This window comes from Zingiber officinale, chromosome 6B, assembly GCF_018446385.1.
Source record: "Zingiber officinale cultivar Zhangliang chromosome 6B, Zo_v1.1, whole genome shotgun sequence".
Taxonomy (NCBI): Eukaryota; Viridiplantae; Streptophyta; class Magnoliopsida; order Zingiberales; family Zingiberaceae; genus Zingiber; species Zingiber officinale.
In genome coordinates, this window is record NC_055996.1 from 134,371,267 (window position 1) to 134,432,214 (window position 60,948).

A 60,948-nucleotide genomic window follows, 5' to 3' on the forward strand; every position below is an offset into this window, starting at 1 on the left:
TGTATATGGTCGGCCACCTCATGGAGAGCAAACAAGACAATTTTTAATCAACAATTAAAAATTCCTTATTTATCTTCGGAAATTTTAAAAAATAAAATTTCCTTTTAAAATCCCTTCATGGTTGATAAAAAGAAATTTCTATAATTTTAATTTTTCAACATGTGAATAATTTACAAAGAGAAAAAATAAAATATCTTTCCTATCTACAAATAAGGAAAGAGATCTAATCTCTTTTCTTAATCTTTTGTAGAAGAGATATTTTAATTTTAATTCTCTCCAATAAATTATATCTTCCACATAAGAAAAATTTAAAATTAAAATTCTTTTAAATTTAATGGGGGCCGACCACCTAAGCTTGGGTTCAAGCTAGGGCCGGCCACCCATGAACCAAGGCTTGGTCAGCCCTAGCTTGAACCACAAGCTAGCTTGGTCAGCCCCTACATCATGGGTACGAAGGTGGGTATAGTACTCTATAAATAAGAGGTTACGATAGGGACCGAGAGGAGGAATTGGTTTTGGTCTCCCGATAAAATTAAGCATCTCGTGTTCGCCCCGAACACACAACTTAATTTTATCAATAATAATTCATTCCACTAGAGAACTATTATTGAACTACCGCACCAATCCCAAATTATATTTTTGGGCCCCTTCTTATTATGAGTGTGTTAGTCTCCCTGTGTTTAAGATATTGAATGTCCACTAATTAAGTGAGTTACTGACAACTCATTTAATTAATATCTTATTCCAAGAATAGTACCACTCAACCTTATCGTCATGTCGGACTAAGTCCACCTGCAGGGTTTAACATGACAATCCTTATGAGCTCATCTTGGGGGCATTATCAACCTAGATTACTAGGACACAATTTCCTTCTATAATCAACAACACACACTATAAGTGATATTATTTCCCAATTTATCGGGCTTATTGATTTATCGAACTAAATCTCACCCATTGATAAATTAAAGAAATAAATATCAAATATATATGTTTGTTATTATATTAGGATTAAGAGCACATACTTCCATAATAACTGAGGTCTTTGTTTCTTTATAAAGTCAGTATAAAAGAAACGACCTCAAATGGTCCTACTCAATACACTCTAAGTGTACTAGTGTAATTATATAGTTAAGATAAACTAATTCCTAATTACACTACGACCTTCCAATGGTTTGTTCCTTTCCATTTTGGTCGTGAGCTGTTGTTTATAATTTATAAGGTACTGATAACATCATCTTCTGTATGTGACACCACATACTATGTTATCTACAATATAAATTAATTGAACAACTACAAACAAATGTAGATAATTTGACCAAATATGATTCTTTATTCAAAATAAATGTTTACAAAAGCTTAGGCTTTCAGTATACACTCTAACAGCATCAACGTAATAGAAGGACGGTCCAATGCTACAACTGCAACAAGGAAGGGCACATCAAGGATGACTGCCCAAAATTAAAGAAAAGGGACAAGGAGAAGCCCCAAAGACCGACGTCCTCTAAACGCAAGAATCTGAAGGCTACATGGGATGAATCATCATCCTTTGAATCTGAAGTCGAAGTCTTCTCGGGATTAGCACTGATGGCCAACCATCAAGTAGAAGAAGATGAGACCAGCTCAGAAATGAGCATAGATGAAGGGGGAGGATCAGAAGAAGAAAGGGGAGCATCAGAGATAGAGGTAAGTCAGGTACGTGCGCTAATCCCTAAACAGTCTTTTCGCTTTATCAAAGTACTTACTAAAAACTTAGTCAAATCAAAAAAAGAAATTGCTGATTTAAAAATACTATTAGATAATTTGAACTCAGAAAATGAAAAGTTAAAATTGGAAATTGAAAAATAAAAAAATGATCGTGCATGTTTAAATAAATTTCAAAAATCAAAACTTAGAATTTATGGTAAATTAAATTGGTATATCAAACATCACCAAGGTCAACTTAGAAAAATACCTAAAGAATATGTACCTACTAAATTTTTAACTAATCCAGTAGGAAGGAACCTCTATTGGGTTCCAAAATCTTTAATAGATTAAAATTTTAAGTTAGCACTTTCAACAAGAGAAATTAAACTGTTAATTTCTTTATGAGGCTTTATATAAGAAAGTGGTTATTGCTCCACTAACCAAGAAGGTCTAGTGCGTCGCCACTACCTAGAAGACAAAATACTAAATAAATGTTTAATTAACTGACTGATAAAGCATGAAAATAGAAATTAAATAATGCTTTAACAAGTTTTTTTTTAAAATATTTTTAAAAATTTCTCAAAAATATTTTTAAATTGCCTAAAAATTAGAGTTCTTTGTTAACTTAGAATTTATTTTGAAAAATTCCTACTCCGTTTTTATTGTGATCAAAGGGGGAGAGATAGGAACAAGTTTAGGGGGAGTTAAAAAAAAATTTCAAGTTATTTTTTGAATTTTGATGGATAAATTAATTTTATACTTAGTATTGCAATTTATTTTTAAATTGTAAACTTTATACTTAAAATGTTAGTTTTATAATTTCTTTAAATTACTTGTTTGGTTTACCCTAAGTTGAACTTGGGTTGATGCACATCAAAAAGGGGGAGATTGTTGAACCTCGTGGCTATTTTGATGTAATCAACCAAGTTAGGTTAGGTCCTGTTTGATTTTAATCTTTGTGTCTAAGTGTGCAGGAGCTTAGGAGCGTAGGAAGTCGAGCGGAAGACACAGCTAGTGAGAAGGACAACACGGGAAGGGAGCTGACGGGCTTGGTGCGTCCGAAGGACAAAAGAGCTGTGAAAGAGTACACCGGTGGACGTGAAGAACGTACGCGACGTTCGAGGGATGAGAAGCCGGAGAGGAAGCCTGCTCGAGGAAAAGGTCGGAAATTGGGTTTGGGTGAGCTCTATTTCGGTTGGCCGAAATCACCCAAGCGATCGGAGTTTCAGAAGAAAAAGAAAAAAAGAGAAGCTGGAAGCTATTTATACCATGCAGGTTGAAGGCGCCCTCAACAGCATTGAGGGCTCCCTCAACATTGAAAGCGCCCTCAACAGCATTGAAGGCTCCCTCAACATTGAAGGCGCCCTCAATGTCATTGAGGGCGCCCTCAACCCAGTCTTTGTGATAGGCAAGCGGATAAAACTTTATCCGCTTATCCACCTTGAAGGCGCCCTCAATCCCTTTGGAGGCGCAGTCAACATTCGAGATAGGTTTTCCAGAAGCTATATAAAAGCCCATGAAGCTAGGAAATTATTCATTCAACTATGTATTCAATTCCTAGCAACATCTGAGCTTCCTTAGTGTATAAAAAGGCTTCTCCGCCTACAGTGGAGGAGACATTTCCAGTAGAGTTGTTCAACCGCTTTGGATTAATAACTACCTACATTGTAACCAAGTTAATTTCCTAAGTCCCTTATTTTTTGTTTCATTTATTTTTATTATTGTTGCTATTTTAAGAGTTGAAAGCACGAGGAGTGTATATTTTATTTACAGGCAATTCACCCCTCCCCTCTTACCGACCCCGCTACATCAACAAATCTGACTGTGAAATTCAAAAGGGCGCTAGTCACGTCAGCAGAGGATATCCGCCTGTCTTGTCAGGCATGCGGCGGCAGAAAGAGGGTCACGTGGCAGGTGATTACTAGACAGCTTTAATGAACTTAATTAAAAGGGATGGTCGTGTGCTCGACCATAATTGTCAAGGATTTGCACATATTTCGAGAAATATTGATAACGTCAGCGACGATCGCGCTCGCTTGAAGAAGCGCATTTGAAAATTCTCGTAAGTATTGTTGCTCATCGTCCCAATCTCATAAGGTTACTGCATCGATCGTCTATGTGCCATGGTTAGACAATGACCGAGCGGCGTTGGTTGATGCACCGATCAGATACTAAGGACCGAACACTCCAATCGGACGTAGAACTCACCAATGAAACCAGTGGTCCAGTCAGTCGGACATGCAGTCTCCTTCGACTAGACTTGACGAGGAGGCTTGTGATACGGCGATAAAGGGTAGCCCACTCATCATGGGTCAATTGACACGGTGTCGGTCAGAATCAAGACGATAAACGTCGGGACTTACGGAAAGAGCCTTAGCCAAAGGTGGTTGTCTGATTATCCCGGTTGGCAAATAAGTGGTCGAGTGGATCACCCAGCCGGTCAGACAAATTGACATCATGGGCCGGTCAGACGAATGGACAACTCGTAGTTGGTTATTTTGGTCGGCAGGAAATGAGCCGCTCGGACAGCCCATCCAACAGGAAAGCGAGCTGCTCGGACCACCTGTCCTGCATAAGAATGACACTATACAGGAGGAGATGAGAAAACAAAAGAGAACACTCCGTCTATCAGCATTAAATATGAAGAAGTCAAGATTAAGAAGAGCATTTCATTTATCATTAATACATAGAAGTCAAGACAAAGAAGTTTTCCTCTGGTAATTAATATCATTAAATAAGGATAGATAAATGATTACAGAGAAAAGTATAAAAGGATACATCAAGTATGAAGAATGATAAGATTTATTTATTTCTCAAATACTCATTTCTCTTCCTAATTCTAATTTAAACGCGGGAGGATCAATACCAAAAACTTATTTCCTGATTTGATTTTATTTCGTAAGATTTAAGATTTTCATCTCGTCAATAATCATCTCATCCTCTTCTTTCATTTGGACAAGATAAATCATAATTCTTATCAAAACGTCTTGTTTATTTCTTTTCATGCATGTTTCATTTTCTTCGCTTAAAAGGACAGCCTTTAGTTCCATTTCTTTACTTTTAAAATTGTTTAGAAACTAGTTTATCTCTTTATTACCGTTCTAAATTAGTTCTCCTACCATCTTCACTGAAAAATAAAATAAAAAGAATTAAATGAAATCGAATTTTAAGCATTTCAACGTCACGGTTCCAAATATATGCATTCAGCTTTATGAAGCTGCTGGAAGATTATCGGTGCTCGAGTTGATGGTTTGTCAAACAGTACAGGGCGTAAAAATAGCAACGAGGATGCATCACACTGCATTCTCGATCCAGTTTGCATCTATTGGAGCAAGTTCGCAATCTAAATTTGGGAGTTTGGAGATGAAGTAGAGGATACGCGATACGTGTACAGATGATTGCAGTAAAAAGGTAGAAGACGATGCAGGAACGGACAACAGTACAAGAGGTGGAAGAGGAGTGGAGCCAGAAGGAGCAGGCCTCGCGAGAGGAAGAGATGTATATAAATCTACCAACAAATCTTCCTGTTGTAGATGGAGATGCAGCTTACAAGAAAGGCTGTGCGCCTGTGCCCCTCTGCTTTAGTGCTGCATCTGAGGCATCATGCAGCAGCAGCGGCAGCGGCAATGGTGAGCTAGGATGGGCAATCACCTACTACCGCTACTAGACGCCTATGTTTTTTTTTTTTTTTTTTTGCAGAGGCCCTTGAATTCTCGGTTTGACTGCTTCGTTACGAGTTGGAGGGATTGAGATTTAATCCTTCTTTCGTGGAGGAGAAGAGCAGAGGAAGAGGAGGAACAGTAATTGAATGATGGATGGAGACAGTGACTGTTAGTTGAGGTTCATGGCGTTGCATGGATGGGCGAGATTCTGCTGCTGTTAGTGGAGGTAAGTGTTTCGGAGGTATATATAGGGAGAGGAAGTGGGGAGTTGGATGGAGGCGGAGGTGAAGGAGGTCGCCGGCGATGAGGGGGTAGCGGAGGGGATGGTTGCCGGCGCAGCGCGGAAGCGGTATGAGAGGCTGGTGGCGGTGAGGAGCAAGGCGACGAGGGGGAAGGGGGCGTGGTACTGGGCGCACCTGGAGCCTGTCATGGTGGTGACTCCTGCCGGGGTGGGGCAGGCCGCGGAGACGAAGCTCCGGTGCGGTCTTTGCTCCGCTCTGTTTTCCGCCTCGAACCCCTCGCGGACTGCTTCTGAGCATCTGAAGCGCGGCGGCTGCCCCAACTTCTCGTCGCCTTGCTCCGCTGCGGTTGATCCCCTGCCCATCTCCTCCCTACCGCCCGCTTCGCCCCGACGCTGCCCCCTGGCTATGAGATGGCCCGCTCTGCCGCCGCCGCCGCTGACCAAGCCGGCCCTCGTTCTCTCAGGAGGGAAGGAGGACCTCGTCGCGCTTGCCAGGCTGGAGGATAGCGTGAAGAAGCTCAAGAGCCCCATGGCCGCCCCCGCCGCGGCTCTTCCCAAACCACAGGCCGACGCCGCCCTCGCCCTCCTCGCCGACTGGATTTTGGAGTCGAGAGTCTCTGTCTCCCCTTCCTCCCTCGACCACCCAAAGTTCCGGTCGTTCCTCAACCAGGTCGGTCTCCCGTCTGTTTCCTCCCGCCGGCTCATCCTATCTCAACTGCACGCGCGATACCTCGAGGTCCTCTCCGACTCAGAGGCCAGAATCCACGACGCCGCCTTCTTCCAGCTCTCCTCCGACGGCTGGAAGTCGTCGGCCACGTCATCCGACCACTCGATTGTGAGCTTTGCGGTGAACCTCCCCAACGGGAAAACATTGTTCCACCGCTCCATTCTCACCGTCAGTAGAGCGCCCTCAAGCTACGCCGAGGAGGTGATGCGGGACGCCGTCGCCAAACTATGTGAGGGTTTCACCGAACGGTGCGCCGGCATTGTCGCCGACCGCTTCAAGAAGACGGCGCTCCGCAACCTCGAGAGTGGGAACGAACGCATGGTCAACCTCTCCTGCCAACTCGAAGCATTCAACGGCTTGATCAAGGACTTCGCTCAGCAGCTCCCCCTGTTTCGAAAAGTCTCCGGCCACTGCCTCAAGTTAGCCAACTTCATCAACGTCCAATCCCAAGTCCGAAGAATTTTTCTCAGGTATCAGCTCGAAGAGCACGGGCACGCTCGCCTTCCAAGAACTGCCTCCATTGGTGCTCATCGAGCCTCAGACGAACTAGCAGTGGTGGAGGATGTGATGGAATTCGCCCGTCCGATCCGAATGGCTGCTCTCGACGAGGACTACAAGCTGGTTTACCGCGAGGAACAACTCGCCGGAGAAATGGCGGAATTGATTCAAAATGGTGGGTTTTGGAGCGAACTGGAGTCCGTTCACTCATTAGTGAAGCTAGTGACGGCCATGGCCCATGAAATCGAGCTCGAGCGGCCACTGATCGGCCAATGCCTGCCTCTCTGGGACGAGCTAAGGACCAGGGTCAGAGAATGGGGCGTCAAGCACGGCATGAACAGCGAGGCGGTGGAGAAATTGATTGAGACGAGATTCTCGAAGAACTACCACCCGGCATGGTCAGCAGCGTTCGTGTTGGATCCACTCTTCCTGATCAAGGACGCCGGCGGCAAGTACCTCCCCCCTTTCAAGCGCTTGTCCCCGGAGCAAGATAAGGACGTCGGCCGGCTGATCACGCGGTCGGTGTCGCCGGAGGAAGCTCACATTGCGCTGATGGAGCTAATGAAATGGAGGTCAGAAGGACTGGATCCCTTCTACGCCCAAGCCGTTCAGGCGAAGCAGCGCGACCCCTCGACGGGGAAGATGAAGGTCGCCAATCCACAGAGCCGTAGGCTGGTGTGGGAGACCTGTTTGAGTGAGTTCAAATGCCTCCAGAAGATCGCCGTGAGGCTCGTTTTCCTCCACGCCACTTCCTGCGGGATCAAGCGCGATTCCTCACTGATGCGATGGATGCACGTTCATGCTCACTCCGAGGTTCCGAAGAAGATGGCTTTTCTCACCGCCCATTCGACGATCGCCAAGATGGATTCCTTCACCGAGACGATGGACGTGGACGTCCTGAACATGGCGGACGACGACGCACTTGGAGACTTCGCCGATGCCTCCTCAGCGCTGTAACCTCTGTTTCTTCATAGACTAGGATCGTAGGAATGCTGATTCTTTGTTTGAGTTCTTGATCAGCCTTGTTTTTCTGACTTTTACTCGAGATTTTGTTTGGAGTGGGGATTAGAAGCATAAAGAACTGTCAAATATTTGTTCGAGTGATTGTTTTATCAACTTTGAATTTGATTAGTTTGAGCAGCAAGCTTTGCAGATCAAGGTTGGAATTTGCAGAGACTCGTTGAAAGGAAGACACGCCTACTCGACTAGTTCTGGCCTTGTATGATCACAGGACTAACAAACAATTCACTGGCGATGCGGGTGCCCTACTCATGTATTTCACATGCCTATATATCTAGGCTTGTCCTAAAATCCTTCATGCATGACCTTAAAAATATGAGGTAGTAGAACAGAGGCCTTGTGATATTTGCATGCACGTTAGCGTCTTTGGATTCTATCAACTGCTGCACTATTGATTAATAAGCAGGTACTCTTCCTGCCAGCTTTATCAATGATTGATTTACGAGAAAAAGGTTCCGACGCTGCCTGCTTTGGCATGACTAACACTCTAGTTTATCATTTCTAGGAGATGACTGGTCGATAGGCCATGGCTGGGCGGATGGCGAGCCAGAATGGTAAGCCGGAGGTCAACTTCAGAAGAAGACAGCCGGAGAAGGGAAAAGAAATGAAGAAAAAAGAGACTGAATCTCCGTTGAGACCCACCACCGGGGCAGGCAGCGATTCAAAGTCCAGCCGCCAAGGCCCACCGGGGAGGGGGGACATGGAAGAGCAATCTGAACCCTAGTGCGCCTGTTGCAATCGGCAAAAGCTCATAAAGGGCTTCTCTTTCATGACATCGTCTTTGGGTGGCTTTTTCTCTGACGAGCGAGACCATATGGCCTTTCTGTCTCCCAGCGCTTGCCTTTTGCTTTCTTTCTCACTGTCAGCTAGCCCTTTCTCTTTAGCAGTCACGAGAGCTTGCCATTTTGATCGCCCAGTGCTGCAGTTCCATTAATAGGAATCCATTTTTTTCAGATTGGAAGACGATCAGAGACAGTTTCATTGATAGCTGAAGTTGAAAACAAATCGTTCGCTAGGTAGCTTTGCGATGCTTGTGTTCAAGGCAGAGAAGGAGAGGATCCAAAAGAAGGTTTGCTGCTGTGTCGGTGTTATTTTCCTCTTGGTGCGAGGGTAGAATGGTAAATTTCGAGGGTCGAATTTAATCGGGGTTCCCGGACAAAACTAATGAATATATCGGGCAATAATAGCGCCCTTTAAACCGAGAAGCTCCCGTTTTAAACTCTCGACGCAATTAATGATCTCTTCCGGTACGGAACAGGCGCGAACCCCGTCGCTCACCGACCGACGCAGCGATCGGCTTTGGCACACGGGTGGTCCCCGCCTCCCCCGCCCTCCGTACGGGTGCCCAGAGCCGGCCCCCTCTGATCTACCCACCGCTCGTCCGGAGCGAAGACGACGAGCGCGGACTGTGGGGGAGGCGTCGCGACGCGATCTGCAACGTCGACCCGTCGGGGCCGGAGGGAGCGAAGAGCGGCGGAGATGGCGGCGGCCGACTCGGAAGCAGCTGGCATCTGGTTAACGGGCCTCCATATCTAGCAATCGGCCCATCCAAAAAGCCTGCTATGCCCAATTGTCAAGCGCAATCGGACGTGCAGACTGGTAATCCCCAGTGAGGCTTAATTCAATGATTTCGATGTCAGCTTTGGCTGCCTTGGCCACAGAAATTGTGATTAAAGAAAGCACTGCAGAGTCCAGTCCTCTGTTCCAAATATTCGACTGGCGATCATCTCTCAGTGCTTCTGCAATTCAAGCAGCGAGATAAGCCAAACTCAAATGAGAGTAATAATTGTGGCCTTTAACGCAGCCTCGTGCTGCGCTGCATCTTCAATATAAATAAATAAATAATAATAAAACACTTACTTTTTATTTCTTAAAGTAAGGGGGTATTTTGGCAAATAACCGAAGCTATAGGAGGTAAAACGTTGAATTAAAATCTCTAGGCGGTATTTTGAAAAGGCGGAATCGGGGGTGCAGAGTGAAAATATTCTCTTCGCTTTGCATTTAAGCGATCTACTTTCGTCGTCGGTGATTCCTCTCAATTCCGTCATCGTTGGGGCGGACGATCGCGCAGCCGGAGGAGGTCTCGTCGTTCCCGGTTCGTAGCTTGGAGAGCGGTGCGTTTTTTTCCCCCTTTATCGAATTAGGCTTTGTCGGTTCGTGTCTTGAAACAATTTGTAGGGCTTCCTGTATGTAGTGATGATCGGTGCTTGTTCTAGACGTGGTTCTGTGGGAAGAGTTTTGTATTTCTTGGAAATGATCTAGGGTTTTGCTTTTCAGAACGTTAATTTGTCAGATTAGTGGATAAACTTGTTATAGTTTTGAGATAAATCGTGCTTGGCATGTTATCTAACTGGAAAATTTGGATCTTCGTAATCGATCTTCATTATTTTTTTAAAGGAAAGAAGAGCCTTGGCTTTGTTCTTCTTGTTAGTCATGTTATAGTTATTGTTCTTTATTTGTGCAAGATTTAAGTAGTTATTGAGATCGTTTGTGCTTAATGCATGATGGGGATTTCATTTTCCTTGCGCAGAGTCATACTCTGAGAAAATGAAGAGGGGAAGAGGTGGTATGGATGACTTCTTTGGTTTTGGGGATCCATTTGCTGGGTTTGGTGGCTTCCGCAGACCAGGGAATTTGATGTCTAGTGTTTTCGGTGGGAGAGACCCCTTTGATGATCCTTTCTTCACACAGCCATTTGGAAGCTTAATGGGAAGAAGCATGTTGGGACCTAGCATGTTTGGTCCTAGCATGTTTCCTGATCAAGGAACCCTCTTTGGGGAGACTAGCAACCCTTGGTTCTTGGAGCAGGCTCCTCCAGCCAATAAGTCGAAGGGTCCTGTAATTGAGGAGCTCTCTGATGATGATGATGGAGACGAAAAGAAGGCTGGCGAGGATCACAAAGAGAACACAAGAAAACATTCTAGGCCATATGAGGAGCCATTTGTTCAGGAACCTGATGAAGCACTTGAAGGTACACATATACCTTTCTGATAGCTTCAGCTTCTTGTAGGCTATTAAGTGTCAATGCTTATTAACCGATGAAGGAAACTAAGTAAGCTTGTTTGTTTTCAGAAAACAAGAGCAGGCATATACAATATATGAACAATTTCAATCACCCTGGCATGATGCAACCACAGGGTAACACTTTTACATTCCAAAGCTCAACTGTGACTTATGGTGGTCCAAATGGTGCATATCACACTTCATCCACAACAAGGAGAATGGGAGGCAATGGAGTAAGTGATCAAGACTGTGAATTGGAACAGAATATCAAATTATCTCAGCATTCCACTTACACTACTGTGCTTTATAATCTTGCCAGGTTGTTATGGAAGAGAGCAAGGAAGCCAACACCACTACTGGTAGAGCTACTCATAGGATATCTCGTGGGCTTCATGACAAAGTATGCACAACTTGGATAGACATTCTTCTCTTGATTATCGATTTGTTTGGAACCGGTGGAAAATTATATGCTTGGACATTCCAAAGGATCATAATTTCCCCTTTTTTTCTTAGAATCACGATTTCAATTCTTATATTTTGGTTAAAGTGTGGAAATGACTAAATGAGACCTGTGATTCAATTTCTCATGTTTGGAACCGTAGGGATATATTTGGTATTACAATATTACATTACAGAGTCGTTTGATCTCATAATTTTTAGTAATGCTCAGGCAGAATTCCACTAGTTTTGTTTCCAAGCCTCAAGTTGTTGGGGGCGTTGGAATGCTAATCTCCATCTTTTTTGTTTTCTGAAAATGGAAGTCACTAAAATATTAAAATTAGGTTTTCATAAATAATCTTTTCTGAACTTGCTGCAAGGTCCGTTATTGAGTTTCTGATACAATGTTGTACATCATAGGTTTTGCCCCTTTATAAAATTACCTAGTAATTATATTTATCAGGGTCACTCAGTCACAAGAAAACTGAATTCTGATGGGAGGGTAGACACAATGCAGACGTTACATAATCTCAATCAAGGTTAGACGCTTTGTTCTAGAACAGCTTTGAGGATGATTGTTTTCCTCCTAATTTGATTAATTTGACTTTGTTCCTAACATTAGATGAGCTTCCTTCTTTTGAGAATGCTTGGAAAGGGAATTCTAAGAAATACTTGCCTGGATGGGACCAGGGGCATGATTCCTTTGAGAATAAAGGCTTTAGTAAGTAATTAGTTGATTCAATGATTTTTTTTCATTTATGATCTTGTAATTATTATCATGTGGAATAGATTTTTTAAAGTATTATTTCCTTGCCAAGGTAAATGGTTATTAAGAAAAGGATTACATTATTTGACACCCTGAATGAAGCGTGAATAAAGTGATTGCTGGAATATCATTATATATGCAAAGTGAAAACCTGAAATTGGTATTAGGAGACAAACATGATAAATCATATTAGGACATGATAAAAATATGAGATTGTTTTGAATTTCACACCTGTAGTTTAACTTTTTCTCTAACAATGAATTTAGAGTATTTATGATTTTTTCTTTCCTGAATATCTTTTTTAGTAATCATGCATTATTGATTCAACTTTAATTCAACATCACATTAAAGCTCGTCTTTGGCTTCATATATTGAATTAACTATAAATCTGGCATCACAGTAAACTTGTGTTTGGCTTATTGTTGCCCTGCAAATCTGCAATAATGACCTAATGTTTCCATTATGATTTTGGTGGCAGAATGGCTATATTGTAGTTAGGCATAGAAGAGAAGTTTAAGAGAGACATCAAGTCTAATTCGATCATTGAATAAATTATTGATTCGGTTCCTATAAGTTCATGAAGCTTTCTTGTATTTTGTAGATTTTACTATTTAAGTAGGCATTTGACATGTTCTTGACATTAGCTGATGACTATGCAAGTTGCATATCTAAAGAACTAGTATACATTGATCACTGAGTAGTTGGTTACATAAGCTAACATTCAAGTTGGCTACCATAACATAGCAAAAAGATCGTCTTGATTACATGAGAAATTAAATTCAAATCTGTTTTAAATGAGATAGCTCTAGTTAAGGCTAAATGTATATTGTATAGTAAGAAAGGCATGATAGCCATCTAATGCTGTTTCTTATATCACAATCAAAGGTCAAACTTGCTCTCTTCTATAAATTTTTTGATATAAGAATTATGGTTTTTTTCACCATCCAGCCAAAATTCAATAGGTATGTTCTCAATTTGAGAAATATGTAATAGACATTTTGTTACTTAGTTTTTCTGTGTGTGCACATGAGTGTCTAGATTCTTATATGTTGGTTTCAGTTTTTGCTTTATTGCTTCTCAATGCGTTACTGTAACTGAAGTTCCACAAATATTATATTTTTTTCATGATTTTATGGAATGTATAATTGTATGTACTTCGTGATCATGTTGTTTCTTGGGAGTAAATGTTGGATTCTTCACGTTACCTTGTAAAAATACAGTTGTTGTTAACTATATCTAAATTATGAAGAATTCCTCCAGTAAGGAGTCAAACTGACTTGATATGTCTTGTTCACATATTTTCAGAATCATAACTATAATATATCCTGCAGCAGTAAATTGATCTTGTTGTCAGGAGATTCTTTTTGATAATACTGGTGTTCTTCCCCACTTCAGATTATGTTTCTGTGATAAAAAAACTGATAGGGAATTGAAGCTATAACTATTATTTGCTTGAGTTTTGACCTTATGCAGTGCTTTACCATAGCTTTGTTAGTGAAGCATCTTCTGCTAAAGCTACCTAGGCTAGTGTTGATTGTTAGGGTCAAGCAATGCCAACACTTAAGGATTTACTTGGTATCCACCTCAAGAAAAGATGACTAATCTAAGGATCTACACACGACACGCTCTCCATTAATAAAAACACTCTTTCTCGGTCGCAGCCGGAGGCGGAGAAGCCTCATACAAACTCACACAACAAAATACAACACATGCAAGAAGAAAAACACAAGAATACAAATGAAAACCCTTTCTTCTTGCTTACTTGTTGCTTGTTGTTGCCTCTTGAATCTTGGAAGTGCACTAGCACTTGTCCCCAAGAGCCTTCAAGAACTGGCGAAGAAGTAGTGGAGAAATCGCTTGAAATCGTCGAAGAAGAATCGGGCGAAAGGCTACTGAGAAAAACGCTCACAACAACTACATACTGTGCGCTCCTGCAGCTCCCAATCGATTGTCACGTCACCTCCCAGCCATCGCAGTCGTCCATCGCCTACATCCTGTGCAACGATCGAATCTCAATCGATCGGCTGATCGATTGGGGAGGCTTGAATCGATCAGCTGATCGATTCAACCTCCCTATTGGCCAATCGATTTGGCAGTTCTATGTGCTCGCGACATTTGCTCCCAATCGATCGGTCGATCGATTGAATTGCTGCTTGTCGCAGCACTCTCCCAATCGATCGGCTGATCGATTGGGCTTGGGTCAATCGATCAGCCGATCGATTGCTCCAACCTTGACTTGCCTAAACTCAAGTCCAAGGTTCCCACACCCAACATCCGATCAACCGTGACCTATTAGGACTCCTCATGCCTAGCATCCGGTCAACCTTGACCTACTAGGACTTCTTCACCAAGTGTCCAGTCAATCCTTTGACCCACTTGGACTTATCGTCTCGTGCCAAGTTTTCGGTCCTCCATGACCCACTTGGACTTCTACCAGATGTCCAGTCACCCTTGACCCATCTAGATTTCCTCGTGCCAAGTATCCGATCAATCCTTTGATCTACTTGGGCTTCCCAGCACCAGGCGTCTGGTCAACCTTGACCCATCTGGATTTTCACGTGTCTGGCTTCACTCACCAAGTCTTTCCATCTGCCTAACTTTACTCATTAGGATTTTTTATTTACCTGGCATCACTCACCAGGACTTTCACCTAGCTTCACTCACTAGGGTTTTCACCTGTCTTCACTCACCAGGATTTTTCCATTGCCCGGCTTCACTCACCGGGACTTTCACCTGCCTAGCTTCACTCACTAAGTCTTTCACCTAGCTTCACTCACCAGGATTTTTCCACTGCCCAGCTTCACTAATCGGGACTTTCATCTACCTAATCTCCTGTTAGGATTTTCCCAGTTAAGTATCCTACTTGACTATTCTTCACATCAAACTGGTCATCCCTTAATCAAATGGGAATTGTATCAACAATATCTCCAATCGGACGATTGTATCTGCAATCTCCATATATTGTCAAACATCGAAACTCAAACATCAAGCCTCAAGCTTGAGCCCACTTGATCAACTTGACCCAAGGGATATTGTATCAACAATCTCCCCCTTTTTGATGTTTAACAATACCTTTAAGTTTGGCTAATCTCATAGTGTCAACTTTTTTTCATGTCAAGGCATGAATGAGGATTTTCTTCATTCTTTCCCTTCCTAGGGGGCAAACTCTCTTTTTGGATAATGAAAGGCATTAATATAGACCTTACATTCTCCCCCAACCTTTCTTAGAGGGACACAGACCTAACTTAAACCCTACATTCTCCCCTTATTGGCACACATCAAAAACTCTCCCCCTGAAGAGTTATTCAACGTTGTTCACATATTTTCAGAATCATAACTATAATATATCCTGCAGCAGTAAATTGATCTTGTTGTCAGGAGATTCTTTTTGATAATACTGGTGTTCTTCCCCACTTCAGATTATGTTTCTGTGATAAAAAAAACTGATAGGGAATTGAAGCTCTATTATTTGCTTGAGTTTTGACCTTGTGCAATGCTTTATCATAGCTTTGTTAGTCAAGCATCTTCTGCTAAAGCTACCTAGGCTAGTGCTGATAACTGATAATGTCGGTGCTTAATACGCTAGGTAAAATTGATAGGTCAATGGCACTCGAACTGTTTGCTTGAGCTTTGAGTAACAGCAATGTTTTATCCTAACTGTGTTCCTTCAAGAATCTTCTAGTAATTAGTATGGCTAGATTTACCATAGAATACTTCAGTTGATGTGGTTTGGTTTATATTCAATTCAACATCAGCACATACATAAAGCTTGTAACATTATCAATTAATATTACATTTGTTTAAAAAAAATATTAATACCATTTTTTTCGGCACAAACCAACAAAGAACCAAATGAATTTTTTCTGTATGGCCATGATACGATCATTTGTGTTGTCATATAACCCTAATTTCCACCTTTTGGTCTTTAATCATGTAGTAACTAACAGCAGCAGAGCTCAAACAGCAAGAGGAAAGGCCCTTCTTCTTCCCCCGGAGAAACCACAAGAGACTGGAAGGATGCAGTGGCAGTCGCAGCCGTGATTGGTCTCGGTCTCTTTCAAAACCAAAGGTGCCATGAATGAACCAACAGTTTAGTCGTATGAATAAATACACGAATTCCTCTAAAATGAGCACTGTTTCGGCACTATGATCTTCCCTCGTAGGATTTCTATGCATGTATTGCTTTAACGATGATATTGTTGTATAAACTAGTAGAAACCCTAATATCAGATTGAATGCTGAATTTAAATTACTACTGTTTGTATTTGATGTTAATGTTTGATGAATATGTTTGATTCCTCTTTTTTTTAAGTTTTTTTTTTGTACGACAATCACATTCAGTTATAGGAGTAAATTGAGAATTTTTCTCTGACAATATATTGACTACAATACCGTCTATGTTTAAACAATACAACTTTTTGTTGGCGTTAATTAAACTTTAAAGCACGAGAAAAAAGATATTGAATTTTGAGGGCCCATTCTCAACTCTCATCTTCCATTATTCAATTCTAAAAATCAGATGAGCGAACATTCCACATGATACCTTACTCATCTCCTGGTGAATTCTTCTTAGTTGAAAGAGGCCACAAGCTAAAGCTGTGCCCCATTGATCAAGCATTAATGGCGAAGTGACGGATCACTAATCACCATAGTTCAGTTCAATTCATCACTCAATGCACAGGTCAGACAAATGCTTAAACGCTACATGGCCTGACCATACTGAGTTGACTGCTTGATATTGAGGACAACCAAACCAATTGGATCAAAAACTTCATCATCAATAACTGAGAACCCGGACGAGTTCTACGATTTCACTGCATAAGGTCTTTGATAAAATGAACAGTTAGATTCGAGAGAAAATTATTAGATAATAATAGAGGCAAAGGCAATCATTGCAATTTATTAGACATAATAGAATTGAGTATATCTCTTTGGTATGATTTCTTGGTGGGATAATTTTCAAGATGATTTTGCGTTGTGATAGATAATCACTGTAAACTTCTCAATGATTGAAGCATATTTTTAGACTAAGTGCCTTTGGAGGTTGTATGGCACTAAAAGACTTGACGATCCAAAATTGCAAAATAAAAAATAAAAATAAAATGCTTTTTCTTGCCACTCATTGGCTCCTACTAAAAGGGAACTAAGAACAGAGTAGAAATAATTTATTGGCCGAAGAACAATTTTTATTGTAACAATTGCCAAAAGGAAAATGAAAAAGAAATAGAAAATAGAAATTCCAATCTTGTGATCAAAGGAAGTGTTTCCTGGAATAGATTCTCCGTCCTTATCCCTTACGCTTTAAGAGACAGAGATCAAAGTTATCATGGAAATGACGACACCGCCAATCGATTAATGGAAATTTTGCAAATTTTTTTGTCTCTGTTTTTTCTTCGGAATTGATTCGATTACGATGATGGTTTGGACCTCTTTTTGGCCTCGCTGTAGAGGGCGACGCCGGCTATGGTAATGCCGAAGCCGAGCACGCCCATGACGGTGACGGGGTTGCGGAAGACGAGGACGGAGACAAGGGCGGCGACGGCGGACTTGGCGTTGCCTAGCACTTGGAGAGTGAGTGCGCTGGTGTGTTTGGTGACGAGGAAGTTGGTGAGGTTGACGAGGTAGGCGACGGTGGCGTTGGCAAAGAGGAGGAGGGCGAGGGAGGGGTCGGCGCGGATCTTGCCGGCTGCGGCGGCGAGGACGCCGGGCTCGTAGCAGAGCGCGAGGGGGAAGAGGATGGCGGCGGCGATGGGGGCCATGTGCATTAGGAGATTCATGGAGTTGAGCTTGTCGGCGGGTTCGACGTCGGAGGAGGAGAGGAGGATTCCCTGGACGACGGACTTGAGGGCGCGGCCGGCGGTGGACGCGAGGCAGAGGAGGAAGCCGAGGGGGTGGAAGAGCGGCTCGCTGTTGGCGGCGAGGACGATGCCGAGGACGACGGGGAGGAGGGCGGCGTAGACCGCGGCCGGCTCGCGGAGGCGCGTGAGGGCGAGGGCGAAGAGGGCGGTGAAGAAGGGGGTGGTGGCGCCGACGGCCTGGTTGAACGACACGGGAAGAAAGCGGAGGGAGGCGTTGCCGGAGACGACGGAGAGCGAGAAGATGGAGGCGAGGGCGGCGACCTTGAGGAGGTGGGCGCGGGAGGCGAGCGGCTGGTAGGCGACGAGGCGGAGGCCGCGCACGGCGGCGAGGCCGTAGGCGGAGCACGCAGCCATGTGGAGCGCGGTCAGGAAGATGGGGAAGCGGAAGCCGTAGACGGTAAGCAGGTACTTGTTGAGGAGGAGGACGCCGATGTTGGAGAAGTACCAAGCGCCAATAATGAAGGCGGTGAAGACGGTGGAAGAAGAAGAAGAAGAAGAAGAAGAAGAGGGGGAAAAGAAAGGGAGAAATAGAAGGGAGGAAAAGGAGGAGGCAGAGGAGGAGGAGATGGGCTGCTTTGCGGGCGGCGTAGTCGGCATGTCGAGGAGTAGCGGAGCGGTGGGATCGAGGCGGGCGGGGTTGCTGCTCCGGCGAGTGGTGGTGCCGCCGGAATCCATGATGGCCTCTGCTCTGAGTACTATCCTTTCTCACTCACTCAGTCAGTGTCTCATATTAATGTGATGCTTTTGGATCGTCTGGATGCTGCGGGAAATTGAGAGGATCCAAACCAAAGGAGATTTGAGCTTGAGCTTGCTTGACGGTGTCGGTGGTGGATTCAGGCGACATAATTATTATAATTAAGATAAATTGGCAACTGTACTTCAATGATTCCATTATAAACATAATTTTATTAAATTGGTCCCATTTTTAGCTCTCCTGATCTGTTGGCTTCTGTTCGACGTTTGAGACGCAGAGGATTTGGGGCCCGCGAGGATGAGGTGGATCAAGAAAAGACACGTTCTGGAGAGCCCAGCCCATTCGTCGTTCGCAACGAATTAACAAATGGCCTTCCAGGCAGATGGGGCTTCGTAAGAATTTGTGAATAATATTTATAAATTAAATTTATGAATCATATTTATTAATAATTTTTTATCAACATGATAAATAAATAAAAAAAATTAAAATCAATCATAAACTTTTAAAAAGTTTCAAATAAATTCTACGAATAAAATTAAAATTAAATTCAAACTTATAAAAAAATAAATCAAGTCATATTACTTGATCCATTTTACCTTAATTTAATTATTTTATCAAATAAATTTAAAAAATTTAGATTGAATTGACTTATTTCCAGGCTCAGATGAAATTGGGTGCTGCTTTTACCATCGTCCATTTCTACAAATTTTAATTTGTGGACGAGAGCATGTTGTCTCCCACATTCATTGTTCAATCTTCTGATGCACCATGACCTCTAGGCATAAATCTTTACAATCCCCTTAAAGTGATTAAAAAAAAAAGTACAATGAAGCCGTTGGCTATGTAGAGACATGAACAATGAATGAGGATCAGATTTTATTGAACCACTACTACAGTTGACCATAACCAGACCTACATCAGTTTGATATGATGATTTGTGGCCGGTGCAGATTCGATTTGATACAGATCTAGTTATGGTCGAACCGTAACCCAGATCAACCAAGCTATCTTTCCGATGAATTTAACTGAGGATTCACTAGTTCAAAGTGAAACTCAACTTGGGATTGAAGTTGAATCGGACAGGGCTGCGGTCGAGTCCAAGCACAAACTTAACCGAAGCTCAGTGAGATGACATGTTGAGCTTGGTATAGTTATAACTGTGAATTCAATATTATCTGTTTATAATCTTTGGTATAGTTATTACATGACGACTTAGACTGTTTTTTTTGTTATAGTAATTATTATTTCGTTGATATAATTTTTTATTTGTAAGGATCGACGGTTATACTGTCAGATTAATTATAATGAATTTTCTATATTTTTTAATTTAATTTATTAAATATTTTTAATATATAGCATAGTGTTGATATATTTATATATTTTACTTATTGCACCGTTTATGCTCGGATTCTCATCATTTTTCATTTTTCATGTTCTCTATTTTTTTTCTCTTTCTTTTTAGTTTTTACTAGAATTTTCTTTTTCTTATCATATCAATCCATCTGTTCCAACTCTTTCTTATTTCTTTTTAATTTGATTCCTTTTTTTTTAATGGGTATTGACTCTTAGATTTGTTCCTTTCCTTATATATGTTGATAAAGTACTTACCTAAATTAAAGTTTTTAATAATACGACGATAAAAAAAATTAAGATTTTATATTCGTCTTTCCATATCAAAGAGTTCTAGACTTCTAATGGGGTAAAAAAAACACCTTTATTTTAATCAACAGCGTACTGTTATACACTCTTGTATATTACATTACATAATATATTCTATATTACTCATTGATTTTTTTAAAAAAAAAATCACAATGGCATATATCGATTTTGTATTTCATTTATTATTTTACAGTTTTTTTTTTTTTTTTTTTTTTTTTTTGCCAAGATGAGCGGTTACATTTTCTTATTTTGAAAAGGAGCATCATGATTTTAAAACTAAAAAAAAAAAAGCAAAAAAAACAAACAAAAAAAAATATAGTATTATTTCTTTCTAACCCCTCTGTCAAATTCCTAAATCCCCTCTTTCCATACATTGTTTTTCAATACATCCCTTGATGGACTGATATGGTACAATATCAGATTCATGTTGGGCCTGATGTGAAAAAATATCAAGTCCACGTTGGGTCTGATGTGAGAAAATATCAAGTCCACGTTGGACCTGATATTGGACTATATTAGACTCACAATAGGTCCACACTAAACCTAATATTAGAGCATATTAGATCCACACTATACTTGATGTGAGAAAATATCAATCTCACACTGAGGCCTAATATTGGATCATATCAGGCCCAACGGTGGACCTGATGTAGGAAAATATCAGACTCTTTTTAATTCTAGAGGGGGTGTATTGGAAAACGACAAGAGAGAGGATTTAGGAGGTTAGCGGGAGGGGTGGAAAGGTAATAACACTATTTTTGATATTTTTTTTAGTAGTTTTAAAACTATGGTACTTTTTTGGATAAATAAAAAAATATGACCATTCCTTTTGATAAAATATCAATTATTTTATCATTTGTAAGGTGATACAAGACATTCTCGTTATATAATTTGAGTATAATTAATAACTTAATTTCTATTTTATTTTTAGATTAAGATTTTTATAGAATAAATAATATTTTTAAATTACTTGACTGTAAATATTTATTTTATATAATTTACATGTATTTATGTATTATATTACACATGCTCACAATGACTATTATTTATGAACAATATTTGCAAATTAAATTTGTGAAACATATTTATCAATAAATTCTTATCAACATGATAAAAAAAATAAAAATGAACAACAACTTTCAAAATGTAAAAATTTTAAACAATTATATAAGTTAAATTAGAACCAAATTCAAGCTCATGCAATAGAAATCAAGTCAAGTTACTTGACTTATTTTACTCGATTTTCTTATCAAATAAATTTTAACATTATAAAATAGATTGAATTGACTCATTTCCAAACTAAGATGAAAATGGTTATGCTTTACCATTGTCCATTCCTTCGAATTTTGGCTTGTGGATGAGAGCATTATAGCCAAGGACTTTTGTGTCTTGCACGGGCAAATAATCATTACACATCAAAATACTTAAACCTTAAACCTATTACGAGGTTATTACGAGGTTTAGAGGTTAAGGGCATCTCTAATACTTAAATCTTTTCATAATTTTTTTTATAATTTTTAATATATCACATCAATGTCACATCAAAAATAAATTTTTTTTACTATTCTGTCTAGGATGAGAATTTGGTTAATTCGTTTAATTTGATATTAATTTTGTATAATTTTTTATTATTATTATTTAAAACAAATTTAGTTAATTCAGTGTTAACCGAAATAATCGATTCGATTAATTCAGTTTTAGTAAAATTTTGATTTGATTCGGTTAGTCAATACTAAATAGATTTTCTATTAATTCCGTCAAATTAACCGAATGCTCACCATTACTCTCCATAATAAAAAAAACCTCATACAAATTTTGTTGGGCCCTACATTATAGATCACATATCTTTATTTATTATTTTTTCATTTAATATCTCTATATAATTTTTACTTAATATTTTAATTAATTATATCTTTAATTTAATTTCTTTATAATTTTTAATTAATAAATTAAAAATTTTATGTTTTTTTAATTTAATTGTAGTTTGAATTAAAAAAAAAAAGTTCATCACCTATAAATAGTGAAAATTTTAAAAATAAAATAAAATAAAAATACTAATGTAAATATAACAACGGATAATTATTAAAGTTCATTTACATTAACATGGTAAAATGAAGCCTATGTGAGCAACAGCTAAAATAAATTTTAAAAACTCATTTTTTAATTATTTAACAAAGTAAAACATGTATTATTATTTTTTAATAATTATTAACTCCATCTCAAGAGAAAAAAAAAAGGCTTGAAAAATATCTTTAAACAAAAAAATCTAAAAGCTTACCTCCACACTCATTAAAATTATTTTTTGTTGAGCTTTTCAAATTTTACAAATCTTTTAACAAATCTCTAACTTTTAGCCGTGAAATACTTGTCAAGTGTCTTTTTTCCATGCAATGGTCATTATTTAAAGATAAAGTAATCGATGATTTATTTCTCTACAACTGATTGTAAAACCAATCATATGGGAAGCTCGGAATTAGTGCATGACCTTTTATCACCCGACTTCCGTGTCTTCAATTTTAAAATGTTTAAATTCTTAATTATTGTTTTTTATTTTTTATTTTTTAAAAATAATAGTATAATATATTTTTTTATTTCTTAAACTGTAACATTTTTTTAAAAAATATCAAAAATATTATATAAAGAATATTTTATACGTATAAAAAAAATATTTCGATTAAAATTATTTAAATTTATCAAGATATTTGTAATATTATTAAAATCACCATAGGACTATTTTGCCGTCATTAACTACTTGTTGTAATAGTTTTGAAATAATCTTGATTAATTTAATAAACACTTTTTTATATATACAAATATTTTATATGATTTTTTTAACAAATTGAATGTTTTTATTTTAACACGTTATAATTATAATAAAGATATGTTTAATATAAAAAATGATGATATTTTTTTATGTCAATACAAATATTTTTCTCATAAATCTGGATTAAAATTATTGATACACAAAGTAACATCTAACGTGAAGAGATCAATTTAGACCCGTGGGTCATCAGAGTTGGTATGTGACGGTTGTTACTATAATGAGGTCGCAGGGTCGATCCTCGGGACAGCTGGGGAATAAATCTCCTATTCCTATATTACACCCTGTCCGTCACATGCTCACTCGGATGTTACGATTTACTTCTCTCGTAATAACCTTAGGTCGGATACGATGAAAATACTGGGGGCGAGCGTCTCGTCTTTTTGCCACAGTGAAGAGACCAATTTAGTTTTACTGTAATTTTCATCTGCCGTTAAAGTAAATTCTAAAAAAAAAATCACGGTGGATGATTTAAAAGTTCAACACCCTAATTTGAAAAAAAAAATTAAGATCACGGTGCGTGACGGACAATTTAACACCCCCTCTGGGCATAAATCCTTACATGCCCCTTAAAGTTATAAAAAAAGTACAATGAAGCAGTTGGCGATGTAGAAACATGAACACTGACTAAGGATCAGATTTTATTGAATTGAATCACTACTACAGTTCTATCATAACCAGATCTACATCAGTTTGATTATGATAGATTTGTGACCGGTGCAGATTCGATTAGATGCGGATCTAGTTATGGTCGAACCGTAAACCAGATCAACCAAGCTATCTTTCGGATGAATTTAACCGAGGAATTCACTAGTTCAAATTGGAACTCAACTTGGGATTGAAGTGGAATCGGAGAGGGGCTTCGGTCGAGTCCAAGCACAAACTTAACCGAAGCTAAGTGAGATGACAGTTTGAGCTTGGTATAGTTATTATTGTGAATACAATATTATCTGTTTATAATCTTTGCTATATGATCCTATATGGTCCTGTCTAAAAATTATAAAGATGGTTGGTTGAAAATAGGACTTTTGTGCTCACTAGATATATAGACATCGCTTTATTCTACAATAAAAAAAAAATATATCAGTGCCGAATTAGGGAAGAATTTTCGACGTTGACCCTCCGACGTTTAAGTCAATCATCGAAAATATGGAAGGAAATTCAGCAACAGTAAGGACAAACATGAATAGTAAATAACGTGTATCTCTGTCGATGCATGTATTCCCTTTATATAGTACCATGTTGAGCAAAGCATACGCTTCCAAAGATGCAGGTATGCTTTTCCAACCATTCCATGAAAGGACATCTCAGAAATCATACCTTAACAAAACATGTAAATCCCTGATAAGACAGTTGAAGATTCCACTGTACAATCCGTCTGTTGACCATACCTTGTATCGGCGGCACTATCTCCCAGAAAAATATTAAGAGATACGTCAATGATCTCTCTACACGGCCGAGCGGGATAGTCGCTCGGCTGGAGATCCCTTCACGCAGTCGGCTTCGGCTGCTCTTCCCTGCGGTAACTAGGTCCAGTAGAATGTCTCCGTCCGACCAAACAAGCGCTCTGGTCTCGTTCCTCGATTTGTTCTAAGCGTCTGGCGATCTGGCCGTAGCATTCTGCTCGGAGAAGTCATCTATCGATCAGACATTGTCTGCCCCAATCGATCATTGTAATCGACTTTTGCTCGATCACTATGGGTAAGTTCATTGACTCTGTGACATTCATTTTGACTTTGACCTTCACGCTAATAACTAACCTTACATCTAACCTGAATTAGATGGACCCTTCATTTACCAGTATAGTTATTGCATGACTTAGATTTTTTTTATTACAGTAATTATTATTTCCTTGATATTTTTTTTATTTTTAAGGATCGACGGTTATACTTTCAGATTAATCATAATGATTTATCATATATTTTTAATTTAATTTATTAAATTCTTTTAATATATAGCATATTGTTGATATATTTATATATTTTAAATTAATTATTTGATTAATTTTATGAAGTTATAATATTCAAATAAATGCATGCACTTTTTAATTTATGCTAACTCAAATTCATATGCATCACGCACCTCTTGATGTTGGTATAGTTTATATCTGTTACCACCTTACGGTCTGAGGTTAGAATCTTGATAAAATTAAAGTAAATATTTTTCTTATATATTAGTCATTATTCCAAAAGCTAATAGCCACTCGTAATTTATCTCCTCCATGTTGACCCTGGGACGGATTGACGAGTGTACTCGGGATGAGCGTATTCACCTTTTGTCACCATAGTGTAATTTACCTCAGATGTTGAGGATTAAACTCTTCATGTTGGTATGTGTTGACATATGATTTGAGAATCTTACTTTTATATATATATATATATATATATATTTATTGTGAATAGTGAATAATGTGTATTTTAGTTGGCGTATGGATCTTCTTTATATAATATTTTTGGTAGGCAACATGTACGCTCCCCAAGGCACGAGTACACTTTTCCAATCATCCCATGAAATGACATGTCAGTCTTGTGTCAGCGACACTATCTCCCAGAAGGATACTAAATGACATGTACGTCAATGATCAATGTGCTCGGTCGAGCGGGGTAGTCGCTCGGCTGGGGACCACTCCACTAGGTCGGGTTCGCCTGTTCTTCCCTACGGTAACTAGGTTCAGTAGAATGTTTCCCCCCGATTGAACAAGCGCTTCAATCTCATTCCTCAATCCGTATTAAGCGCATGACGATTTAATCGTAGTGTTCTGCTTGGAGAAGTCGTTTGTCTATTGGACATTGCCTACCCCGATCGACCATTATAGTCGACTTCGTTGACTCTTTGACGTTTGATCATCTTGATTTTGATCTCCACGTTAATAATTAACCCCGCTTATAACACGAATTAGATGGACCCTCCTTTACCACTATAGTTATGGCATGACTTGATTTTTTTTTATTATAGTAATTATTATTTCCTTGATATTTTTTTTTTATTTTTAAGGATCGACAGTTATACTTTCAGATTAATTATAATGAATTTACCATATTTTTTTAGTTTAATTTATTAAATACTTTTAATATATAGCATAGTGTTGATATATTTATATATTTTAAATTAATTATTTGATTAATTTTATGAAGTTATAATATTCAAATCAATTCATGCACTTTTTAATTTATGCTAACTCAAATTCATATGCATCACGTAACATTTTATATGATTTTTTTAAATAATAAAACATTAATAGTTTTATTAAAACTGATATTCCTGATAAAAAAAATTAGAAAGTATGGAATATATTAAACTAATGATATAGTACTTTTGTTAATAAATCAAAATTATCCATACAAATTTATCAAAATTAGAAGTTCACAATTTATTAAAATATTATTTGTTTTTGCTAAATTTATTAAAAAAAAAATCCTTTTGCTCACTCAATAGAAAAAAATATGAACACTTGTCAACCATGGGACCCGCAGTGTTATGATAGGAAGGTATGAGAGCGGGTACGTAATGACAAATAAATTTAACACGGCCCGGTTAATAGAAAGAACGGCCTAACACGCAGAGATCGGCCACGTGCGCACCGGAACAAAATGTGACAGTTGGCGTTGAGACTTGAGAGTGTGCGAGCGCTCTTTATTCTCCACCCACCCTATCCGGACCCGTATGCTCCGTCGGATTTTGATCTGACGGACAATAGCATTGCGCGGCTCCCGATAGTTCCGGTCCTCGATCCGGTTCGTACTGCACGGCCGAGTCCGTCGGCCACAGGTGGCACGACGGTTATTAACGCTAAATTTTATGGCCGGAATGATAGGCTCGGGGCTGCTCCGTGGAGTACAAATTTCGCCGCCGCTTCTTCTCTCCGCCACATCCGCCAGCTTGGCATCGACGTTTCGTCCGGGTCTCGGATAGCTTCGGGGAGGCGCACTTCGATTGATCGGAAGAAGCAGCGATCAGGAGAACGAGGGGTTTGCGCTTTGTTTGGGATGGAATCGGGAAGGCCGAAGGATGTGGGCATTCTCGCGATTGACATTTACTTCCCTCCGTCTTGCGTCCAACAGGTACGGACTCTCGGAGCCAGTTTGAGTTTTTCGAGTTTTCTTTGCGATTCGGCGTCGTTCGGATCTATGGATTTATGTGGTTCGAGTTCTTTCTTTGGCACGGTCGGGGTTTTGAGTTCTTTTTTGTTTCTGATTTTGATCGATCTGGGGCTGTAGAGATGGATTTATCCTGGGTGGGTCATGAATCGCTGGGTTAGCTTGAGATAGTTTTTAGGATGAAGGGGCTGTCGGCTGGATTTTTGTGGCCTTTGTCGTTCTCTTGATTTCAATTTGTACGCGCCGAATCGTTCTCGTTGGATTTTCTTATTAAACTGCGGCCGTTCGCTCTCTTCTCTGTTGGCGATTAGAGGAACATGTTTTTTTTTTTAATCGAAACATGTTTGGGTATATGGATAACAAATTCAAAAAAAGAGCGTTTTGCGGCAGCAACTGGATAAAAAGGGAACACAACTGTGTGTCGTTACTAGTTTTTGTGTCTACTATATATTCCGATTTCCTGTGCAAAACTCAGCCTTTTCTTCAATTGTTCTTGGCATTTACCTCACGAATGTTTGGACAATTGTATAATTTTCCTTGTAAATTATTTTATTGCGGTATCGGGATGTTCTTAATCGGAATCTATGCTAATGATAATATTGCATTTTATCGCCGCAGGAAGCGCTTGAGGCTCATGATGGGGCGAGTAAAGGGAAGTATACTATTGGGCTTGGCCAAGACTGTATGGCCTTCTGCACTGAAGTGGAAGATGTGATCTCTATGAGGTAACAAACCACCTATTCTGTACAGTTCTCACAAGATAAAAAGGGAAGGACGTAAGGGTTTTCATATTGAAGTTGGATGGAATGTTGTTAGAATGTCTGTTTAATGCCTTGGGTAGTCTACAAAGGAGTCATTATATACTACCTAAGTGTTTTCTTTTTCTTTTTGTTGGTCGTTTGATCTATATTAGTTTTGGAGGTAGCTACATAGCTCATAAATAGAAGAATTGATCAAGATTCCATGATGTAGCCAATTTGTAGGTGTATTTTCTTCATTGATTTGTCGTGCTACGATGGATACTACCTAATTATACTTTTTCAGAGCTAATACTCATAACCTCTGAAACTATGTAACTTTTGATAATTTTGCTGCACAGCGACTCATTACAATATACCTCTCTTGACTACTATATATTATTGTTCACTTCCATGCTGGCTGTACTTAAAGATGATAATGGCAGTTCTGAATTATTTGGATTTATAAAATTTTTTGACATCTTATTTTTCTGGCTAAGTTTGAATACTAATTATATTCTGTTCAGCTTGACAGTTGTAACATCCCTCCTAAAGAAATATCAGATTGATCCTAAACAGATTGGCCGTCTAGAAGTTGGCAGTGAGACAGTCATAGACAAAAGCAAGTCCATCAAGACTTGGATAATGCAAATATTTGAGGTGCATCTCTTTGGCAAGCTTGTGGTTAGGCAGTAATTTTATAGTTCACTTCTTAACATATGTTGTGTTTGTAGAGTACACATCTTTTAAGAGAATTAGATTGTTTTGATGACCACAGTTTGGAACCAAGGGCCAATTTTTTTTCCCATGTTAAATATAGTCAATCAATTACAAGTTATTCTTTATGTTTTTTGGAACCATGTGCCATACCATTTCTCTGTTTCATGATATATAAAGTCAGTCAAGTGCAAATTATTCCTGTTTCCTTACAAAGGTCATTTACCTCTCATCCTAAACTTGAAAAATGCAGGAATATGGTAATACTGATGTTGAAGGCGTTGACTCAACAAATGCATGCTATGGCGGAACAGCTGCCTTGTTTAATTGTGTTAACTGGGTAGAAAGTAGCTCATGGGATGGACGCTATGGATTGGTTGTCTGTACAGATAGTGCAGTATGATTCTGGAAACTGCTTACTTTCTCATGCTAACCAATTTTAACGACAATATGATGTTTCTTTCTATACTTACTAGTTCTTTTCCTCTAGGTTTATGCAGAAGGGCCAGCTCGGCCTACTGGTGGTGCTGCTGCCATTGCAATGCTGATTGGACCAAATGCCCCTTTTGCTTTTGAAAGTAAATACAGGGGAACCCATATGAGTCATGTCTATGATTTCTATAAGCCAAACCTTGCAAGTGAATATCCGGTTTGTTTTCTTTCAATCCTAATCTAAGTTATCATTTTTTCTGCCGGGTACTATACAATTATTAATCAGTGGCGGTTTTAAGTTCCCAACCTCTTTATAATATGTTCAGGGGCTTAAATATTTTCTTAAGCATCTCTTTCAAGGCTTTAGGCTCAACTGATTTTAGTTATGAAAATCTCGATATGCAAGGTTCTCATATTCATTGCACTTATCTAGGTTGTTGATGGCAAGCTATCACAGACATGCTACCTCATGGCCCTTGATGCTTGTTATAACCTGTACTGCAGCAAGTAAGTCATGGAATATTGTTCTAAAAGCTTCTCTTATTTTGTTTCTTGAAGTGCTCTAATTGAGTCATTTGATGTTGTTAGATTTGAAAAGTTTGAAGGAAAGCAGTTTTCAATCTCTGATTCAGATTATTTTGTTTTTCATTCTCCGTATAACAAGGTACATCAGTTTTAGTCATAATTTATTATGTCTTTTTGTCTTCAAAATTTAATCGTTCAATTTTTTTTCATTGTTTCACAACAGCTTGTACAGAAAAGCTTTGCTCGTCTCTACTTTAATGACTTTCTGCGAAATACAAGGTTAATTCTTGTCAACACTTCTTATCCTTTTATTTTCTTGACCATTCTTAGGAAAGTACCACTTAGTTTTGTTCACAATACATACATTAACCTTGTTAAAAATTATACTTTTTCTCATTTTCTCGCTCCCGACTTCGTATCTTTAAGTGTTCAGCGAATACTTAAAGGAGCTTGATGTATCCTTTTGTCATTAGTTTATTTACATGCTAGTTATAGGTTCACAGTAGTGATGTCACATAATTATATGAAGCTTAATACTATTTGGATTTTTTTTTTTCTATCTTTGGTTCATGTATGATACCAGATAAAAGTATCCATCAGTTTTAGCCTTCTGGGTTCGAAATAATAACACTAGTAGGTTATTATCTAATCAAAAGACTTTCCTCACCCACATCATTTGTGCGGGGCAGTGGCACATGAGAAATTAAATCCTGGTACCCATACCATTTGCATCCCAAATGTGACGTATTAGTATCACCAAAATGAACTGAACTTGATCATCACAACATTCCCATGGTTGAACATGTTATCAGTTGATAATTGAGTTACTAATTGCATGGAGAATGTCCGAGGTAAATTTGTACCTAGTATGTATTTTAATTCATCCTAGCAACAGATCCCTGCTGTCAATGTTTAGGATAGAGAAAACCTCGTTCCAGTTTTCATTGGACTCAAATGGAACAATTTGAGACTAATCTGTTTTAGGTGAAACTTATTTGTTCATACTAGATTCTAGTTTAAACCCTTGAATTTAGAATCTCATTAAAAAGAGATCAATATGAGATGAAAATATTCACTGTAAATAATAATTATAGCAATTTATCCTTTCTTCAATGATGATGAGTATGTTCTGTTTTCTTGTTTCTCATTAGTGCTGTTGAGAAGGATGCAAAAGAGAAACTTGAGCCTTTTTCAAACTTGATTGGTGATGAAAGTTATCAAAGTCGTGATCTTGAAAAGGTATAGTTATTCTGATTGTTTAGTCTGATAGAATCTTAGATTTATGATCCTATTAGCTTATTCCTACTTAAAACTGTTCAGGTTTCTCAGCAAGTTGCCAAGACATTATATGATGCAAAAGTTCAACCCTCTACTTTGTTGCCTAAACAACTTGGAAATATGTACACTGCATCTCTTTATGCTGCATTTGCATCTGTTATTCACAACAAACATAAAACTCTGGTAACTTCACTATTTTCTTTTCTTGTCATATTTTTCAAGAACGTAAATGAATGGTAATTATTTGGTTTTCAATTATTGTGTAGGTCGGCCAGCGGATTGTAATGTTCTCATATGGAAGTGGTCTTACATCAACTATGTTTTCTTTCAAGCTTCAGGAAGGCCAACATCCATTTAGTCTGCCAAATATTGCCTCCATTCTTAATGTATCAGAAAAGCTTGAGAGAAGACATGTGGTATGTAACTTGTTTGATTTTGGATTCCAATTCTGCTAGCTTATCGCATCATGAGTTATTCTGTTTATTCCGTCTGCTAATCTTTTAGCAGATAATTATAATGTTCATCTAAAAAGCGCATAATGATTCTTTTTTGCTTCTGTTCCTACTACCTGGTGGTTTCATCTTTTCATGTTTCATCCTCAAGTTGCATAACTGCTTTCATAGATAGATGCATGCTCAATGTTTGTTCAAATTCGCTAAGCCATCCAATGTGAGCAACAAACTTGGGAGGTTGAGAAAGACTATTCCTTTATCTGTTTTGGTACATTTTAGTAACCCTGTCTAATAGTTGAAGAAAACAGTCCAGAGACCATTGGAATCAACCCAATTTATTCTTCTGAAGTAATCTTAGAGCAACCATTCTGGCAATAGAGAATGAGTAAGAATGTTAAGATGCAACTTCTAGTTAATCAATAATTGAAAAAGAATTCATAATTATTAGAACCACCAAAACATATCGACATGATTTGGAAACATCTGAAATTTGCTAGGACTAACCAACAGTTTGAATTGCATAACCTTCAACTGATGTCCTTGTTCATAGTTTTGCATAGCTATAATATGCACCATAGATGAAGCAAAATTGATCTTTTTCTTCTTTCTACTAGTTCAAAGAGAATTCACACGCTGCTTTGCTTCTTCAGGTTCCACCTGAAAAGTTTGTGGAGACACTGAAGTTGATGGAACATAGATACGGAGCCAAGGATTTCGAAACAAGCAGAGACACAAGCTTACTGACACCGGGAACCTTCTACCTCATGAAGGTCGACTCCATGTACCGTCGACATTATGCCAGGAAGGATGCCTAGGAAGTTGAACATGGTGAAAATGGTTCTTTGGCCGATTGTCATTGATGATGAGCTTCCAAAAATAAGGAAGCTGGTAAAGAACCAGCTGATGTTGTTGCAATAGTTTTAATGTCGATGCGACATTTGGACTTAGCACTCTAATAAATGAATTTGATATATGAAGTGGCAAGCGATTTGTTTGAGCTACCTTCCTAATTTGTAGCCAATATATTCATTCGTTTGAGAACTTTGTTTTGAATGTAGTTATACCATTTACTATGACATTCTTGACCAGATTTTCTGATGGTGTTGAGTTTCATGATTCATTGAATGGTTAGATAAGGAAAGAAATATTCATTTATTCAGAGGTTGAATTGGATTGTTCCTCAAAAATACCTAAAATGCATTCATATTTTTTTTAAAAAAATAATCTCATTGCTCTTAAGTTTAACTTTAACTCTCTAATCTTTCTTTAAATCTCTCTAATTCGTATCGGCTCATTGACTAACCAATTCAGTTAGAGCCCGGGCCGGCATGGCTCGTTTGACAATTTTAATTGGCGAAGAAAACTGGTGCAGGCTCCTTTCACGCTTACTCTGTGAAAAGGGGTACTAGCCGTCGGATCTCTACGGATTAATCCTGACTTTTAAAATGTTAACGGTCATAATAATCCATCTCAAATTAGACGGTTTCGAAGGGCTACTTCACGTGTTGATCGAACTGTGTCTAATGTTCCCGATCAGATAACAACGGGAGCTTCTTAAATGCCCTAACGGGCCTTCCTTCACCTTCACCATCTCTGAGGAGGGCGCTGCTCCGTCCATACTGCGACGGCAGCTGTGCATTCTCGTAATGCCGGCGGAGTACAAGGTTTCTTCTCTTCCCCTAATAAACCTGGTAGCTCTGGTTGATTTTTGATATTTCACCCTGCACATACCTGAAAATAAGTGGCAAGCATTTTTTTTTTCACGTCATATGTCCCCATAGTTGCAAGTTATAACCAAACATGGGAGATGATCCGAGCCAGATTTTTTATTCTGGTCATTAGTTTCGAGCAAGAATTTGTTTTTCTATTGTTCATTCCGAGTCTGCGCCTACGAGGAGGTCGGAGTTTGCCACAATAAAAATGTTGAGCAATATTTGCAAGGCCGAGCATTCTTGAACAGAATGACTAGCTTCCAAAGTGCGCATTAAGAAATTTACCACATGCTACTAGGAGACTGCCCGAGCAGTTTTCTTCGAGGAAGGCATGAGGAGTGACTTGCAGACTTCTTCGGCCACTAGCTTTCTTCCACACCTATGATGCTACACACCAGACTTCAGAATGTATACGAAGTAAGATCTCTCTAACTCCTCGAGTTCAATTTCTTGAATGTTATGGCTACTTTGATCATCATAGCGCAAACCTACACATCCGTTTGTTGATTTCTTGAATGTTATGGCTACTTCGATCATCAGCCTATAAAAATTATAACATCCAAAGCTAAACTAATTCTAGAAAATATTTTGTGATCCTGTAAGTTTTTTTGATGTCGTCAAAAGCCTATGCAAGATTTGCATGTCAATTTATGATTTTGATGGTGCCTCAGGCCCTTCAAGGGTCAAAACTGATGACTACCTCTAGTGATTACATGGGTTGCACTTGACAGTAGCCTCTAACTCTTCCGAGAGTTAAGACCCATGATGGTCTCTACATTCGTGTCTTATGAGTACTAAGTGCGACGATGGTCTATGGCCATAATGAGGTTTATTCTTGGCATTTTCTAACCATCACATTAAAGATTAATCTGTTTGTGAGACATGTTCTTGTGTCTCATCCTCTAACATTAAAGATTAATCTTGAGCGTCAGGACTCCTTCCAGGAGTTCTAGTGTTAAGGGAGGTGATCTGAGCCTTGGTATTTTATTTCGATTAGTAATCTCAACCAGGAATCCCACATTATTGGCCTTCAAATCTCGGCCTAAGTGAGCATCTATTTGGCCTATGCAGAGGTTAGAGCCTCATTATCATATTTCTGAAGGATAGTATGAAACCAGTTTTTTTGAAAATGTGGAAGTAGTGTTAGGCATTAAAAGGTTAGTAACTTAATTATGCATCAAAGTGCGGCAAAATAAGATCATTCCACAGAAGGCACATGGTGAGATGTACATACTTGGTTGGACACTATGGGTTCTCCCCCCACTCTCTAGCCTTTGAAGGAATGCTAGTTAAGCTCCGAAGCTCCTTAATTTACTTTCTTGAAATGACGATGGGGGCTTATATCTGAAAGTTGATACATTTATAACTTCTTGTAGTGCATTCATTTTTCCATACAAGAATAAGAAGTGCATTGTAGCTGCTTTGAGTAAGCTTTGTTTTACAATGTATATAAGGGGTTAAGAGGGCGAAGAAATATGTTGCATCCTTTTAGTTCCAAGTCGTTGCTGGCCTTGTGCTCCATGAATTTTTGTGCATGTAATTCTAGCCGATTACCTTTTGCTCTTCATCATTGTCAATTATGTTTTGTTCAACAAGGATTTGTTTTCACTTTTTTCTAGTTACATACAGTAAGTTATATACACACATTTGTGTGCGTATATAATATATATATAGTGAAAAGATAGAAAAGTTAGGAAATGTACTTTTTGGGGATGAAATTGAAATTTTCATACAAATGGGGGGGTGATGTGAGAAATTGGAATATTTGGGGTCAAAATTAAATATTTGGAGTGAAATTGAAAATTGGAAGACAAGTTGGATGAAAATGAAATATGTAGGGGTGACATTGTGATGAAAAAAAAGAGATTATTATCAAAAAAAAAAATACACAAAAAATGTAAAAAAATCACATCTTCCTTCAATGGGTCGTGCCATGTGTCACATGGAAGATATACCCCCATGAATACAGACCGATTCACTCACGGGGATTAATAGTATTAGTATAATTATTTGAGGCATTCATGAGAACAACGATCACATGTATGCATTCTGGACCATGTCTTCGTTCACAAGGATTAGTAGTACTAATTTAATCATTTGAAGCAGTTGTGAGAAGAACAATCACATGCGTACATTGTGGACCACGGAGAGTTCATGAATTAGAGAATTGTATATGCTTCCATCTACCCCAAAGTCAGAATGGAATACCTAATCACTGCTCCATTTTGAAGAGCATTATGTTGATTGTTTCTCTGGTTTCTGATTAACTTTTCATTTGATGATCATTGTTACTTTAGCTTCTGTTTATGATTATCTGTTTCCATCATTTCTTCTAGTTGTCCAAAATTAAAATTCTACTGGTGATATGAGTCCTGACTATTGGCTTCTTAATGAGAATATCTCTCTAGTATTCATTACTGAAATCTGAATCGATATATGAGCCTTTCCTTGGCAATTTGGTAAACTATTCTACTATTTCCACATGAAAATTATTATCAAAATAATTTGGCGTACAATCGTAATAATAATAATAGTAGAAGTGAATATAATAAATTTGGAAATATTATTTTTTGCTATCGATCTTGATTATGATGTCAAATATGATAAATCTCGATTGATTTAAATCAATTCGAAATTATTTTTCATAATTATTTTTTTTTGTTTTCATTAAAAACGACTTAATTTAAATTTTGGCTTCATACATTGATTTGATTTGATCTCATGAATACTAATTTACATGCCCAATTATTTGATCAAGAGAGAAAAAAAGAAAAAAAAAGAATGAATGGTTGATGTTGCTCATTCATATGAACAGGGAAGCTATTCTCAGCTCTCCATGGAATTTCAACCAGAAAGCATCAGCTGCAGAAACTTCAACTCATTCACATTAGACCTCAATCATTTTCTGATTCAATGCGATATACCTCCACCTTTCCTTCTCAACAAAGTCCGCGTCTAGAAATTTAGCAATGAAAATCCAAAGCCTGTAGGCATCCTCAAAATTAGTAAGGAAACTGAGGGAAGCATTTATGACATTTATTCCCATATCACTGTTCTCTTTCCTTCTGTTTACAACAACTCTCTCATTGCCCCTCCTCTCCAGAACTTTATCCTTCTCGGCTTCATATTCTTTTGAGAACCATATATTGTTTAGGAAGCCACAACTAAGAGAAATGTTGCTTCTATCTGCAAGCTTTTGTACCAAAGCAGGCTCAATTTTATCTCCTTTCCAATCAAATACATTGAAAGCTAAGGCAGGTGCCCTGTCAAACTTTACTCTTGGACCATATATTCTGACTAGGGAATGACCACTCTCGGAGTGAGGATGCTGCAGTTTCATCAAAGCAGTAACTAGCCAATTGGTGATGCATCTTAATCTGGTACTGATGAGCAACAGACCTAGAGAATCTGCATGGTCTAATCCTCTGCACAAAACCTCCAAGCTCTTGTTTGCTCCACCGTTGCTTGCTGTCTTCTCTGCTGGCATAGAATGTTCAGATGCTATTTCTTCAATACCATCAGATGTTTCTTCTTTCTCATGTTGTGCTTTGGAACTCTCTCCCTGCTCTGATATCATAACTTGCTTTTGTTTTTCTGCAGAAGCACCTTCTCTAATCATGTTATTGCTAAGAGAGCTACTATAGATCTGGCCAGGTATTGGTCCAGAGAATGAACTGGAGTTCTCAACATCAGCTTCCTCAAATTGGTGTCTAAAGGAATGAGTATCGGAATCAGTTCCTGAATAATCATCAGTTAGCTGTGAGAGCTTTCTTGCTGGTACTAGGCTCACAATCCCAATGCTCCTGGCAATCATCGACGATTCCAAGGATTCAATGCTGGAGTTCTTGACAAGCAGACCTGCAAAACCGGATGGGTTTTCTCCAAACACTTTGAAGAAAGAACAGATGATGAAGTCTGGTTGGATCAGTGAAAGTCCAAGGGTATCGAGGTCCTTCGGCGCCAAACAACATGCATCAAGCACTACTTGCCATCCATGTTCTTTAGCCATCGTCATCCATAGGTAAGGATACCTTGCCCCAGTGATTCTGGATTGAAGTGGAAACACAAACAATCCTCTTTTTTTCCTTCTTCTCATTCTCAACTTCTCCATCAATCTACCAGAATGAATCCTGAAGCTTGGCCAAGAGAAGCTGGCGGACATGACCTTGGCCCCTTTCCTCTGGGCGCTTTCCTCCATTGCAATCATGGCCTCACTCTCATAATCATACACGCTTAGCAAGCCCTTGGTCTCCTGGAACGGGTATGATTCTGCCAACAGCCTGAAAGCTGTAGTCCTGTTGGCTGTGTAGACCATGCTGTATTCACCATCCAGTATGTTGAGAAAATGCATAATCCTTGTCCTAATTGCAGATTCCAGGACGCTATCTTGGTCATTAGGCTGCACTTGAGATTTCAAGCTTGCTGACTTGTAAGAGACGTTGAAGAAAGGAGGCTGCAGGAGACCTGAAACCAGGGGATTAGTGGATGAAGATGCTAAGGCAGAATGCATTTGTGCATGGGAGAAGAGGCTAAATCCATAGTAGTCAAAGCAGACATGTCTAGCTAAGTGGTAGTATTCACTGTTCCTGATCTCGTCTGCTTGCTGCGTCTCACCGTACTGTGGATAAATTGCTATGAAGTTTGAGAAGGCCTCTGCGAGAGGAGGCACGGATTCATGGTCGGTGAAGTGGGTATTTGGGAAGATTGAATCCATCGTTGACTTCACAAAATTTGAACGTGAGATCCTTGTGCTTGTGGCTTTTGCTTGGGGCACAGCGTTGCTAGGCTCTTGGAAAGGTACTGGGAAGCATATCTGGGCACATCTATCCTTGATGCAAGAATACTGCATCTCTGAGATCGCATCCCCTCCTTGTTCTTGCTCGTGGCCTTCTTTGTCTCTTCCAGTAGCCTTTCGTGGCCTTCTGAAGTATTTGAGGATGGAGGACATGGCGTTTCATAGGCCGGAGGGGATGGGCTGTCATAGAACTGGTCAGATTACTCAACTGAGCACATCATCCCTGCTTCTGATTTCTTCGATGCAGGCCTTGTGCATTCTTTAATCTCATGCTCTCCTTCCACCGCCAAAAATGCCATTTTTATAACTTCATAGCAACCTTTTTATTAGTCAACCACTTTTTTGGTACCTTGACTGGATAATCTACATCATCAACAACTAGCACTTCTTTTCAGATGTGTTAACTGCTTCCTTGACCTTCATTTGGTCGTCTTATATTTGTGGTCCACCTTCTACTATATATGAAATTATTGTTGCCTTCAACTGCATGGACCATTTCAATGCAGATGGATTGAACTTCTCGTACCCATTTGTAAACGGTAGTAGCTTCTTACTTTGAATGATTCTAAAAACTCCCGACTAGCCCGGTAAATGTTTGAGACCATAAACACTACCAGAGGTAAGGAAGAGGACAGAAAGCCTTTACAATGAGCGGTTAGTCTGCTAGGCCTTGATGTGTGCTTCTAACTTAACACACCAGATAGTCTTCATCTATTTGACTTCATTTTTTTGCTGAATGATTGATTGATTGTCTCAACTTCTTCTTAGCAATCACAATATTTTTCTTAAGAATTTACTGCTGCTACTTAATAGTGTGCCACCTGTTTCCGCAGGAAGCAAGCTTTGCTGATTTTTATCATGATTCAAGCTGCAGAAGATTTTTCCAAACACCTTCCATGGTCAACTCAAAACCAGGTAGCTCTCGCCATTTCCTTTTTGCTCGTGTCATATAAAGGTAGGGAAAACATTATTTGCCACCACTTGGAAGAGATGATGACTACGAGGAGACCTTATTGTCTCATGCCCTCCTCTCCACGCATTTCATTTTCATTCGCTGTTCCATGCTGTGGCTGGTAGTGTCTGATTGGTTGAGTCATGTGGGTCCATAGTGAGTGCTCCAACTTCATCCAATCACCATAAGGGTGGTAGTCTGTGGAGTCTGTTTCATGTGGTAGTGCTCAAACAGATCGAGTTGGAGTCAATGGGTCGACTCGTAGTGGAGACATGGATCCACCACGGGGCTAACAATGGCGATGCTTTGTCTGTACTCTGTAGCCTGTTCCATGTGCGGTTAAAGTCAGCACATCTTCTGAGTCAACGGGTTGACTTGATGTGGAGACAGGAACCCACCATGTGGTATCAACGTGCCCTAGAAGGCTTCTAGCATTGCATTAACCCGGTTGAATAAGCTCACTTTATCAGGATTAAGTAGCTGCATTCAGGGGCGGATCTAGGGGGATCGGGGTGTGCTTGAGCATCCCTTTGTTCCCGGAAAATTCCATCAATATGTTGTAGTATGAGTAGCGAGAAGGAAGACAAGCTCCAGTTCTTTTTTTTTAGCACCCTCTTTCTTTTTTATTTGGATCCGTCATTGACTGCATTGTTAGACAAATATCTGGATCCTGAGTTTAACCATGAATGAACCAATGAAAATCATATAGTTTATTCAAAATAGATGGCACAGATACGACTTTTTGTCAGTAATATATATCAAGTGTGTCAATATATATATATTTTCTCACATTTAAGCCGAATTTCTAGACCAATGCTCACATTTATAATTGCAATGCGACCTTTTCTTTAATTTCATGGTTTTTATATAGTCGAAATTTATTTCTCCTCACATCGTAACAAATTATTCCAATACTTGTTTGACCATCCAACTCTGATAGTTCGGTTCTTAGCAAGTTGAATCATGCATTTATTATAATAATTAATTTAAAGTTTATGCACACGGAAATAGAACATTTGAATAAGTTGCAGGGCGGATCGAGAGATAATTTATGGCTAGGGTTAGCAGAATTTTTTTTAACATAAGAAATATATTTAATAGCAAAAAGTTAATGATAAAATATTAAATTAATAAATTATAAAATTACTATTAGACTATTACTTATTGAAGTATTAGTTAATACTTGATGACATATTAGTGTTGGTTGCGTACCTTATAGTCATCGGATAAGAAAGAGGAGACAATTGTATTATGTGATTTTTTATCTTTTGAAATGTTGTAATATTTGTTCATTTTTAATTATTAAAAAGGTATTTTTCTCGATGTATACAACTAGACCGTCATTCATTCACTTGTCGCTCATTCTATTATGTAAATTAATCTTTATCGTCTTCATCGTTGAAAATATTTTTTAAGCAAAAACAATCACAATTGGTAAAATTATTATTATCTCAATTAGACGATAAATCAATGGATAAATTTGATTTTTTATAGTTTCATTCATTTTTTGAGCAAGACTTTCTAAATCATCAATTCTAGAAAATTTGGATCTCATATATTAGGAATGAAATTTTAAAGTTGTTGCTAAATAACTATATAATAATTTGTTAAGAAGTCCTTAGGATATAAATCACAAAGTTTAATTAGTTTATGAACATTGAATTTAGAAAAAGAATTTCTTGGATAAATACCTGCTATATAATTAAGTAATTCTATGCCAACTTGGAAAGCGAATATCATGATTCGCAGTGGAACCAACCCAGATAGAATCTTATAGGATTCAAAAATAATAATAATTAATAATTAATAGTTAAAGAAAATCTTATTAGCGAATATAATAATAATAAAATATTTTTTTTAGAAATAGTACTTGATAGAAAATTTTGACACAATAATAATCTAAATTGGTGATATTTACCTTCTGCGCCTGTTATGATCAAGAAACTTTTTTTGAATCATTAGAATTAAAACTATTTTCTAACTATTATTCTTATACTAAGAATAGAAAAAAGTGAGAAATTTATGTTTACTTTTAAAATAAAAACAGTTTGATCTGTTAGTGAATAATTTCCTTCAAAAGTGATTCCGCTTCCTTAGTGAATAACTATCAATTAAATAATTATCTTCCATATTTTACGTTGGGATCTCATTCAACTCATAAAATGTGTTGGCTTTATCTCTATCAATTAAATTATGACTTGGATAATATTTTGATCTCTTTGTTGTAAGACATATCATTTTCATCAAGTGCAACATGAAAACAAACTTACAAATCTTCAATTTTTGAATCAAACTTTTGACAATCCTTCTACTATCAAAAGAATTGGAATCATCATAAATATTCTCTAACACTTGTATCATTGAACGCCACATAGATAATAGATGAGATAATGTCAAGTAGTGTGATCCTCAATATTACAACAATCCTATTATGCTCAATTTACCTAAGTTGATCTTTTCGTTTACATGATGCTCCAGTCATATTCACAATATAGAGACAATTAAAAAAATTATTTATATTGAGATTACTCTAGTCAACAACAATAATAATTAACTATAATTAGTGAGAAAAACAATAAATATACCCCTGCATATGGATTTTTTTGTAAAATAAGAGATTTCAACCCATTGAATTTACCTCGCATAATTGAAGTTCCATCATATCCTTGACCTCTCAGTGTAGATAATGATAATTCATATGTTACAAATAAAACATCGATAACATCCTTCAAAGAGTGAGAGCTAGTGTCAGATACATGTATAATTGCAAGGAATTGTTCAATCACATGTCATCTTTTGTTCACATATCTCAAAACAACTCTAATTTGCTCTTTCATTGAAATGTCTCGAGACTCATCAATCATCAAGAATAAAACATTGTTCCCATTATCTTTAATTATGGAAAGTGTGATCTCATAGGCACAAGCGCGCATAAGATCTCTTTGAATTGTTGGAGAAATCATTTGATTGTTTCCCGGAGCATTTTGATTAACAACCTTAGAAACATCCTCATTTCGTTGACGGTATCATTGAAGCAATTCAAGAAAGTTTCCTCTATTTAAAGAACTACTTGACTCATTATGTCCACGAAAAGATAGTCTTTACTTCAAAAGAAATCGCGTAATATTCAACATTACTATTAAACGGGTGCGATAAGAAACCTCCCTATCTTGATGACGTACTCGTAATATATTTAAAACACTATGTCTTTGGTCTTGAAAATATTCAAATTGTACTTAGCATGATTGTGACAACTATCCACGACACCATTATGCAAATTAAATCTTTCTAATGTATTTTTCCTATTAATGAATCCCCTTTTTACAAAGATATTATCTTTTTACCGACCTCCTTTATTTGATAGTTTTAAAAAATAACATCATAAGCAAAATCCATATCTTTGGATAGGCTATATTTTATCCATGTATATATTTATACCAACTATCTTGGAAACTCCTTTCTTATTTACCAAACTATCTTTTTAGATGTATGATCCGGTAGTAAGAGCGGGCCCCCCCCCTTTTTTCTTGCAAAGTCAACGCCAAGTGGAAGTCACCGGAACAGCCGCCCACCCAGAGGAGAATGTGGTCCGACCGGACGGACGGCCATAGAGGGCCGGTCCGATTGGACTGCCGGCCGGCCGATGGAATCGAGTACCCGGAAAGGTCCGGCCGGTTTGCACTCATAGTTGGTAGGCACCCTGTCAAATCGGGGTTCCGACGCTCAGTTAAAAAGGTCATGGGCCGAGCTGACCTTTTGACCGATCACAGTCATAAAGCACCCCTGTTTGTTAGTCTCCACAAAGCACAAGTAAACCACTGCGGATGTCCGGTCGGATGTTTAGGTATCTTTCCGCTCGGACTACAAGTTTGGAGCAAAGGAAATGGCCAGAGGATTTCTTTCTCCAACAACCTGTAGGTTTCACGTGTGTGTCATGCTCCAAATCTTGTGACAGGGGATTCTGCCGTCCCATCGAGGGCATGCTTTGACTGTAGCGATATGGGTCAGGTAAACTTTCTGACAGCCGCGTACCTAGGAAAGGACAGGTAAGCTTTCTGACAGCCGCATACCTAGGATAGGACAGGGGACACTTATGCACCTTGGTACACGTGCCCGAACCTTTCACAGCTCTATATAAAGAACCTCAGGTTTCATCGACAGGAGAGGATGGTATGTACTCTGAGACTTCTGGAGCCACCTTGTTCATCGTGATTTACCTGACTTGAGCGTCGGAGGGTCGTCGCTGGGAATCCCCTTCCCGGCTCGACTTCTGTGCAGGATAGCCGGAGCATCTCGACACTAGTTGGAGACCTACATCAGCGAGCCTTGGAGCGTCACGTGCCCAGCGTCTGTTGACTTCTGGTTCGGACAGGATCAAATTGGCGCCGTCTGTGGGAACGCTCCTGCATCCGAGCAGAGACAATGGACGAGGCTGGACGACAGCACACGGTGACGCTTTCAAGGGAGGAACTCGACGCTCTGGTCGAGATAAGGGCCGCCAAACTCGTGGAGCAAAAGCAAAAAGCATCCGCCGAGCGGGCGGAGCAACAAGCAACGTCCGCGTCGGGGGGCCGAGCGGAAGCACCTCCAGCCACCGTCGCATTCCACCGGGCCTTATTTCGCACCCCTGGAGCCACGCCAGCCCGAAGAGATATAGGATCTTCCTCAGATGAAATGCCAAGGCGGGATGACAAGAAGGGGAAAGCTCCCCGGACGGACTCATCTCCCGAGCGGACCAACCGTCAATTTTCGGAAGCCATTCTGCGAGATCCTCTGCCCAAGCACTACGTGCCCCCTACGATCGGCGAGTATAATGGAACAACGGACCCGGATGATCATTTGGGTAAGTTTGATAATACCGCCACGCTCCACCAATACACTGATGGAGTAAAGTGCCGAGTCTTCCTTACCACGCTCTCGGGATCGGCTCAGCGGTGGTTCCGTAGACTGCCGGACGGATCCATCACAAGCTTCAAGGACTTCCGAACGGCCTTCCTCCACCACTTCGCCAGCAGTCGGCGTTATCAGAAAACAAGCGTTAGCTTGTTCGCCATCAAGCAAGAACCAAAAGAATCGCTTCGAGCTTACATCCAGCGATTCAACCAAGTGGCGATGGACATCCCAACAGCCACATCGGAAACGATGATGAACGCCTTCACACAAGGCCTTGTTGATGGGGACTTCTTGGTCGCTCATCCGAAAGCCGCCCCGAGACTATGATCACATGCTACATCGGGCCAACGAATACATAAACGTGGAAGAAGCGCAAGCCGCTCGGAAAAAAGAAGCTCCAACCGAGCGTGCACTTGTTCATGCCGAGCGGAAGCAGCACTCCGCTCAGCAACCACCTAGAGGACCAAGGGCTGAAGCAATTCGATCTCCCCACACCAGATCGCACGTGCAAGAAGTGGCTGCCGCTCGGCCCAAGCCAAAGAAGAGGTGGACCCCAATGTTCTGCAAATTCCACCAAACGGATACGCACAACACGAGGGATTGCCGAAGCCTTCCCTTTGTGTCCAATCCTATTCCCCGGAAAGCCGAACGACGGTCTCCTCCCCTCAACACGAGGCAAAGGACCCAGGAAGCCGACCGGACCCGCATAGAGAGGCGACATCACCATACGTCCGACCGACATAGATCCCCAAGACAGGAGAGTCGCCGGACGTCCAGGGAACGGTCCCGACCATCCACTCGGGAGGAAGAAAACAGGAGCAATACTTCCCGGGGCGAAATCAACGTTATTGCTGGTGGGCCGACCGGAGGAGACTCCAACCGAGCAAGAAAGGCAGGCGTTCGGCAGCTGCAGATCCATACGGTCGGCTGTAGCCAAGAGCGGGCAAGTGGACCGGAAATCACTTTCGGGCCCGGAGACTTGGAAGGAGTAGAAGTACCCCATGACGACGCGCTGCTCATTAAAGCGGTAATAGCAAATTACACCATTCACCGCATATTTGTTGACACAGGGAGCTCGGTCAACATACTATTCAAGAAGGCGTTCGATCAGCTGCAAATTGATCGAGCCGAGCTGCTTCCAATGACGACCCGCTCTACGGGTTTACGGGCAATGAAGTTCAGCCGGTCGGACAAATCCGGTTGGCCACCTCGCTGGGAGAAGAGCCGCTCAGGAGGACCAGGACAACAAACTTCGTGGTGGTTGACTCTCCCTCATCCTACAACGTCATTTTGGGACGACCGGCGCTCGGCGAATTCCGAGCGGTTGTCTCAACCTTCCACCAGAAGATAAAATTTCCCGTGGAGGACAAAGTTGGAGAAGTGCGGGGAGATCAACTAGCAGCTCGGCGTTGCTATATAGAGATGATCCGAGCAGAAGCTTCTTCCGCTCGGAAGGTCCCCCGAATCGAGGTACACGCCATAACCGAGAAACCTCCTGCTTTAATTTATGATGAAAAGGAGGAAGTTCAGATCCATCCGACCCGATCGGAGGCCACCACTTTCATCGCCTCAGATCTAGAGGAAAAACAGAAGAAGTGATCCAATGCCTCCGGCAAAATCATGATGTCTTTGTTTGGTCGACACACGAGTTGCAATTTCGCCTAGCCTAGCGCAACATGAGTTGCATGTCCGACTGGCCGGCGAAGAAAAAAGAGATTTTAGCGCGAGCGAATGCCATAATCCGGCGGAGTAGAAACTTCGAGGCCGCCACATACGTGAGGTGCGGTGGCTAGCCAACGTGGTATTGGTCTCCAAGCCGGGCGGCAAGTGGCGAGTTTGCATTGACTTCGGGACTTAAACAAAGCATGTCCCAAAGATCTTTATCCTCCGCCGGATAGATCAGGTGGACTCTACGGTGTGAGTTAATTGCATGCTCGACGCCTACCGGGGCTATCACAGTACCGCCGCGCGAAGATCAAGAAAAGGTGAGCTTCGTAACGTCCGACGGCACATATTGCTACAATGTGATGCCGTTCGGATTGAAGAATGCCGGGGCCACCTATCAGCGCTTGATGAACAAGGTATTCAAGGAGCAGATCGGGCGGAACCTGGAAGTTTACGTGGACGACATTCTTATCAAATCCGTCCGAGCGGCCGATCTTTTCAAGGATATGGAAGAAACCTTCCGAACACTGCGCAAATATGGAGTCAAGCTAAATCCCCAGAAATGCCTGTTCGGAGCTAAAGGAGGGCGTTTCTTGGGGTATATAGTGACCGAGCGGGGGATCGAAGCAAATCCCAACAAGGTGAAAGCTCTGCAAGACATGCTTCCTCCCAGAAACACAAGGGAAGTGCAACGGTTGACCGGTCGGATAACTGCTTTGTCCAGATTCATCTCCAAAACTGCCGACCGGAGCCTGCCATTCTTCAAGATCCTACGCAGAGCTACTAAGTTCCAGTGGAACGAAGAGTGTGACCGAGCATTTGAAGAGTTGAAAACATATTTGAATTCCCTGCCTGTACTGGCCAAGCCGATCGGAGGTGAGTCACTGTATATGTATTTGTCGTCAACTGAACATGCTGTAGGCTCAGCACTTGTGAGGGCGAGCGGCGAAGAGCAGCCGGTGTATTTTCTGAGCCATATTTTGAAAGATGCTGAATCTCGCTACACCGGGCTCGAGAAGTTGGCCTTTGCATTGGTTCTAGCCGCTCGGCGCCTTCGACCGTATTTCTTGGCCCACACAATCATTGTCCGGACGAACAGTCCACTCGGAAGAGTCCTGTTGAATCCAGAAGCGTCCGGACGGCTTATCAAGTGGACGACAGAATTAAGCGAGTTTGACATCCAGTACCAGCCCCGCTCGGCGATTAAAGCCCAATCCTTGGCTGATTTTGTGACCGAAGTGCAGAGGCCCGAGCCGGAAGCTCTGTGGAGGATATATGTGGATGGGTCTTCCACTCGACTCGGAAGCGGGATTGGGATATTACTTATCTCACCGCAAGAAGAAAAGATGCACCTATCCGTCCGGCTGGACTACAAGGCCACCAACAATGAGGCAGAGTATGAGGCCCTTATAGCCGGATTACAGGCGGCACGACATGTGGGGGCCGGTCGGGTAACTCTCCATTCGGATTCACAGTTGGCCGCTCAGCAACTTTCCGGCACCTTTGAAATCAACTGTGTTCGGCTTAAACTCTACGCTGAGGCCTTTGAGAAACTCAAAGCTACTTTCCGAGAGGTGCTTATTCAGAAGATTCCCCGAACGGAGAACCAGGCGGCCGATGAGTTGGCCAAACTCGCGAGCTCAATAACGCCGATCGCCATGCAGCAGCCAATTGAAAAAACGCTGATGGTGGCGCATGTCGACCGGATGCAAGGCCTCGCGTTTCCAAGTGACTGGAGGACACCTATTATAGAATTCCTCCGTTCGGGCACCACACCATCCGATGAATATGCAGCCCGGCTCCTCAGAAGAAGAGCCGGTCGGTTTACACTCATCGGAGATCAGCTTTACAAGAAAGCTTTCTCGCGTCCTCTGCTAAAATGTGTAGGCTCGGAGGACTCAGCTTACATCCTCCAGGAAGTACATCAAGGATCATGTGGAGGTCATCCGGACGGACGCTCGTTAGCCAAGAAGATCCTCTTGGCCGGATACTTTTGGCCAACTTTACAAGTAGATGCCGCTCGGACAGTGTCTACATGCCTTTCATGCCAGAAGTATCACAACTTCTCCCACCGACCGGCAGAGGAGATGAAGGCATCAACCATCTCATGTCCGTTCGATCAGTGGGGAATGGATATTGTGGGTCCATTTCCGATGGCGACCGGGCAGAGGAAATTTTTACTAGTGGCGGTAGATTACTTCTCCAAGTGGGTGGAGGCCGAGCCGCTGGCAAAGATCACTGAGCAAATGGTTAAAAAATTTATCTGGCAGCACATCATTTGTCGGTTCGGCATCCCTCGCCGATTGGTGTCCGACAACGGGCGGCAGTTCACAGGGAAGATGTTGGAGGATTGGTGCCAAAGCTACGGCATTGAGCAACATTTCACGTCCGTGGCCTATCCTCAGAGCAACGGTCAAGCTGAAGTCGCCAACCGGGAAATTCTTCGTATTCTGCGCACTCGGCTCGACCATTTGGGAGGGAGTTGGCCGGACGAGGTGCCGAGCGTCTTGTGGGCTATCCGAACGACGCCAAAAGAAGGGACGGGAGTCACACCGTTCCATTTGGTATACGGCGGTGAGGCTGTCATACCGGTCGAAGTAGGCGTTGAGTCAGCCAGGATCCAGAACTATGATGATGACAACACCGAACGAAGAAACATGGAGCTGGACTTGGTAGAAGAGGAGAGGGCAAAGGCGTCCGTTCGACTGATGGCGTACCGTCAGCGGATGAAGCAAAACTACAACCGGCGCGTAATTCCCAGATCGTTCCAAGTCGGCGATCTCGTCTGGAAGAAAATCAAGCCGGTCGGCGACGTCGGCAAGCTTGAAGCGCCATGGGCAGGCCCTTTCAAAATCATCGAAAAGCTCCGCTCGGGCGCGTATTATCTGGAGGATGAGGACGGACGGCAGCTAGATAGACCGTGGAGCGCGAACCACCTCCAGCCTTACCGGGCGGGGTGAAAGGTGTATCACTATAAATCACCCTGTGTATTTCATTTTCCGACTAAATACTTGAAATGCAGAGATGAAAAGTCAAAGGAGCGAATATAAGGCATTATCATCGTAGCGCGAAGGCCCCCGAGTCGATCGGTCGGGAGGTTTATGTGGTTAAGATTTGTAAGCAAATAACCCGTGCCGTTCGGCCGGAAGTAAATGGGTCGAGCCAAACGCTCGAAGATCGAAGGCCCCGTGCCCTTCAGACGGAGGTATATTATCCGAGCCAAAATACTCGATGAAGTAGATCCTGAGCCGTGCGGCCAGGAGGGCATTATCCAAGCTGGGGGAAAGGCGAAGAGCAACTCCGAGCGGAAGATCGACGAGCACCGTCGTTAAAGATCAAGAGACGAGCCGGCGTCTATAAACCCTCCGAGCGGAAGATCGACGAGCACCGTCGTTAAAGATCAAGAGACGAGCCGGCGTCTATAAACCCTCCGAGCGGAAGACCGACGAGCACCGTCGTTAAAGATCAAGAGACGAGCCGGCGTCTATAAACCCTCCGAGCGGAAGACCGACGAGCACCGTCGTTAAAGATCAAGAGACGAGCCGGCGTCTATAAACCCTCCGAGCGGAAGACCGACGAGCACCGTCGTTAAAGATCAAGAGACGAGCCGGCGTCTATAAACCCTCCGAGCGGAAGACCGACGAGCACCGTCGTTAAAGATCAAGAGACGAGCCGGCGTCTATAAACCCTCCGGGCGGAAGACCGACGAGCACCGTCGTTAAAGATCAAGAGACGAGCCGGCGTCTATAAACCCTCCGAAGCGGAAGACCGACGAGCACCGTCGTTAAAGATCAAGAGACGAGGCGTCTATAAACCCTCCGGCGGAAGACCGACGAGCACCGTCGTTAAAGATCAAGAGACGAGCCGTCTATAAACCCTCCGAGCGGAAGACCGACGAGCACCGTCGTTAAAGATCAAGAGACGAGCCGGCGTCTATAAACCCTCCGAAGCGGAAGACCGGCGAGCACCGTCGTTAAAGATCAAGAGACGAGCCGGCGTCTATAAACCCTCCGGCGGAAGACCGACGAGCACCGTCGTTAAAGATCAAGAGACGAGCCGTCTATAAACCCTCCGAAGCGGAAGATCGACGAGCACCGTCGTTAAAGATCAAGAGACGAGCCGGCGTCTATAAACCCTCCGAGCGGAAGACCGACGAGCACCGTCGTTAAAGATCAAGAGACGAGCGGCCTATAAACCCTCCGAGCGGAAGACCGACGAGCACCGTCGTTAAAGATCAAGAGACGAGCCGGCGTCTATAAACCCTCCGAGCGGAAGATCGACGAGCACCGTCGTTAAAGATCAAGAGACGAGCCGGCGTCCATAAACCATCCGAGCGGAAGATCGACGAGCACCGTCGTTAAAGATCAAGAGACGAGCCGGCGTCTATAAATAATCCGAACGGAATATCGTCGACACTGCGATCATTCGTATTCCCCGCCGATTGTCAGACCGAAGCTATTTTCCGATCGGACTCGAGGTAAAAAAGGTTCGGATCGGCTTATAGCGAGCGATTCTGGCCAGCAGCCCAGATTGATATTCGGCCGGACGGGAGAGCTGGGGAAAACACTTCATTCTGGAAGAATGCACCTCGAATGCCCAAGGTATGATGTGATAGAAGACGAGCGGACCGTACAAGTGTCAGCCAGGGAACAGTGCAAAAAGATAGAGTACACGAAAGGAAAGCATTTCATTAAAATTAGAACCTTAGGTCGAGCGGCCTAAGTACAAAAAGGTTCATGTTCAGCCGAGCTGCGAAATTACAAAAATTACTCGATGTAGTCGTAGAGGTCCCTCGGAATGTTGCTCAGGAGCTCCACTTGATCGCCGGCCGGAATATTGGTGGACTCCGGAAGAAGGCCCTTCGACTTCAGATAGGTCATAGTGGCCGTAATTGCCAGGTCGAAAGCCGAGTACATCCGCTCGCAAATTTTTTCCGAGAACTCGGGCGATCGGATGTAACTTTGTCGGAGAGCGGCGACTCGGCTCGGCTCGGCATCCTGGTATTCCTTGAAGGTTGCCTGGGAGCTTGTCAGGGCCTCATTCAGACGTTCAATCTTCTCCGCATCGGCCGAGCGGCCTGCCTTCTCCCGATCGAGCTGCTCCGTCAGCTCCTTTATCTTCAACTCCAGGCCCCGGGCCTCCACGTTTTTCTTCTCCAGATCGGAGATGGCTGTGTTCTTCCGGGTGGTGGCCAGAGTTATCTTTGTGTCAAGCGACTTGACCTGTCGCTCGGACTCGGCTAGGGCGTGGGCCTGATCAGCTGTTTTCTTCTGCTCAGCAGCTAGCAGAGTTTGAGTTTTCTTCAGCTCTTTTTGCAGCTCGGAGTAGGAAGGTCCTTGGGAGCCGCTCGGACCACCTGCCGCCCGCAATTGCCTTATCTCCTCGTCCGCCATAGCCAGACGGTTGGAAACTGCTATCTCTTCCACCCACCTCTGAAACAAGAAGTCGCAGTTGTTAGAAGCCGAGCGGAAATATTTTAGGTAAAACAAAAAACAACGAAGAACTTACCCCCGTAGCCGCTTGCATGTGGCTATTGGCTAAGTTCTGGAGAGGGATCAGTGGCGGCCCACATCTCGGCGAGGGGCCCTTTCAAAGTAACAGTGTGCTCGGGCACGGTCGTCCGGTCAGCCGGCAGCAACTCTTCATCGGAAGGTGAAGAGTAACCCGTATTGTGCGGCCGTGACCAGGATCGCCAGAAGCTGGCGCAGAAGACCGCGAATGGATGGTCGAACGCTTGGGTGAGCAGCGGGGGGAGAGTGTCGACCGAGTGGCCTCGGCCGGGCGATCTCGTCCCAATCGAAGGCGTCCGGTCGGATGAAATGGTCTCGTGCACCGGCGCTTTTGCGGTGGGCCGGTCGGAGGGTTGGACCGCAGAGGTAGCCGTAGCGGGGTCTCCACTCGGCGTCTCTTTGGCTGGCTGATCCTCCTCCCGAACGGACCCTTCCTCGGGGCCGTTGGTTCCCTGGAGGGGTAGCGCCGCCCTGTTGTTGAGGCCTGAGCGGCCGATTCACCTGGGTGCCGCTTTCTCCTTCGTGAGAACCGACCGGCTGAATACCCAGCGCCTTCATTTCTTTTGCCGCCACAGCCTCCAGCGCTGCTGCCTTCCATGGCGATGTCAGCTGCATGAAGAGAAAAAGAAATCGGTTAGCAATTAAAGCAAGTGCCAAAGCAAAGTTCTTACCGAAGCCGGTCGGGAGTGTATAGGACTCAGCCCAAAATGTACATCACTCCCTCGTGAAGAAGCTTGTTGATGTCAAGTCGTAGACCGGCTAGTACATTTGCGGCGTGAAGATATTCCGGTCATTTCTTCAGTTCGGGAGGGGGAGGTAGACTGACTTGCCACTGGGTCGGAAAGTTTGGCTGACTGGGCATGCGGAGGTAGAAATAATAGTCCTTCCAATGTTTATTGGAAGTGGGTAGTTTATTGAAGAAGACCAAACCGGGCCGAGCTTGGAACATAAAGGTGCCCGGCTCGGCTTGCTTAGGATAATAGAAATAAAAGAAGACCTCCGGTCGGAGGGGAATGTTGTGAATCTTGAACAAAACGACAACGCCGCAGAGGAGACGGAAGGTGTTTGGTACTAAACTTCCGAGCGGCACGCCAAAATAATTGCAGACGTCTGCTATAAAAGGATGGACGGGGAACCGCAGACCGGCGGTGAATTGGTCGCGAAAGACACAGAAACCGCCGCGCGGTGGTCTGTGAGGCCGAGCGGCAGGACCAGCTAGGCGAACTTCGATATCCTCGGGGATTTCGAAATTGTCAGCCAAAATATCAAAATCCCGTTGTTCGAAACGAGATCGCATGGTAGTATACCATGGGCCTAAGGATTGTTCTTCGGGATGAGAAGAACTGGCCATGATCGGGACAGAAGAAATCAAAAAGGAAGTTTCAAAGACGGGGAAATGGAGTTTCAAAAACTAGAGCAGAAGTGCGAATTAGATATCGGAAAGGAAAAATGAGAGATCTAAAACCTTACTGAGGGGAGATGAATCGAGGAAAGGCGCCGGAAAGCGTCAGAAGGCAGCAACAAGATCGCCGGAGCCCGCAACGCAGAGAGCAACAGTAGAGGTAACGGAGGCGTGCGAAGATGAGAAGGAAACGAGGAATTTATAGTGTGAGGGCCGGTCGGCCCCCACCGTCGGATCCAGGTCACGGGAATCAATGCATACATCTAGCCGTTTATTTCGAATTGCTTCGGTTACATCAAAATGCCATGCAACCGCATCCGTCCTCTGATGGCATTGCTCCACGTGGCAGTCAATCATTCGTAGCATTTATTGAAGGTATGATCGACATTGATGTCGAAGATTGACGCAGAACGCGAGGAGATCCGGCAAAAACCATCATTGATTCATTCAAGGATATCTCCGCCGCTGACCGGGCGTAGAATATTAGCATGGATGAGCCGTTCGGCTAGACTCACAGTCCAGTCAGTCAGACTATTCGCCTCCTTCGACTAGACTTGAAGGGAAGGCAAGTGATCCGGTAGTAAGAGCGGGCCCCCCCCCTTTTTTCTTGCAAAGTCAACGCCAAGTGGAAGTCACCGGAACAGCCGCCCACCCAGAGGAGAATGTGGTCCGACCGGACGGACGGCCATAGAGGGCCGGTCCGATTGGACTGCCGGCCGGCCGATGGAATCGAGTACCCGGAAAGGTCCGGCCGGTTTGCACTCATAGTTGGTAGGCACCCTGTCAAATCGGGGTTCCGACGCTCAGTTAAAAAGGTCATGGGCCGAGCTGACCTTTTGACCGATCACAGTCATAAAGCACCCCTGTTTGTTAGTCTCCACAAAGCACAAGTAAACCACTGCGGATGTCCGGTCGGATGTTTAGGTATCTTTCCGCTCGGACTACAAGTTTGGAGCAAAGGAAATGGCCAGAGGATTTCTTTCTCCAACAACCTGTAGGTTTCACGTGTGTGTCATGCTCCAAATCTTGTGACAGGGGATTCTGCCGTCCCATCGAGGGCATGCTTTGACTGTAGCGATATGGGTCAGGTAAACTTTCTGACAGCCGCGTACCTAGGAAAGGACAGGTAAGCTTTCTGACAGCCGCATACCTAGGATAGGACAGGGGACACTTATGCACCTTGGTACACGTGCCCGAACCTTTCACAGCTCTATATAAAGAACCTCAGGTTTCATCGACAGGAGAGGATGGTATGTACTCTGAGACTTCTGGAGCCACCTTGTTCATCGTGATTTACCTGACTTGAGCGTCGGAGGGTCGTCGCTGGGAATCCCCTTCCCGGCTCGACTTCTGTGCAGGATAGCCGGAGCATCTCGACACTAGTTGGAGACCTACATCAGCGAGCCTTGGAGCGTCACGTGCCCAGCGTCTGCTGACTTCTGGTTCGGACAGGATCAATGTATATGTCCAATTGGTTGACAAACCCTCTAGTCGAGTGCTCTCTTCTGACTTTATCTCGATTAAAAATATCAAACTTTTCAATTGGTTTTCGTAATCTTGAATCACTAGCAATATCATTTAAATCTAATTCTACAATAGATTGATTTCTATCGCTTCACTAATATTAGGATCATTGGAAGAACTTCACTACGAAAATGTTTAGGTTTAAAAAACTCTTCATAATCTACATTTTAAAATAAAGTCATATACATTATGTAATTAAATCAACATTTATAATTAATTTAAAATTGAAATTAAATAAATAAAATATAATTTTCTAACTTGTAGTTCTCTAATTTCAATTTAAAAATTTTTCAATCGCAACAACTAATGATGCGACGATAAGGAGGAGTCTATCTAGCACGGGTCAATTGTCATGGTATAGGTTAAAGTTAAAGCGATCAACACCATGGCTCAAGCTAGGTCAATCCGTGTGGGAAGTGGTGTAACGACCCGACCCCTCGGCCCCTTGGGCGACCCAACTGGCAGCCCATTTGGCGGCCCCTTGGGCGGCCCAACTAGCGACCCCTTATGTCGTCGACCAACGACTCTCGGCCGTGTTGTTACTCACTAGGTCTTCCCACCCGCCACTCACTTGACTACCATGATTCATAAACTCTAGTACTTGGCCTAGAGATCTAGAGTTCAAATCCTGAGAAGGCAAAAATCCACTGGCCAGGGGTGGGAAGTCCTAGTGAGTAACGGCACGGTCGAGGGTAGTCGGTCGACGACATAAGGGGTCGCCAGTTGGGTCGTCCAAGGGACCGCCAAGGGGCCGCCAAATGGGTCGTCCAAGGGGCCGAGGGGTCGGGTCGTTACAAGTGGCTACAACAGTCGATCGGAGGAACCACTATCCAGTCGGCCGTCTGGATGAACCAGTGTCCGGTCAGCTCGGTCGGTAGGAGAGTGGGCCGAGCGGGCCACCTGTCCAGCTTGGGGTATGACATTGTATATATTAATAATAAATCGATAAAATAATAAAAAAAAAAAGGAAAAGACAGATACTTAATAAGGGAAGAGAAAATAAAAGAGAACACTCCATCTATCATTGAATGCGAAGAAGTCAAGACAAAGATGTCTTCTGTCGATAATTAATATAATTAAACAAGGGAAGATGGAGGATCACTAAGAAAGGTATAAAAAAAGTATGCTAGTGTTGGTGCAGTGGGGCCGATAAGAGGGGAGGGGTGAATTGCCTGCAAATCAAAGGTACCCTCCTCAAACTTTTCAACTCTAAAATAATAGCAACAATAATAATAAGAAAATGAAATAAAGAAAAGCAGGAAGACTCAGCGAGTTGACTTGGTTACAACCAAGAAGGTTGTTAATCCAAGGCGGTTGAAAGAGCGCACTAAGAAAGTCTCATTCTCTGAAGGCGGAGAAGCCTTTTACACACTTGAAGCTCACACAGTTGCTTAAAAGTTGAATACAAAGTTGATTCCAGAGATGATTAAAGCTTCTGGACCAAAGCTATATTTATAGCCTTGGTCAGGGCGCTCCGAAGGGTTCCGAGCGCCCTGGGGGATAAAACTTTATCTCCTACGCATGGATCACGGTTTGACCGCGATCTGGATTAAATTCAGGTCCGTGTGCCCGGAAGGGTTCCGGGTGCCCCGGACTGTTCCGGGCACCCAGACCCATAAAGTCAACTTTGGTTAACTTTTTCGTCGGGACCTCTGCTCTGGTTCAGCTCGCCTCGGTCCGGGTTTTCTTCTCCGACTCTACTTGCTTGGGTGATCTTGACTATTCGGAATAGGACTCACCCGAATCTAACTTCCGGCCTTCTCCTCGAGTAGGCTTCTGTCTCGACTTCTCGTTCCTCGAACGTCATGCACAGTTTTCTCGTCCACCGGTGTACTCTTCTGCAGCTTTTTCATCCTTCGGGCACACCGAGCCCGTCGACTTTCTTCCCGTGTTGTCTTTCTCGCTAGCTGCGTCTTCCGCTCGACTTCCTGCGCTCCTAAGCTCCTGCACACTTAGACACAGGGATCAAATAACAAGCATGACCTAACCTAATTTGGTTGATCACATCAAAACAATCACGGGGTCCAACAGCTAGATATGAAGAAAGGCAAGATTCATCTCTATCTCTATTATTTTCAATTTCTTTTCCTATTATTGTTTTTAACTTGAGCGTCGGATGACCAACGCCAGGGACCCCTTTCCTGGTTTGATTTGTTTTGTAGAGAGGAGCGAGATCTTCATCTAGTCAGCAGAGCCGCCACATTCCCGGCTTTCCAGCTTCACACTTTCAGACAAGATCATTTTGACGTCATCTGTGGGAACGGAACTTGCATCCAAACGAGAAGATGGAAGACGCTGAACAATTCACAAGGGTGACGCTGACGCAAGAGGAGCTCGACATGTTGATACAGGCTCGAGTGACAAAGATAGTGGAGCAACAACAACAACAGGTGCTGGCCGAGCGCCAATAGGCACTTGCCGAACGCCAAGCACAGGAGCTTACAACCTTAGCGGCAGGTTGCTAGGATGAGCGAGGAGACCGAGCGGAACAAATTTTCACTCGGGAACTAAACAAAGTTGATCGGCACCTATGGAGAAGTCCCTAATGCGTCGGTCCTATACCACCGAGCACTATTATGGACTCCAACAAAAGAAAGGGGTCGAGCGGATAGAGATCGGAGATCTTCCTCGGATGAAGCACCTGCTCGAGACACAAGGAAAAGGAAGACACCCAGAGAAGATGATTCGCCCGAGCGGGTCAATCAACAGTTTTCGAAGGGGATTCTAAATGACTCTCTACTGAAGCATTACACCCCACTGACGATTGGAGAATATAATAGAGTGACCTACCCCGACAACCACTTGGCCAACTTTGATAACGCGACCACACTTCACTAGTACACGGATGGGGACCAATGCCGAGTCTTCCTCATCACGCTAGCTGGATCAGCGGAACGTTGGTTTAAACGATTACCGAGCAAGTCGATTCACAGCTTCAAAGACTTCCGAGCGATCTTCCTGCATCACTTCGCTAGCAGTCGCTGCCACTAGAAGATGAGTGTGAATCTATTCTCGCTGAAGCAGGGGCCCCGAGAGGCATCCAACGTTTCAGTCAAGTGGCGATGGACATCCCGGTGGTCTCCTCGGACGTGTTGGTGAACACCTTTACCCAAGGGCTCACTGAAGGAGAGTTTTTCCGGTCGCTCATTCGGAGGTCGTTGAGGGACTTTGGCCACCTACAGAAGAAGGTCAACAAATATATCAATGTGGAAGAAACCCAAACGGTAAGGAAGAAGGAGACGCTCGCAGAGCCCGCAGGAGCGTCTGAACGGCGACAGTCGAGCAGTCATCAACCCCCCAAGGGTCCTCGATCAGGAGGAGCTCCGCCACACAAGCCCAGGACACATGTCGTGCAGCATGTGGCGGTCGCTCGTCCAACGGTTGCAAAAGACAAAATGTGGATGTCGATATTCTACTCTTTTCATCAGTTGACGACGCATAACACCTGGGACTGCTACGACCTAGCAGCTAGCAGGCCGTCCCCGCGAGGATATCGTCGTCGATCTCCATCACCTGATTGGCGATAAAGATGCCAATCAACCGTTCGAAGGGAGGAAGAAAGGACAACAGCCGAACCACGTCACCATCGGCCTTAGTATGGGAGCAATCAAAGTCCCGCCCGAGTCTTTGCCGAGCGGAACAAACCGTTGGCACGGGAGGAAGAGAACCAGAGTAACACCACTCAGGGAGAGATAGGAATGATCGTCGGTGGGCCGATCGGAGGAGATTCTAATCGAGCAAGAAAGTCGCATGCTCGATGACTCGGGATCCGCACTGTTGGTTGCAGCAGGGAGAAAACTGAAGGACCCAAGATCAGTTTCAGCCCTAGAGATTTAGAAGAAATAGAAAATTTTCACGACGATGCACTGATCATCCGAGCGGTAATTGTCAATTATACAATCCATTGAACTTTTGTTGATACAGGGAGCTCAGTGAACATTATATACAAGAAAGCATTCGATCAGTTGCAAATCAACTGAAGCGAACTGCTGCCGATGGCAACCCCGCACTACGGTTTCACGAGCAACGAAATGTTACCAATCGGCCAGACCAAGCTGGCCATCACACTCGGCGAAGAGCCCCTGATGAGGTCAAGGACCACAAACATCATTGTTATAGACACACCGTTGGCCTACAATGTTATATTAGGCCGATCAGCCCTCAACGAGTTTCGAGCGGTAGTGTCCAACTACTGTCAGAAGATTAAGTTTCCGGTGGACGACAAGATAGGAGAAGTCAAAGGTGATGAATTGGCCGCTCGGCGATGTTACATTGAGATGGTGAGATCAGAAGCAAGAATCGCTTGGAAAAACTCGTGCTTAGAGGTGAATGCCATCATTGAGAAGCTCCCCGTGATGGTTTATCAAGAAAAGGAAGAGGTCCAGATTCATCTGAGCCGGTAGGAAGCGACCACCTTCATTGCAGTCGATCTGGAGAGCGAGAGAAAAGCAGAGTTGTCTGCCTGTCTTAGGCGGAATCATGATGTGTTCGCCTGGTCAACCCACGAGCTCTCTGGAATCTCGTCGAGTGTCGCCCAGCACGAGCTTCATATCCGACCGGACGCCCGACCCGTGAAACAGAGGAAAAGGGACTTCAGCGCGGAGCAGAACCTGATGATCCGGGTAGAAATAGAGAAATTACTGGAGGTCGGTCTCATCCGGAAATTCCAATTTCCGACCTGGCTCGTTAATGTCGTGCTGGTCTCCAAGACGGACAACAAATGGCGGATGTGCATCAACTTCCGCAACTTGAATAAGGCGTGCCCGAAGGATTTCTATCCGTTGTCCCGGATAGACTAGATGGTGGATTCTATGGCAGGCCGTGAGCTGATCTGCATGCTCGACGCGTATCAAGTCTACCACCAAGTGCCGCTCGTCAAAGAATATCAGAAAAATGCTAGCTTTATCATGGCCGATGGAATGTTCTGCTACAACGTCATGCCGTTTAGACTAAAGAACGCTAGCGCCACCTACCTGAGATGAGGCTAATGAACAAGGTGTTTCGGAAGTAGATCGGCCACAACTTGAAAGTATACGTCGACGACATATTAATAAAGTCAGCCGAGTTGTTGATCTGTGTGCAGATATCGAAGAAACATGGCGAACCTTGAGGACATATGGGATGAAGCTAAACTCGAGTAAGTGTCTGTTCGACGCTAAGAGTGGACGCTTCCTCGGATATATCGTCACCGAACGGGGTATCGAGGTGAATTCGAGCTGAAGGCGCTACAAGACATGCCCCCGCCTCGCAGCTTGAAAGAGGTCCAACAGTTGATCAGGCGGATTATCGCACTGTCCAGATTCATATCCAAGTCATCCGATCGGAGCCTGCTGTTCTTCAAAGTGCTGTGCCGAGCGACAAAATTCCAGTGGGACGCGGAGTGCGACCGGGCGTTGGAAGAGCTCAAGGAGTATCTTAACTCTTTGCCTGTGTTAGCTAAGCTAAGCGTTGGGGAGCTGCTCTGGATCTATCTATCGGTCAACGAGTATGCGGTCGACTCGGCATTAGTTAAGCAGAATAGCCATGAACAGCAGCCCATGTATTTTCTAAGTCATATATTGAAAAATGTAGAATCTCGTGTCTTCAAAAATTAGTTTATGCACTGGTGTCAGCCGCTCGGAGACTCTGCCCGTACTTCCTCGCCCATCCGATCATCGTCATGACCAACAGTACCCTAGGAAGAGTCATCCTCAACCTAGAAGCGTCCATGCGGCTAATCAAATGGGCAACCGAACTCAATGAGTTTGATATTTAATGTTAACCTCGAACGACAATCAAAGCTCAGGCCTTGGTTGATTTCGTCACAGAGATTTAGAACGCTGAACCAGCAGCAACTTGGAGAATATATGTCGATGGTTCGTCCACTCGACAAGGAAGCGGGATCGACATTCTGCTCATTTCACCACGGGAAGATCGGATGCAACTTTCCATTCGGCTGGATTATCGGGCCACCAACAACGAACCCGAGTATGAAGTCTTGATAATCGGCTTACAAGCAGCACGACATGTTGGAGTCGCAAAAGTTCTCATTCACTCGGACTCTTAGTTGACTGCTCAACAACTATCTGGGATGTTTGAGATTAGCAGCTTCCAACTCAAGTTATATGCAGAAGCTTTTGAGAAGCTGAAGGTAAATTTTCAAGATGCCAATGTACAGAAAGTCCTCCGATCGGACAATTAAGCAGCGGACGAACTAGCTAAATTAGCTAGTTCATTATCACTGGTCGTGATTAGCCAGCCGATTGAACAAGTTTCATTGGTGGCACACATCGACCGGATGGAAGAAGTGGTCTTCCCAAGCGGTTGGAGAACGCCGTTGATTGAATTCCTCCAATCAGGTATCACGCCAACCGACCAGGAGACAACTCAACTACTAAAGAAGAGGGTCAGACAATTCACCCTGATCGGAGATGAGCTTTATAAGAGGTCTTTCTTAAGGCCCCTACTCAAATGTGTGGGCTCGGAGGACATGAAGTATATACTCCAAAAAGTACATCTTGGCTCTTGTGGAAAGCATCTGGGCGATCATTCGCTGGCTCGAAAGATTCTCCTGGCCGGATATTTTTGGCCAACTCTCTAAGAGGATGCTGCTCGGACAGTAGCCACATGCCTATCCTGACAAAGGTATCACAACATCCTACACCGACTGACCGAGGAGATAAAGACATCCACAATGTCTTGCTCGTTCGACCAATGGGGTATGGATATCGTGGGATCATTTTCCATGGTGACTAGTCAGCGGAGGTTCATGCTCGTCGTGGCAGACTACTTCTTAAAGTGGGTGAAGGTCGTGCCACTGGTAAAGATGAGTGAACATATGATCATCAAATTCATCTGGCAGAACATCTTGTGTCGGTTCGGCATTCCTCACCGGCTCGTCTAAGATAACGGGAGGCAGTTCACGGGTTGGAAGTTTAGGGAGTGGTGCGAAGGCTATGACATTTAGCAGACCTTCACCTCAATGGTCTATCCCCAAAGCAACGGCTAAGCGAAAGTCGCAAATTGGGAGATTCTTATAGGCTTACGAGCTTGACTCGACCACACCTAGGGTAGTTGGGTTGACGAGCTCCCGAGTGTCTTGTGGGCACTTCGCATGACTCTAAAAGAGGCGACCGACGTAACATCATTCCAGCTAGTGTATGGAGAAGAAGCGGTGATCCCTGTGGAGGTTGGGGGTAGAATCTGAC

At 42.4% G+C, this 60,948-nt stretch overlaps 5 protein-coding genes across 5 annotated transcripts; 3 read left to right on the forward strand and 2 right to left on the reverse strand.

The window, feature by feature from the left end:
- The first annotated feature begins 4,914 nt into the window (after positions 1–4,914).
- LOC121989654 lies at positions 4,915–8,001 on the forward strand. Its single transcript, XM_042543833.1, has 2 exons — positions 4,915–5,312; positions 5,383–8,001. Exon 2 carries the CDS (start codon positions 5,618–5,620, stop codon positions 7,766–7,768), a length of 2,151 nt encoding a protein of 716 aa, XP_042399767.1. The 5' UTR covers positions 4,915–5,312; positions 5,383–5,617; the 3' UTR covers positions 7,769–8,001.
- A 1,787-nt stretch (positions 8,002–9,788) lies between these two features.
- Positions 9,789–16,290, forward strand: LOC121989656 (myeloid leukemia factor 1-like). The gene is made up of 7 exons (XM_042543837.1): positions 9,789–9,945; positions 10,362–10,802; positions 10,904–11,067; positions 11,154–11,234; positions 11,736–11,811; positions 11,895–11,993; positions 15,976–16,290. Exons 2-7 carry the CDS (start codon positions 10,379–10,381, stop codon positions 16,077–16,079), a joined length of 948 nt encoding a protein of 315 aa, XP_042399771.1. The 5' UTR covers positions 9,789–9,945; positions 10,362–10,378; the 3' UTR covers positions 16,080–16,290.
- Positions 15,871–18,740, reverse strand: LOC121989655 (probable sugar phosphate/phosphate translocator At3g11320). Its single transcript, XM_042543836.1, has one exon. It carries the CDS (start codon positions 18,569–18,571, stop codon positions 17,447–17,449), a length of 1,125 nt encoding a protein of 374 aa, XP_042399770.1. The 5' UTR covers positions 18,572–18,740; the 3' UTR covers positions 15,871–17,446.
- An 8,143-nt stretch (positions 18,741–26,883) lies between these two features.
- Positions 26,884–32,384, forward strand: LOC121989657 (hydroxymethylglutaryl-CoA synthase-like). Its single transcript, XM_042543838.1, has 12 exons — positions 26,884–27,131; positions 27,786–27,892; positions 28,432–28,564; positions 28,875–29,018; positions 29,112–29,270; positions 29,487–29,560; positions 29,642–29,717; positions 29,802–29,857; positions 30,730–30,817; positions 30,899–31,039; positions 31,123–31,272; positions 31,959–32,384. Exons 1-12 carry the CDS (start codon positions 27,057–27,059, stop codon positions 32,121–32,123), a joined length of 1,368 nt encoding a protein of 455 aa, XP_042399772.1. The 5' UTR covers positions 26,884–27,056; the 3' UTR covers positions 32,124–32,384.
- Positions 32,385–35,658: 3,274 nt separating this feature from the next.
- LOC121989658 lies at positions 35,659–38,211 on the reverse strand. The gene has a single exon (XM_042543839.1). The coding sequence runs from the start codon at positions 37,966–37,968 to the stop codon at positions 35,908–35,910; it is 2,061 nt and encodes a 686-aa protein (XP_042399773.1). The 5' UTR covers positions 37,969–38,211; the 3' UTR covers positions 35,659–35,907.
- Between the last annotated feature and the right edge of the window lie 22,737 nt (positions 38,212–60,948).

Coding starts and splice junctions, on each gene's coding strand:
- LOC121989654 (XM_042543833.1), top strand. CDS start 5,618: ATGGAGGCGGAGGTGAAGGAGGTCGCCGGCGATGAGGGGGTAGCGGAG.
- LOC121989656 (XM_042543837.1), top strand. CDS start 10,379: ATGAAGAGGGGAAGAGGTGGTATGGATGACTTCTTTGGTTTTGGGGAT. Junction 11,068..11,153: donor GGAGAATGGGAGGCAATGGA/GTAAGTGATCAA, acceptor TAATCTTGCCAG/GTTGTTATGGAAGAGAGCAA. Junction 11,235..11,735: donor CTCGTGGGCTTCATGACAAA/GTATGCACAACT, acceptor TATATTTATCAG/GGTCACTCAGTCACAAGAAA.
- LOC121989655 (XM_042543836.1), bottom strand. CDS start 18,571: ATGGATTCCGGCGGCACCACCACTCGCCGGAGCAGCAACCCCGCCCGC.
- LOC121989657 (XM_042543838.1), top strand. CDS start 27,057: ATGGAATCGGGAAGGCCGAAGGATGTGGGCATTCTCGCGATTGACATT. Junction 27,132..27,785: donor CTCCGTCTTGCGTCCAACAG/GTACGGACTCTC, acceptor TTATCGCCGCAG/GAAGCGCTTGAGGCTCATGA. Junction 28,565..28,874: donor GGATAATGCAAATATTTGAG/GTGCATCTCTTT, acceptor TGAAAAATGCAG/GAATATGGTAATACTGATGT.
- LOC121989658 (XM_042543839.1), bottom strand. CDS start 37,968: ATGTCCTCCATCCTCAAATACTTCAGAAGGCCACGAAAGGCTACTGGA.